At 36.3% G+C, this 67244-nt stretch overlaps 3 protein-coding genes and 1 long non-coding RNA gene across 11 annotated transcripts; 2 read left to right on the top strand and 2 right to left on the bottom strand.

The window, feature by feature from the left end:
* The first annotated feature begins 14280 nt into the window (after positions 1-14280).
* On the top strand, positions 14281-22093 carry LOC104893087 (uncharacterized). 4 transcript variants are annotated; one of them, XR_007274435.2, is made up of 10 exons: positions 14281-14449; positions 14536-14730; positions 18597-18644; positions 18727-18766; positions 18879-18979; positions 19871-20063; positions 20140-20238; positions 20798-20915; positions 21046-21233; positions 21434-22093. XR_007274435.2 is itself a non-coding variant. In XM_010679164.4 (9 exons), the coding sequence occupies exons 1-9, from the start codon at positions 14393-14395 to the stop codon at positions 21164-21166; spliced, it is 972 nt and encodes a 323-aa protein (XP_010677466.2). In that variant the 5' UTR covers positions 14281-14392; the 3' UTR covers positions 21167-21450. The 4 variants fall into 4 exon arrangements, 1 of the variants encoding a protein (XP_010677466.2); XR_002039935.3 differs by having other exon boundaries at positions 21359-21450; XR_007274434.2 differs by having other exon boundaries at positions 21331-21450.
* Positions 22094-29063: 6970 nt separating this feature from the next.
* On the bottom strand, positions 29064-44582 carry LOC104893084 (protein ENHANCED DISEASE RESISTANCE 2). Of its 3 annotated transcripts, none has more exons than XM_010679159.4 (21): positions 43926-44578; positions 43120-43194; positions 42947-43000; positions 42106-42243; positions 41885-41988; positions 39884-39948; positions 39685-39798; positions 39545-39585; positions 39361-39461; positions 38097-38192; positions 37290-37354; positions 37144-37215; positions 36841-36996; positions 34564-34796; positions 34441-34480; positions 34089-34342; positions 32269-32313; positions 32046-32186; positions 30705-30800; positions 30500-30601; positions 29064-29773 (listed from the first exon to the last, which is right to left on the bottom strand). In XM_010679159.4, exons 1-21 carry the CDS (start codon positions 44070-44072, stop codon positions 29663-29665), a joined length of 2250 nt encoding a protein of 749 aa, XP_010677461.1. In that variant the 5' UTR covers positions 44073-44578; the 3' UTR covers positions 29064-29662. The 3 variants fall into 3 exon arrangements, with proteins under 3 accessions (XP_010677461.1, XP_010677463.1, XP_048500676.1); XM_010679161.4 differs by having other exon boundaries at positions 42106-42171; positions 43926-44577; XM_048644719.2 differs by lacking the exons at positions 29064-29773; positions 30500-30601; positions 30705-30800 and adding an exon at positions 30817-31019 and having other exon boundaries at positions 43926-44582.
* A 1024-nt stretch (positions 44583-45606) lies between these two features.
* On the bottom strand, positions 45607-50690 carry LOC104893083 (putative pentatricopeptide repeat-containing protein At3g01580). The gene is made up of 2 exons (XM_010679158.4): positions 50198-50690; positions 45607-48243 (listed from the first exon to the last, which is right to left on the bottom strand). The coding sequence occupies exon 2, from the start codon at positions 48196-48198 to the stop codon at positions 45757-45759; it is 2442 nt and encodes an 813-aa protein (XP_010677460.2). The 5' UTR covers positions 48199-48243; positions 50198-50690; the 3' UTR covers positions 45607-45756.
* A 10472-nt stretch (positions 50691-61162) lies between these two features.
* LOC104883573 (uncharacterized) lies at positions 61163-64872 on the top strand. 3 transcript variants are annotated; one of them, XR_008969400.1, is made up of 5 exons: positions 61163-61181; positions 61286-61390; positions 61588-61709; positions 62021-62335; positions 64526-64872. It is a non-coding gene; the product is annotated as an uncharacterized LOC104883573 (long non-coding RNA). The 3 variants fall into 3 exon arrangements; XR_007274437.2 differs by lacking the exon at positions 61163-61181 and having other exon boundaries at positions 61191-61390; XR_007274436.2 differs by lacking the exon at positions 61163-61181 and having other exon boundaries at positions 61210-61390; positions 61588-61848.
* The last annotated feature ends 2372 nt before the right edge of the window (positions 64873-67244 follow it).

The raw sequence follows: 67244 nt of genomic DNA, 5'->3' as shown, positions 1-67244 counted from the left end.
GCAGTACCATTGCATTAGCTGAATGACTCGACTTTTGACTCAATGCATCAGCAACAACATTAGCTTTCCCTTCATGATACTGGATCTCCATATCATAATCCTTGATCAACTCCAACCACCTCCTCTGCCTTATGTTCAACTCCTTCTGAGTGAAAATATATTTTAGGCTCTTATGATTCGTGTACAACTTACACGTTGCCCCATACAAGTAGTGTCGCTATATCTTCAAAGCAAACACTATTACAACTAATTCAAGATCATAGGTTGGATAATTCACCTCATATAGTTTTAACTGCCTAGAAGCATAAGCGATGACCTTCCGGTTCTGCATCAATACACACCCTAACCCAAATTTGGAAGTATCACTATAAACATCATACTGCTGACTTTCATCAAGTAGAGCCAAAACAGGTGTTGTAGTCAACCTTTCCTTTAACGACGGAAAAACATCCTCACACTCCGGAGTCGAGACAAACTTACATTCTTTCTTCATAAGGCTAGTCATTCGTCTCGATATCTTTGAGAAATCCTTTACAAATCTTCGATAGTAACCAGCTGGCCCAAGGAAACTCCTTATATCAGACACCGTCTTCGGTGTTGGCCACTCGCGCACCGCTTGAATCGTAGTAGGATCCAACGAAACTCCTTCCTTTGAGATAACATGTCCTAAAAATGCAACCTCATCTAAACAAAACTCACACTTAGAGAGCTTGGCGTACAACTTATGCTCTCTTAGGGTCGACAAAACTTCCCTCAAATGCAGCTTATAAAAGCTCATATCCTTTGAATATATCAAAATATCATCTATAAACACAACCACATATTTATCCAAGTATGGCCTGAAAACCCTATGCATCAAATCCATGAACACTGCAGGTGCGTTAGTTAGACCAAACGACATCACTGTGAACTCATAGTGAACATACCGCGTCCTAAACGCAGTCTTAGGAATATCACCCTCAGCAATCCTCAATTGGTGATAACCAAACCTCAAATCTATCTTCGAGAAAATTCCCGATCCTTTCAACTGGTCAAATAAATCATCATTCTCGGAAGCGGATACTTATTCTTAATCCGTCACATTGTTCAACTCCCGTTAATCAATGCACAACCTCAAACTACCATCCTTCTTTTTCACGAAGAATACAAGTGCACCCCTAGGAAACGAACTAGTTCTTATATACCCTTTTTCTAATAACTCCTCCAACTAAAAACTCTTTCATCTCAGCTGGAGTCATTCTATACGGAGCCTTTGAAATAGGTCTGATTCCTGGCATCAAGTCTACGATAAACTCAAGATCCCTAACCGGTGGCACACCCGGTTTCTCTTCAGGAACACATCAGGAAACTCAGATACGACTGGGATCTCCCTATTCTCATCTTCCTTTTCAATCCTCTGAACTCCACATAAGAATAATGGCACCCCTTCTTCACATAAGATTGAATTCTCATCGCAGGCACTATCTTCATTTTGTTCTCCTTCCCAAGCTTCCTATAAGTCACCCTTTCTTTCTTGGGACCGACTAAGGACACCTTCTAGGCCTCACAATCAATATGAGCCTTGAATCTTCCCAACCAATCCATCCCCAAACTACATCAAGGTCTGACAAATCAAACATAACTAGGTCGGATGGAAAGTTCACCCCTACTATCATTAAAGGTACTTGACTATGCAACCTAGTACAATTAAACACTTTCCCTGATGGCAATGAATTTTAATGAAATAGACACTGGACTGCTTAATGGAGCTTTTCTACTAAAGTGCTAGAAATAAATGAATGAGATGCTCCTGAATCAAATAACACTTTGACAGACAAGGAATTAATGAAAAAGGTTCCAACTACTACCTCAGAAACATTCTGAGCCTCACGGCGGTTCATGATGAAAACTCTGCCTTTAGACTGATTCCCCATCCCTGTTTAACACCAGCATTGGAAAGAGCTAACTTTTGTCATTCTGAGGCCTTACTACTCGGGTCAGGTTTGATGCAGGTTCTCCACCAGCTTTTTAAAGACTCCTACTCACGGTGTCCCAATTTCTGACAATAATGGCATGTCACCAAGTTGCCTTGACAATCTTTCCAGTGTATTCTTATCACACCTTTTGCAGAAAAAGTTCCTCACTTTCTTCCCATTACCTTGGTTCCCATTAGGCTTCGACTAGGTACCTATTGTCTTTCTCAGTTTAAATCCACCATTGGCTTAGGCTTCTTATCTCATTTGTTGGTTCCCATTGTTGTATACTTCCTCTTTTCCCAGAGGAAGTCCTTCAAGCTCTCTTCCTTTAATCCATATAAGTGAGCACTCTACCATAAATTTCATCAAGAGTCTCAAAAGTTACTCCTCCACTTACTTTGGAGAGTTAAGGTTAACCCTTGCTCAAACCTTTGGGCCTTCAAAGTCTCAGATGGTAGTATCTCAGGTGTGAACCTCATTAACCCCAAAAATTTGCTATAATACTCATTAACAGACATAGTCCTCATCCTCAGATTGGTGAACTTCATAGCCTTTTGCTTCCTTAATTAAGTACGGAGGATAGAACTTAGTCTTGAAGGCCTCTTTAAACTTGTTCCACCTAAAGTCCGGATAAAAGATCATCTTTTCTTTGTTTCTACCATAGGTCTACCGCATCTCTCAAATAATAAACAACATTTATTAACTCTAAGGTTTTCAGGGCACACTATGGCATAAAAATATTATCGAATTCTCGACAGTTTTCTAAGCTAGTGGGTCCTCTTTTCCGGATAAGTCGAGGTTTGACAACTGCTACCCTCTTAAAGACCTCACAAAACTATTGTCTACTCTGCTTGACTTCTTATACTATCACCTGAGTGATGTTTTCAGTTATCTTTCTAGCCTACTAACCATAGAACTTATACTCCCTCCTTTTTCTGCATTCTGCTAGATATAAGTGGTTTGAGGATAAATCTCAACAAACATTCATAGAACATCTGTGTAACTACCAAAGAATTCAATAAACATGTAAATATAACTAGTTCAAAACATAGCAATCACATACTTTATATATCATGGCAAATATTTGCCTTATACATAACAACTACTAAATATTTAAGTGTACTCAAAATATTTTAAGACAATTAGGCTTCATGGCCAAAACAAAACTATACATGTCTAGGTTACTGAAGACTTCAAACTCTGGTACATAGTCTATCTTAATAACATTCTCCAGCTCATCAATGGCCATATAATCAAACTGGCCTGAGTATTTTCGAGAGGTAAAAAAAAGATCCATATAGTACTACTATTTGCTCACCAATACATCAACTCCTTGTTATCCCATATATAGGGAATAACATAAACTTTTTCCTTCAACTTCCAACAACATCATATAAAACACAAAGAATTGAAATATTACAAGAATATCATAAAAGTAATACTAATATTATAATAAAAAATATATTTAAGATTTGTACTAGATGCACCACTATGGCTTAAAATATTTATTTCAAAAATTTTAAAGTGTACTTGATTTCAAGATATAGAATAGCCAAGGTGATTATAACTCCCAGGTAAGGAAGTTACCCACAGCGTCGGGGAGAGCCTTCCTAATCCTAGACAGAGCTTGACACCCCAACATATCTACACCCTTCATCTTTCCAAAAATAAAATATATAAATATATATATACTTTTTGTGGACTAGCAAGATGCATCTATACAAATCGTCAAAAGAAAAAAATATAACTTAACAAAAACAATTTAGAATGCAAATGCGAAACTCTATATTCCCATCTTATGTCTACCATCAATTTTAAAGTTCAACTTTTATCTTTTCAAGACCTGAAAAACTGATACCACTTTGTACACCCCAAATTACTCACTTTTAAATAAATAATTTATAAATAATATTTGAGTAATTTAGGTGTATTACCGCCACGTGACTAACACTCTTTCGGCAACCAACTACTAACTAACCAAAATAACTTGCGGCGGAAGACTTTAACCAAAAATAATAATACTTCTTTATTAATAAAAGTAAATAGTCTCAAAACAAATAAATGAAACACTCTAATCTAGGTGAAGATCCCTTCCTAGTATGCTCCCATGCACATTCAAAATTCACCTGCAAATCTGCTTACCAAAAAGGTAAACAGGGCAAAGCCAAATAGGAAAAAGAAAATGCGTGTCAGTATAAAACTGAGTACGAAATGTACTAGATAAGTAACACATTTGTTAGTTCGTAACAATTTTTCGTTTCGAAAACTCCATCACCAATAATTCAAGAATAACTCTTTAAGAATAACTATTTTCAAACACTTAATAATAATTCAAGAATAACATTTTAAGAACAAACTCTTTCCAAACACTTAAATAATAATTCAAGAATAGCCTTTTAAGAACAAACTCTTTCCAAACCACTTGGATTAAAAATAATTCTGAAAACAATTCCTCTTCTTATCTCCCCTCTATTTTGCTAAGTGTGCACACCCCAAGCTAGTCATCCCATCACAGAGCTATATTAAGGGGTAACTATAATTGCCAACAAGTGGACTTTGAATCTCTTGATATTAATCAAGCGGAAATAATGATAATATGACTTGTAAGTCATGAATAAACCTCCTTTCCTCATAAACAACTTTTTGAACATTCAAAGTTCATAAAAACCAATCAACCTTTCCTTGTAAAAATAATTAATTTTCCAAAAAGGATAACAAAACTTCTATATAAAAATGATTGATAAAATCATTCATTCTTTTCACTTCCAAGAGTGAATAGTAAAATATTGTAATCATTTCAAACCAAATTTCTAAACCAATTGAACCATTAAATCAATAAACAACTTCACATAAAACATATTTAAAAGATCTAGCTACATAACGTACCTTGATCTTGCACAAAGTATACTAGTATCTTCACTAGTTCTTATACTTGAGCTTTCTCATAACCAACCAATAAGTAATTTACCACATGAACTTAAATCATGAATTTAGACATGAATGACCTATCATGAACATAATATTTTTGAGTAAAATATGAAAATATTTTTCTTAAACCATAGAAAATTGAAACATGAATAAGAAATATAAAACTATAATAGATCGGAAGAGAAAGAAGAACTTTGAAGTAAGAGATTATGGATTCTTCAAAGTTTTTGTGTGGAAAAGATGGCTTAAGGTATGGGGTATTTATAGGAGTAGAATAGGTAGTACTTAACTTTCAAAAATTAAAAGCTTGTAACCTTCACCATAAGTTAGGAGATTAAACCAAGATTTGTAACCTCCATCATAAATTTGGAAGTTATAGGAAAACAAAACTCCCTCCAATCACCATAAATCCCGTAGAAATTGCAGCAATATGGTTATTTTATATTTTTCTTTTCTTTTTACGTGATATATTGCTGTGTATGGGTAAAACCGCAACAATATTACCGCAGCAATAAGTAATTATTCTACTAGTGTAAAGACTCCCTATAGAAATATGGATAAGAGCAAGTATTATCACTTTCACAAGGATTGTGGCCATGAAACGAACGAATGTAAACATTTGAAGAGAGCTTTGGAGGATTTAGCTTGGAAAGGAAAGAAGAATTGATACTTGCCCCGAGGAGGGAGAGAATACCAGAAGAAAGATGATCGCCAAAACAGAAAGAAGGAAAGTGAAAGTACCGATGAGAATGTGGTTCTTGTTATATCAGGAGGATTTGCTGCTGGGGGACCGACCAATAGGGAGCATAAGAACTATCTTAGAGAACTCGGCCAGGTCTTGCTAACCAATCAGGCAGAGACTGACCCATTCCCTAAAGTGGTAGTCAGTGAATTGGATCGGAGAAAATTGAGAACTCCTTATGATGATCCCTTGGTAGTGGAGATGAAGATAACAAATTTGAGAGTATGCACCAGAAGTTTAACATACATCATAAGCGCTGATTGTTTGTCAAGGTTAAAATTCGACGAAGGCAACTTAGTCCTAGTCCATCATCCAATAATCTAGTTTGGGGGAGGAATCATCCACCCAATGGGAACAGTTACATTGCCAGTCCGGATTGGAGAAAAAGAGGTTTCTAGAGTATTGTTTGTGAAGTTCCTGGTCATCAGAGATTTGACGTCCTACAATGTCATTCTCGGACGACCAACATTAGACCATATCAAGGTTGTAATTATCACCCATCTCATGTTGATGAAGTTTGAGTGTGATGGGGGTAAAATTGGATCTTTATATGGAGATCAGCAGGCGGCCATAGAATGTTATCTCACCACTCTGAAGCCCTCATCATGGAAAGGAGAGAAACCAGATCAGGCAAAGACAACTGTTGAAAGCAAGGCGGTCGAGTATGTAAAAGGCCAAGTGGACGCTCTGAGATCGATTGTTGAAAGACCTCAGACGCAGGTTGCTCCGACAAGCAAGTTGTCCAGTCTAGTGCCGAGCAAGAAAAGGAAATACATGTCTATCAAAGAGGAAACACCTTCGTCAGAGGAAGTTATGGCTATCATGGGCGTTGTACTTGAACGTCTAGAGCCTGTAGAAGTGCCTGTTAGACGATAAACATCCAGAGAGGACGCTGAAGATTGGATCTGTTCTGGCTCCGAGATAGAAGGACGAGTTAGTAGGACTGATGAAGGAGTTTGAGGATGTCTTTGTATAATGTTGAAGAAATACCAAGAATTGATCCTGAAGTGGCTGTTCATGCATTGAATGTAGATCCAAGTCTAAAACCAGTCCGTCAAAAGAAAAGATACCTTGGTCCGAATCTTAACAAAGCTTGTCCTAAGGATAGCTTCCCTTTACCTAAAATAGATCGGTTAGTAGATTCCACGGCCGGTCACGCCTTGCTGAGTTTCATGGATGCTTACTCGAGATTCCACCAAATCCCCATGTGGCTAGAATATTAAGACAAAACATCATTCATCACGGAAAAAGGACTTTACGGTTGGCTGAGAATGTTGCTCGGCCTCTGTAATGCACCAGCTACCTTCTAGTGGCTAATTAACACTGTTTTTCAGCCACACGTAGGGCGTAATATGGAGGCCTACATTGATGATATGATTGTCTAAATCCGAGAGGAGCAAGGTCACATTGGCGATCACAGGGAGACTTTTGATACTCTTCGAAAGTATAAATTGAAGTTGAATCCCCAAAAATGTGTCTTCGCAGTAGTAGCTGGAAAATTCTTTGGATTTTTTGTCTACCAAAGGGGGATAGAGGCCAATCTTGAGAAAATTCAAGCAAATCTAAACATGACATCACCGTCCAAGATCAAGGAAGTTCAGTGGCTCACAGGGTGCTTATCAGCTCTAGGACGGTTCTTGTCTAAGTCAGGGGATATATGTCATCACTTCTTTTCGACCATTAAGAAAAAAGTAAAATTCGAATGGATAGATGAAGCTGAGAAAGCGCTTCAGCAAGTAAAACATCACCTCCGTTAACTACCACGGTTGGTCAGTCCAGCCGAGGGGGAAAAATTGTTTGTATACTTGGTCGTCTCGCCTCAAGCTGCGAGTGCGGTGCTATTGGCCGAAAGAGAATCAGTGAAAGTTCTCCTGTATTTTATGAGTCATGTGCTAAAGGATACGGAATGTCGATATTCAATGGCGTAGAAGTTTGGCTTGGCACTCCTTATGGTCGTACTTTTTGTCCCACAATATACTAGTCTATACTGACCAACCTCTAAAACAAGTTCTGCAAAAGATTGACGCCTCAGGGTGAATGATCAAATGTGCAGTAGAATTGAACATCTTTGACCTGACATTTGAGCCTAAAAAGGCGATCAAAGGGCAAGCTTTGGCCGATTTCATAGTTGAGCTTATCCGGCCAGCTATAGAACCTATAAAAGATCCAGCTGAAGGAAAGAAGCAATGGACGCTTATGGTAGATGGCTCTTCTACCGTTAATGGATGTGGTGGAGGGATAATTTGCCAATCTCCATAAGGATATAAGTTTGAATATGCACTCAGAATTCAATTTCAAGCATCCAACAATGAAGCAGAGTATGAAGCGCTTTTAGATGGCATAACAATGTGCAAGGCGGCCGGGGCATCAGAGATTGAAGCCATGTCAGATTCTCTGCTAGTCGTCAGCTAGGTTAATAGGGATTTTGAATGAAAAGAGGCATCTATGAGAAAATATATGCGCCTGATCAAAGAATAGGTCGAATCCTTAAAAAGATTCGTTCTCGACCAAGTTCTGATATCAGAAAATCACCAGGCTAATGCTCTCTCAAAGTTGGCTAGCTTGGCCGAGGGTGATGCTCCAAGAACAATATTATGGGAAGTAAATTCAAAGAAAAACATTGATCAAAAGCAGGTCATGTTCCTCAGCAGAGGACAAGTCTGGATGGAACCTATTATAGAGTTCAAGAAGACAGGTCTTCTACCTTCCGATCACGTGGAGGCTAAGTATGTCAAGGCCAGAGATAAGTGGTTTGAGCTATAGGATGAGACACTATACAAGAAGGCATTCAACCGTCCTCTTCTCAAGTGCATTACTATTGAAGATGGATTAGAGGTAATAAAGGAGCTTCATGAGGGAGCATGTGCTTCTCAAATAGGAGGAAGAGCATTTGGGAAAAAAGCTTTGAGGACTAGGTATTATTGGCCCACCTTAAAGGAGGACGCCCTTGTCTATGCCAAAAAATGTGATAGTTGTCAGAAGCATGGTAACATACACCAAAAGTCATACAACTATTTGACTCCAATCTTGTTCGCACTTCATTTTGCCAAATGGGGCATGAACATTCTGGGACCGTTTCCCATTGCGGTCGGTCAAAAAAAGTTCATGATTGTAGTTATGGACTACTTCACTAAATGGGTTGAAGCTGAAGCAATGCGGGGAATCACTACTAATGATGTCAAAGGCTTCATTTGGAAAAACATCATAACAAGATTTGGTATGCCTCAGTCCATCGTCTTCGACAATGGACCACAATTTGAGACTTCAAAACTCAAAGACTGGTTGCCTGAGGGAGAAATCAAGGCTCACTTCGCGGTCGTAGCTCATCCACAGGAAAATGGGCAAGTAGAAGCGTTCAACAAAATCTTGTCAAACAGCATTAAAAAGGAACTAGACAATGTTAAAGGCTTAAGGGTGGAGGAATCACAATTGGTGTTATGGTCCAGGCCAAGAATTCAACTGGAGAAACCCCGTTCATGTTTGTCGATGAATCTGAAGTTGTCTTGCCCATCGAGATAGAGGAACCTACTATAAGAATCATGTTATACTCAGAAGAGGCCAATTGGGCTGCCCGACGCACGACTTTGGATCAGGTACCAGAGATCATTGGTAATGCATTTTTAAGAATGCAGCTATATAAACTCCGAATGGCTCGAGACTTTAAAAAGAGAGTCGTCAAACGACCACTCAAAGTAGGGGACATGATCCTAAGGAAGATGGAGGTTGTCGCCAGAGCCAAAGAGTTGGGCAAACTAACACCAAATTGTGAAGGACCCTATCAAATCATCCAAGAAGTTCGAAGTGGTACCTTTCGTATTCAAGCCATGGATCGATGGTGGTCCTATTCCGTGAACTTGGAACTCTAATACCATGAAAAAGTATCACATCTGAGTTAATTAAGGAAGTCTTGTTAAATTCTAATGAAAGTGTTGTGGCACAACAATGAAAAAGTAGACATGTATACATGTACGTTGGTGATTAGGCAAGAAAATTCATATAATATAATTCTACTTTCTCCCTATATTTGTTTCTTTACTTGTTACTTAACGTTCTTTACTCAGGGGCATGCCAGTAGAATAAATGCTTATTGTTGCGGTCATAAAGTGGCATATTGCTGCGGTTTTGGGCGCGCAGCAATTAATGGGGCAGCAATAGGTAATTAATATATTGCTGCGGTTTTAAACCGCAACAATATTTGAACATATTGCTGCGTTTCTAGGTAAAACCGCAGCAATATATTTATTTTATATCAAATTTAAAGGCCAAAAGCGCAGCAATATATTACACATATTGTTGCGGTTCCTAGCCAAAACCGCAGCAATATGTACTGGTACAGGTAATTTTTTTTTTTTTTTTTTGCATTTTGCCATCAAATTTGAAGACTGCTGTATAATATGAGCACTATAAGAGGGGGGGTGAATTATAGTGAGAGAATAAGCACTACTTTTTGCGGAATTAAAAGTAAACTTGGGAACAAACAATGGGAACACGAGAGAGAGATTTTACGAGGAAAAACTTCCTAGGCCTAGTAGGAAGAAACAACCTCGACCACAAGGGATTTTAAACAACTTTCCACTATAATAGGCCAAAACAACTCTGATTAACAACCTATTACTATTCTCTCGATTCTCAACTTAAGTCACTCAACTCAAGTTCCCAACGACAAGTTCCAACAACTGACGTTTTCTCTCAAACTTCACTAGAAGTTCCTTTCTCTTTCTCTTTCTCTTGCTTCACTCAAAGCTTTCTCACACTTACAAGAGTTCACTCAAACCCTTTTTCTCAAAAATACACTTTGTAAAACAATGGAAGAGTAATAAAAACTCGATTAATGTAAGTATGAATTCTCTAAAGAAAAGGCACTGACACTTTAGATAACTTAGAACAAATTAACTAAGTCAGACACACTTTGGTGTGGCTAATAAAAGTCAGACACACTTTGGTGTGACTAATAAAAGTCAGACACAATTTTACTCAAATGAATTAGGCGCCTATTTATAGACAATTAAGACAAGACATGATTTCCACTAACTTAGACCATATCACATGTTCTCCATGATGTTTAATTAATTAATTAAATTAAATTAATTATTCCATGTCATGTAAAGCATCCACTAATCCATTACTTCACTTCATAGAAGCAGTAACATATTACGTGGTTTTTGCGAACTTGCAGAATAATTAGTCTTATTTAATTTAATTAAATACTTGGAGGATAATTAACTCAAGCCACTAAATCCACTAACTACATAAACGTGTAGCAGTAAATCTTAGGCGTGTAATCTAGATTTTAGGAAATAAATAAATAAAATCCTTTAGCTAGTTTTTAGGAAAAATATCTTTTTCAAAATCTTTTATAAAACCGGAAAACAGTTTTTATATTTCAAAAAATCCGAAACATTTTGAAAACCGGAAATAATATATTTTTTCGAAAACTAAATCTTTTAAATAAAATATAAAAGATAAATTATATATTTTAAAAAGATAATATTTGAAAATCAGTTATTTTAAAATCAGAAAATCTTTTTAAAATCTTTTCCTAACAAACTTAAACTAACTTCCTAAAAAATGGATCTTAGTCAAAATATCCCTAAAAACTCTAACAACTATATTGGGCACACAATTATCTTAGGCGCACAATATTAGTCACTTAGTAGTTCCTAAATTAGTTTTAAGTCTTGTTCCCTAATTATTAAGTCTTGTTCCTAAGCCTTGTTCCTATAGTGCCAGTTCTGTTCCTTTCATGGGAACAGAACCAAGTTCCTTTGAGAATTCACCACGAACTTAATAAAGCTTTTACTCTACCTTAACAAGAAGATTAATAAATACCCTAATGTATTCTAATCTTCATTCCATGCTTGATTCTTCATTTCTCGAACATATTTACTTCGATCTTGATTAATTCTCCGCTTTAATCTTCAATCAAGTCTTCTCTTAGCTCGAGCATGAATTACCTTGCAACAACATAAATAAAATATACTATGTCTCTTGTGGTTAGATCATCTTCAAAACTCAAGGGTCAACAAAGACAAAAAGGCTAAAAGAAAATAAAACACTGTTGATTGAAACTAATGACAAAAGAATATAATACAAAATTCAAAAACATAAAAAAATACAAAAAGACATATTTGAAAAAAAATTATAACAAAAAAGAATATAAAAAAAAATATATACTACAGTCTACAACTATAATATAATAAAATAATACATAAAATACTAGATCTGAAAATAATACAACAACAATCATATTATTCATAAGTTGTAATTTCGTATACAAATAATTACAAAAAAAAATAATACAACCACCATTACAAAATGCTGAACGAACTAGAAGAAGACCAACGAACTGGAAGACCACAGAAGACGACGACTCACAAACTGGTAGACGGCCGAATGTGGCAAGCCACGTCGAACAGCATGCGAGCGGACGAATATGGCGAGCCACGTCGAACGGTTGCGAGCGAAATTACACCGTCGAACGGCCTGCGAGCGAAATTACGTCGTCGAACGGCCAAGGGTCTGCGACTAAACTTACGCCGTTGAATCAAGCCAACCATGGAACTGTCGAGCGGCCGAATCTGGCGGTTGAAGCCTCGCGAGAGGATGAGAGGGTGCGTGAAACTGAGGAGAGGAGGAGAGAGAGAACTGAAGAGGTCAAGAGGTGCGTGAGAGGAGAGAGGAAGAGAGGAAGAACTGAAGAGCACATCGTGAGAGGAGAGAGAGAGAACTGAAGATGGCTGCATGAGAGGAGAGATAGGAGGGAAGATAGTGTTTTAATATTAATTTTAAAAGCCTGTTGCTGCGGTTTTTTTTAGGAACCGCATCAATAGGTACAAATAATAAGTTTTTATATTATTTTAATATATTGCTGCGGTTTTTGTCAGAAACCGCAACAATATGTTTGGTCAAATAGTCAAAAATTTTCAAAAAAATTTCGTTCAAACTATATTGCTGCGATTTTCAGCCAAAACCGCAGCAATATTGTTATTTTATATTTTTCCTTTTCTTTTTACGTTATATATTGCTGCGTATGGGTAAAACCGCATCAATATCACCGCAGAAATAAGCAATTATTTTACTAGTGGTCTAAATAAGTAATTCTAACTAAGTAACAAAGTAAAAAAAAACAAAAACGTCGACAATATGAGTAAAACAATGAAAATTTCCTTGACGCGCAGTGCTTCTACATGGAGACCAGCCAAACATGTTACAGATCTTTAAGGTTTGTCACATGACGAATGACATTCAATTGATAAAACTATAGAAAGAGTAACATCAATGTCCTAAAGGAAGACAGCCAGTAAGAAACCTTAGTAAAGGGATCTTACTTTCAACCATACAGCCACCCAGGTAATAACCACCTTAGTAAAGGAACAAGTTATTACAAATGAACAAAGTAGGCAGGGCTATCGGTCCCCTGAATGCTTTGTTCTTCAAAAATCACTATTAATCATGACTGTTTTCCTTCTTGGAACAAAGAGGATTCAAAGTAGTATACACTTCATCCAAGAAAGGGTGGGGCGGGGGGGGGGGGGGAGGAGAGCTAAGACATAGTGATTCAAGGTTTTGACTAAAGTTGAATCCGTCCAAGAATCAGTGAAAACAGCAATCGCAAACAAAAAAATTAGGATGAATTGCTATTTGAATATCCTCAACTAAGGTAATGGTCAGTCCATGATCCTGGACGGGTTACCCCGAACGGCTTGATACCTAGCTTAAAAAGCACATAGGCAATACGTATTTGCTGGTTATTCTATCAATTATCAGACGAACAACACCAACATTTGTAAATTTATGAAAATGAAATTCGTCCAAAAATCAATGGCCGAATAATCATCAGAAGTCCTGTTTAAGTGAAACACTTCTATAGTCAAGAACGGGTAACTTCAGCACTTGAGAAATTGAGCAAGTGTTGGAGTAAATTACGGATTCAATTCGTCCATCAGTGGTCACAGTATTGGACGAATTACATTTATTCAGAATTAGACTTTTCTCTTTATGTGAGTATTCTCCCCTTTTTAGTGAGTTGCTTCTCATCTTTGTACGAGTTTTACTGGTGGTAATAAATGAGAGGATCATCATATTGTGAAACTGTAAAGGCCTCCACTTAAAAATGATACAAAACATCGAAATATATATACTTAAAATTAGTAGGTTTAATTGTGAAATTGGTTATAATCGTATCTCAATTATAATTGTTAATGTCATATAATTTATCATTAATAATATTTTTTCTTTCCCAATACAAAAAAAAAAGAGTTAACCTCAGTAAAATCCTTCTTTAGAAAGAGAACTCCACTCCACTCCACTCTACTATACTCTACTCTACTCTTGAGTCCACTCCACTAGAATTCTAGAAACATGAAATATACTATCTCTATTATATAAGGCAACACATGGGGGACACCAAAAAATAGAAAAAGGAAAAAAGATAGAAAGAGGATAACTAGCTGTTTCATTTGAATAAAAAAAGGGGGAAAGTAGGACATTTAAACTCAACATCAATTATTTAAGAAAACAAAATGTAAAGATAATTTTTCTATCTAATTAATTTTATTTTGTCTACTTTATTCGTCATCACGCGTTCGCACGCATTGCGTGCATGTAAGACTAGTAGTTATCATATCATCCTCCACAAAGACAAAGACAAAGACCAAAGTGAAATATATTGCTGTCTTCCACTCCACTGAAGCTTGAGCTGATAATCGAATCTTGACCGTTACCCCTCGCCGGTCGCCACCTTTCTCTATAATAAACAGGAGTTAGGATGCGGTTATCCGGGGCCAAAATGATAACCGCAATCCCTTCTTTCTCACTACAAAAAGTAAATTTTATTCTTCAATCTCTGTATTGTATTTTTCTCCGCTACAATGTATTATAATATACTACTGAACTTTGCTGTATAATTAGGTCCAAAATTACCCAGTTTTTCAGGCGAACAATGGCTGCAAAAGCAGAGCTTTAAGATTCAGGCAGCAAATTGGAATTGGTAATTTGAAGCTGAAAGAAAAGTATTGTTATCCAAGTTTTGTAACTTATGCTTCTAATAATTTCTCGCTTTCCGATGCTCCCTTTCCGACTGATTATTATGAGCTTCTCCGTCAAGTAATTCTCTCCTTTTTCTTTTTCGAGTTATTTATTTACCATAATTTTGATTTCTTGGAATCTGAACTCATTTTTATTTTTTGGGTTTATATTGTTCGAATTGAGCTGCATTTTGGGTTCATTAGAAAGATGTAGAAACAATACTATTTTTGTGGCATTTTTGCTGTGGATATTTGACGCAGTCGGAAAATATGGAGAAAAGCAAGCGCTAATCTCGATCAAGAACGAACAGATTTACAAGCGATAAATCTGTAGAAACTCCGGAATCCCATCATCCATGGCTGCGAAAGACTTGGTAACTCATTGTTAAAAGACTCCAACAAGGGCGTATTGGTAATTTTATAGGTTGGAGGTGCCAAATCAGAGGAAAGCTGGTACGAATCATAGTCAAGTTGGTACCAAAATTTTCGCTTTGTTACCAAGTAAGAGTAAATTTGGTTCAAGTTGAAGTGAAAATGTTGGTATCAACTTGGCTGTGATGAAGCCAGCTTATCTATGATTACCTCCACCCTATGAAATTACCAAAATGCCAAAAGGACTACAACAATGTGATACCAAACAAAGCTATACATGACTAGTCCAAGTTCTATCCTCCTCGTCCCCATCCTCCCCTCTACGTATACCTACCTATCCCTACCTAACTTGGACGGGTGCGAGGCTGAGTATCTATCATACCCGCCCTCATTGACATCCCTAGGTGTATCAAATTCCTTATTTCCTTCTTATACCGAAGTGAATTTCAAGGATAGCACGAAGGCAATCTGAGAAAGTTTGTGAGAAAGAGGGAGATTTCATGAGCTCATTCATATACCAAGAATCTGATTATTAATGTTGCTTTTTTTACCCTTAGAAAAGAAGTATAGACTCCATATAACTCATCTTTTATATTGAGATACAGCATAGAGATGAGGTCTTAACGATCAACTTTGATTTGGTTCTTATGTTCAAGTCCATGAGAATGTAGTTATATTGCTTCCTTACTGAATTAAACTCCTTAGTAAAAAGACAATTTGACTGATCTTCTATCTTGGCCTAGAACATAGTGATGACTTGAGGAGTCCTTGGAGTTTCCACATGCAAAATGTCCACCACTGCCACACCTTAAGGGCATAAGTATCATTGGGGATTTGAGGGGCACTAAAAGCATTGATTTGGGACACTATTGAATGCTAGTGCGTGGCTGAGTAAAGTTATGTAGCTCAAGACCTCAACACCATCCTTGATATAGGATAGTAAGCGGACAATCAGAAAGATCCCATCCCCAACAAATTATGGTTGAAGATTTACGGTGTCCCCTTTTTCGGTAGCTTCCGGATGAGGAGGTCTAGGTGATATGCATATGATTAAGTACTGTATTGCGAAAGGAACATATGATGGGTTTGACTTGTCGGATGACTCAGCTTGTCACCGTCATCTAAAAGATCCCTGATCTTGCAGTATACCCCTAGACAAAATGTAAGCTCCGAATTGGTTCCAGCTTACTCATTACAGGTCCGGATCTATGTAATGTTTTAACAAAATTTCCTTACTTTGTGAGATTTCAGTTCCTTGGGATTAATGGAAAGGACTTATATCTTTGATTTAGAAATATTATATGATAGCTTGTTCACCACAGAGCATATGAGAAACCAGGTATTGTACATGCTTGGTTTAGTCCAAGAAGCTGTGGGTGGTACAACAAAATATTAGCGAAGAACATGATTGCTGACATCAAGTTATTGTGTTTTCCATCCTTTACAGAAGCATCAAGACCCAAGGGTGCATCTAAGTCCTAATAATTGTAATTCTCTGTACTCCAGAAAAACATTCAGAAACAATCCATACTTCACTAGTGTAAAGACTAGAGCCTTTTGCCACAGTTCTGAACTTACGCCATTCTGCAGAGCCCTTTACACTGTTTAACTTATGCACCAGTTTAAAGGCTAAAAAAATGTTTTATCTTGAACTATTGTTTCTTACTAGGGAGCTAGCTAGATCTCAAGTTTAAAGCTCAGGATTGTGAGGGTAATAAGGTCTGCTTGGTAGAAGATTTTGAGGCCAATCTCAGAGTGTTAATGCAATCAATTGGAAATATTCTTTTTCTTAGCCTAATCTTAGTTCTTGTAAGAAAATCGGAATCAACTGGTTTCTAGTTCTGTCCTCATGGACAACTAGTTCAACACTACAATTGATGGCTTATCTCATCGTATTCTTATGTATCCGGAGTTTCCAGCTTTGCACTTAGGCTATGTTTAGTTCACCTGAAATTTTCTGATCTGAACTACTCTAATCTGATCTGAACTTATTTTTTCTTTTCTGATCTGATCCTAACTAATCTGATTTACAAGATCTTATCTTTTATAAAATATATTATTACTATTATATTATTACTTTGTAATTCATTATTATGCAATAAATTATAAGATCTTCTTTATAGTATTACTATTATTATCATTTTATTTCTATTACAACTTTTACACAACTTTTATTAATAATAATAATTATTATTATTATTATCATTATTATAAGAACAACAATAATAATTATAATCATAATAATAATTATTATTACTAAAAATAATTATATAACTCAAGTAATTAATTTATAAGAGTATTTATACAATGTTTCACACTTTCCTTTAAAAAAATGTTTCACACTTGAGAAGTCGACAGACTCTAACTCTTTCTTTTCATATAAAATAAAATAAGATATACAAACAACTATGATCTGTGCATAAAAGAAATAAATAGCGTGCAACTTCAAATAGCTAGAGAGATTTGGAATTCGGTAGGAAGAGGTGTACCGAATCTAAATTTATAATTTGTATCTCACACTTAGCTTATTTTGAAATGTAATCCGAACTTAGTAGTTTTGTTGTCATGGATTTGAGCTATCATATTATATATATTTCTTATTTTTGCGTCAATCTTATGTTCTCAACACATGACTTTTAATTTTCTATTATTTAGTAACAACAAAATAACTTAATATAATGATAACAATGACATTTATAATGGTAACAACAAGATTAATAATAATTACCAATATTAATAATTAATAAGTACAAACAACAACAATAATAATCCTTTTGAACAAATGTACTAGTAAATAATAATACTCCATTTGTATTTTTTATCTTTCTCACTTAGAATTTTGACACTATTCACAATTAGAGAGAATCTTTAAGATTTTTCTCAATATATAAGAAAAAATATAGTCATGTGGGATCTTGTTTGATTCGTCTCAATGAGTATTTTATTAATATTCAATTAGTATAATTTTTACTAATATGTAATGAAAGATATTTAATAGTAATAATGAGTTTTTAAATATAAGCATGATCTGATCTGAAGTGATGTGATCTGATCTGGTCTGATCTGAACTTATTTTTTCTGATCTGATCTGAACTTATTTTTTCTGATCTGATCTGATCTGATTAGATCTGAAATAAGCAAAAATAAGGTGAACTGAACATAGCCTTAACATGGTCCAAATTCTTGTTATAAGTTTAGGAAAGTCCTTTGTCTTGCGCATGGCTATTGGTACAACTTCGTCAAGGCTTATTGCTGCTCTATAAACCGCGTCTTTTGGTTCATTGGAGATATCAAGGGAATTATGTCGCCATGTTTTTCTTCAAAGATCTAGAATCTGTAGTTTTACAAGTTACTCCCTCAGTCCCTCTGCTCCGTGACAAGTGTAACATCACGAGGTGGGGGGGTATAGAGAATAAGGAGAGTGAAAAGTAGACAAAAAGCTTTTCAAACTTGTATGTCACACTTGGTAAGGGAAAAAGGGACAGAGAATTGAAACACTAGTTTGTTACCATTATGGGATTTAACTTTCTCTTTTTCACACCCTCTGTCTGCTTCTGTGTTGTGAATTGACAGGCGAAAGAAGCAACTGAATTAGCGATGAAGGACAACATACAATTGATGGTTAGTGCTGCAGATTCTTGTTACACTCTGGTTTTTTTGCCCAAGCAACTGACTAGCTGTATCTAACAGAAATGCTATGCAGGAGATTGAGTTCCCAACATCTGGATTACAGTCAGTGCCAGGTTCTAAATGCATGCTTTATATAAATGCTGCCTTACTCCTCTTCCCTAGTCCTAAAGTTCATTGATCGTTCTAAATGTATTAGGTGTGATAATTTTGTGATTTCTGGATCAGGTGATGGTGAAGGCGGTACAGAAATGACTGAGAGCATGCAGTTGATTCGTGAGTTCTGTGACCGTCTTGTAACTCCAGAAAAAGCTGCTCGGACCAGGATAGTATGGACCTTTCTTTATAAATTTATGAAGTCTTCTCCTCTTAGGAATTGGAGTCTGTTTTTCTTAAGTTGTGCAAATCATGCTAAACACCTGTGGACTTACCAACTATCTAACAATGTGCAAATTTCACAAACGCGTCCCAAATATCTGATTCTGGAAATGTTGAAATATATGTGAGCTATAAGGTAAATAAAGGACAGTTGACTGAAGAAACATTTATTTTTTATCTTAGAGGATAACGTTATGAGTTATCCAATAGTTAAGACTTAAGAACTGTGGATCTCAGTAAGTAGATGCTTACAATCTGAATCTCTTCGGCCTGCTTCTTACTTTAACTAGTTGAACTTGTAGAGGGGCTTGCCTACTATTCCTTCCATTCTCTAGTTGTTCTTCTTGCTCTCTTTTTTCAGTCTCCAGTGCGCCTTTTGGCCATCAATATGTTTTTTTATATATGACATAGATTAGAAACTCTTTTTTTCCCGAAATATAGATTCTAATGTGATTGCATATGATTGTAATTTTTTTGTATATAATCATCTATGCTCAATATTGATTATTGAAAATACTAATAGTAGATGAGTAAGCTATCTGGAGCTGATGAAATGAATAAAGATGCACTGTTAGTTGCGGGATCGAATAAAAGGCAAAGATAGTATTGAACAGTCCTAGTAGACTAATTGTTGTAGTCTTGTAGAATACATATACAAACTTCGCCTTTAATAATTTCAAGAAATATATTGATAATTATACACTGTTAGTCTGCTGACACTCAGCTCTATGCTTAATTATAAGGAAGGTTATCATTGTATTGAATGACAATCATGATAGTTAATATATATCTGTATGAGTAATTCTTTGAGTCAACTAGTTTAACTTTTGCTTCTGTTACAGTTTTTCCCCGAAGCCAGTGAAGTGAAGTTTGCAAGAAACTCCACTTTTGAGGGTGTCTCATTAAAGTTAGATTACCTGACTAAGCCATCCTTTTTGGAGGATTTTGGCTTTGGCACAAAAGTCAAAATGGCAGACCGTGTAAGGCCAGAAGATGAACTTTTCGTTGTTGCTTACCCATACTTTAATGTCAATGGTAAATCCTCCATCACATTTCCTCCAACATTTAATGAATCTGTTGATCTGATTATGCTGTGGTTATTTGAATATAGAGATGCTTGTTGTGGAAGAACTCTATAAAGAAGCAGTCGCCAACACTTCTAGGAAATTGATTGTTTTCAATGGAGAACTGGACCGAATAAGATCTGGATGTATCCTTTATTCACACATTGTTAACTGATTAGTAGTTTGTCCACGCTTCACTTAATGTAAGTTTTCGTTCTTTTCGGTCACAAATTTTCCCAACAGCCGTTGCAGATCCTATGTGGTTCCACTAAACCTTCTCAACCAATTAAAATACTTTAAAGTAATTTCCTTTTCTCATGAATCCTATTTTCCGGGTTTTTGAGAAATTTATATTGCCATGTGGTGCAATGGTTGTATGGGAAGTATTCTGCTTTTCTATAACCCTTAATATTTTCCTTGTCTGAACTTATTGACCCATAGAAAATATTATTTAGAACTATATAAGTTGTAAGTTGAACTTGGTTATATATATCTTATATGAATAGAAATTTCCTTATCCAAACTTATTGGCCCTCAACGAACTTATTTTGTCCATTTAAGGTGAAAGAACAAAGCCTTAGCTCTTCTATTTCCTTTTCATGGTAATTCCATTCATTAGAATGCATGAAATGATTACCATGTTTCATTGTTTTGCATTGATAAAAATTGATGACTGCAACTGTTGTCCTTAAGAATGAACTCAAGACTATCCCTCATTCTTTTATCCAAAATTGGCTGCACTTACCAAGACACTATTTCCAAAAATGGAAACTGTGTATTACATCCATAATTTCAAAGGGCGAAATGGTGGCACTCTTTTCAGGTCTGTTACCAAAAACTGCGTTATAGCTGCGTAGTTGCTGATTTATAACAGCAGTTTTGAATTGCAAAGAGGTTGACTTTTCTTTATTTTGCATCAATGAAGTAATAACAGAAAATATATAATACTGCAGATGTTATCCCGGGCTTTGGCAGGTTCTTAAAAGGATAGGAAACAAGTATGTTTGTGTAAATCAGCAAGAAATTATGCCGTCCTTGAAGGAAGTTGCCTTGGACATCCTTCCCTCGGCTTGATTTTCATTGGCACTTCTGATTTTTGAGTCTCTCATATCATGTTGGTCTTCTGAACATAAAAACCCAGGTATATATATAGAACTAGAGATTACTCAATATTTTCAACTTTATAATTGTAAACATAATTTCTTCCATTTATTGTTTGATGTAAATTGGGTTAGTAGTTTCTTGGTCTTGTATTTCGAGTTACAGTTCTCCGAGTGTGCAACTTTACCTTACCATCCATTTGTGGTGAGCTCATACTGTTTTGGTATTAAATGCTTCAAGTTAGGCTTGTTCCTTTACTTTGTTTGGAAAGAGAAGGGGACGAAAGTAAGAGGAGAGAAGTCCAGGATTGCATTGTCCTTCCAAAACTTTCCAATGAAGGCGGTCAAGTCATTGCATTTTCCTTCCAAAACTTTCCAATGAAGGTGGTCAAGTCTTTAATTCCCTTAGTTGTATCCGAATGAGCAGAATGAATTTCCCCTTTTTCTTTTCTCTTTATTTCCCTCTAAATCCCTCTATATTATGGTGTTGTTTGGTTGGAATCTATTTTCCTTGGAAATACAAATTCCTAGGGAATACATTATGGGTGTTGTGTTTGGTTGGAGGGAAATGAGAGAAACATAGGAAATACAAATTCCAAGGGAAATAGAATTTCCCATAAAACATGGGAAATCACTCACCAAGCTCCCCCTTGGTGAGTAATTTCCTAGGAAATGCAATTTCCTATGGTGGCAATCAAACAATTTTGTCTAATTACTAGGAAATTAACATGGGAAAGAATTTCCCATGAAATGTAAATTCCCATGAAAAATTACTTCCCATGTGAACCAAACGAGGCCTATGTTGCACTTGTAAAATTTGAGTCTCGCATATTATGTTGGTCTTTTGAACGTAAGAACCGAGGTATATATAAAAAAATTACTCAATATTTTCAACTTCAAATTATAAACATAATTTCTTCCATTTATTGTTTGATGTAGATTGGGTTAGTAGTTTGCTGGTATTGTATGTTCGAGGTACAGTTCTTTGAGTTTGCTACTTTACCTTACCATCAATTTGTGATTTACAATCAATTTGTGACGAGCTCATACTATTTTGATATCAAATGCTTTAAGGTAGGCTTGTTCTTTTGGCCTAAATATGCTTGTATAACACTTTTTTTAAACAAGATTGTGTAACACTTTGTTTGGAAAGAGAAGGGAGAGGAAAGGAAGAGGAGAGAAGTCTAGGGTTGCATTTACCTTCCAAAAGTTTCCTATGAAGGTGGGCACGTCTTCAAGTCTCTCATGTTGTATCCAAACAAGCAAAATGAATCTACCTTTTTCTTTTCTCTTCCTTCCCCTCTAAATCCCTCTATCAAAATAAGCTGTCTTTATATGATGGGTGTATTGTGCACAATAGCTTAAGCCACGCCAAATCACATTAGGAGTGCGTATATTAACCCGAAAGCTCAAAAGTTGCATGTTCTACTAGGAATATGCTGGTGGATTTTGAAATTTTTGCTATTGGGGGCCGAAAGAACGTTAGAGTACTATATTTGACAATCTAAAACTATAATGCAGAATTTGAACTATTAATATCTTAGTTTCTTTTTAGTAAAAGTTATCAAAAAATTGATATTCTGAATGTATATAGGGAGACGAATACAACAAGATCCTATATGACTATATTTTTCCTTGTGTAAACATCATAATATATCAAGGGTGGTGAGTGAATAGTGTAAAAAAATTCAATTATTGCAAAGGAAAAAGAACAAGGAAATACTACATAAAAATTTCAAATAAACTAAGATATTAATTAATTTTTATACATAGTAAGTAATACTACCAAGTGCCTATCATTGTCAACTTTGTGTATGACTTATTAAATTAATATTATGCAATTTTCCGTTTTAAGTTAGACACAAATACGATAATACGTTATTTATAGATTTATGATGTTTAGTTAATTTTAAAATAAATTTTAACTTTACAACAAGATAAAATTAAAAAAGAAAAAAGTTCAGAACATAAAATAACACAAGGTAAACAAATGTAGTACAAGACAAATTGGATACAGATGAAAAAAAAAAAGCAATTACTGCAATAGAAAAGAAAGCCCTTAAAAAACTTTTTAAAAAAACGATAAGGAATAGGCTCAAAGCCTTTAGCACGTGATTGCAAAACATCATCATAAATTCAGAAGTCCTTTCCCAAAATATGTGGGTCCCGCGTCCTTAATTCTTTTTCCCCCTTCACAGAATCAAGGCCCAATGGTGCAGTGAGGAGTAAACACGCCAACAAAACAAGTTATTACTGTTTTGGGCTTTTTTGGACAATATAATAACAAGTTGCATTAAATTTTTCTTCCAAAATCTTTTAAAGGCCAGGCATGCCCCTGAAAAGATCCGCCCATGAGGATATGGAGTGAAAAATATTTGGTCGGATAATCCCAAAGAATGTCCTGAACAATATGGTCAAGCAACGACACTTACCCAATGGTGGTCTCGTAATGTAGGGTTAGGTTAGGTTAGGTTAGGTTAGTCTCTAGATAAACCTTATAGGCACACAAGCCTAAGTGTGTAGCTAATGTGGTGAATCTAAAGTCTAAGAGATTCCATTTTTGAAGCATTTTTTAAGCAAACAACCTGTGTCAGGTAAGGAAAAATAATCAAGAAATTCACTATAATTTGAACCAAAATCATTTATCAGCATAGTTATCCACAAGTAGAACTATATATACCAACCTCTTATCTATCTTAAATTCTTAAGTATGTGGTTTTAAGTGAAGGGATGTTTCATGTATGTCATACTTTGGCTACGTATGAAATCTTCTTAGGAATTTGAATCATAGTCTTGTTTTTAGTGGGAAAATATACAAAGACTGCAGTCAAAACAATCCTAAGGGTTGGCGTTTTTGGCCAGCAGTCCTTCAGCAAAAAAGAAGGGCTGTAGTTTTTTACCGCAACCCTTCAATGTTTGAAGGGCTGCAGTTTTGGGTAAAAAATCGCAGCCTTCAGTTTTAAAAGGGTTGCGATTTAATAAAAAATCGCAGCCCTTCATTATCAAAATGCTTATTTTTGTTCATAAACCGCAACCCTTCAAATTAGAAGGGCTACGATTTATGTCGAAAACCGTAGTCCATTTACCAAACTTTTTTTAAAAAACAAACAATACCTACTGCCATCCCCCAGCAATCCCAGCCAATGCCACCCCACCCCAGGCAAACCTACTGCCAGCCCTCAGCACCCCTACTGCCATCCCACCTGCCCACCCACAACCCCACCCCCACAACCCACCTGCTCACCTCCCACACCCCAGGCAAACCTACTGCCAGCCCTCAGCACCCCTACTGCCATCCCACCTGCCCACCCACAACCCCACCCCCACAACCCTTCTGCCCACCTCCCACGCCCCTTTACCCACCTCCCACGCCCCTTTACCCACCTCCCACACCCTTCTGCCCACCTCCCACCCCTTTTCCTGTGCGCGTAAGTTATTTTGATAGATTTTGATGCTGTACTTTTTTGGTAATGGACTGGCTGATGGGGTATTGTGTTTCATTTGATTGTATATTTTGAAACGCTTCCCCTCCTGCCATCCTTGAGGATGTTTAATGAATGTATGACATGTAACATATTGTTTTTTCAAGTGTTTGCTCGAGTGGTTATCCAAGTGTTGCTTACTTTGCTAGGTATGATTTCTTGGACTTGGACTGAAATACACTGCAAATGGTCACTATATTCTTTCTCGCGTGCAAGCTGTATAGGCTCGTCAATATGTGGGTTGCTATTGGTTTGTTCATATCTGCAAAGTAGTTTGGTACTGTCTTTTGTTAAATTCTTTCAGTCTGTTCATATCTGCAAAGTAGTCACTTCTTCCGCAGTTAGGTCAGATGTTATTGCTTTTGTTGCTTTTATTGGGAAATCAGTTAAAAAGGATTTTCTGCACATAACTGATTATGAGTTTATGACAACGCTACGATATTGAAGATCTTATACCGCGAAATAGAGGTTAAGGCCTTACTCAAATCAAGCTACACATGTCGTTTTAGCCTTTTAAAGGGAAGACTATGGCTATGATTTTTGCAAAGCCGTCCATGAGAGCGCGAGTATCATTTGAGACAGGATTTTTCTTGTTGGGAGGCCATGCAATATACGTGGGACCTGATGACATTCAAATGGGAAAGCGAGAGGAAACTCCGGATGTTGCTCGTGTACTTTCTCGCTATAATGATATTATTATGGCCCGTGTTTTTGCACATCAGGTATATTGGTGAGTGTCTATGATAGTCTTGTCAAGGTGGCTAAAGTTTGCGAAATTCCCTTTTTATGATTTTTCCCTCACAAGATGTATGCTCTGTGAGACTGAATATAGTAGATAATATGAGATAGTTGATGGAGCTCATTACTCTCCTTTACCGCTGATTGTTGATGTGCAAATGCTTGGAGCTGTTGGAAGTGTAGGTCTCATTATAAATAATGCTTTCACAAGGAAACTTATAATATATTGAACATTAGCACTGAGAAAAGTAGCACTTCTTGCATAATTCTGCCTACGAAATTATTTCAGTAGCTTATTTGCATGAGCGAGATTGGTTATGGCTTCTAAACCTTTGGAAGGGTTCTGTCTCATACCTTTTATTCGTGGTGAATTGCAAATCATATATCCTTATCTAATTACTTGTTGAATCACTCGTTGCCTTGCTATTCCTCGCTCTATTTACACAATGCTTGTCTTATCACTACCAGGTGAATGAGGAGCTGATGAAATTAGCTGGACGAAAGGCGTACTTCATGTACTGTTTCCCGACTGAAACAGTATGTTTCATATGGTGCAATGGAGGGATCAAAGACCTGCATATTTATAATTGTATTGATTCTAATGACTTCTACCCCAGCCACCCCCTTCCCCCTGTCACCTGCGTATTATAGCTGAAAGTATGTTTTATTAGAAGCTCCTAGTACGCCCAGATGATGTTTTTTCTACTAGTGATATGATGTTAAAATTATAGTTAATATTTTTATGTATCTAATTATTTATGCTTTAAGTGAGCATAATATGCTTAATAAAATGAGTATTGATATATATTATTGATTTTTTATTGATAAATAATGCAAAAATGCAAAAAAAATAAAAAATAAAATTGGGGTTTTTGGGGGGTTAAGCGATCCAAAACCGGATCAGTTAACTTGGTTGATTGATCCGTTTTTCACCCAAAACCGAATCAGTTTGTCTCTCATAGCTATTGTGAGCCATCCGTTCTGGATCAGTATTCCCGGTTTTGACCGGATCGGATGGACTTTTTGCACTAGTGAAGTGTGTTTAGTGTTTAGATGAGAGTAAAATTTTAATTCTTATATCCACTTATTTGTTGTTAATCTTTTCACATTATTACCACAAAATATCTTACAAGAGGTCATCAGAGGTCTGGTTAAGTTTCCGCAGTGGAGGGAAGTACCATTTGTCGATGTAAGCGTCTATAAAAACACATGTTTTTATCGGCGAGAGAATGAAATTGGTGGTGGTAGTGGGGGTAAAAGAAGGGAAGCACCTATAGGTGGGTCCTAACTAGAGGTTGTTGGTAGTGGGGGAGGAGAGGAAGAGGCCATTGAGGAGAGATTAAAAGCAAAATGGGGGTACGACCAATAATTGGAATTATTCTGGTCCATTATCCTTGAGTATTTATCAATACCATAAGTGTCATACGGCAGAACACCCTTCGGAAAAATAAAATTTGAACAAGTGTTCAAACAAGAATAGATGAACCAAATTAACAAGTATAAGAATAAGTACAAACGAATAAATACACTTATGAACATCAAATTTACGTAAAAGAATATTAAGTCCTCATATAAGAATAACAAAATATAGTGATGAACAAGAACAAAGCACGGATTTAAATGAACATCAGTTGATAACAGAAGAACGTTAGTTCTGTAAACATGAACAAGAAGTTGAATCAATAAGTTCAACAAACCAACGGAAATGGAGAAGCACGTGAACAATTAAATCAATTATTTAAAAAATGAATTATAAGTCAAATCGACAGGTTTTACAAATCAGTGAACACGGAGAAACACATAAACTTCTCGAAATACACAAATAAACATTGAGTGACAACAAAAAAACATTAAATAAGTAAACATGAAGAAAAAGCAAATGCGTTGGACTTACATGAACAATAATTAATAAAGGGGGAAACAAATTTTTGTTTCAAATCTTTGACTTAGTTTAAGCCTCATATATCGTCGGTTTCAGCAAATATGAGAATGACACTTCAATTAGAAAGAAAAAAAATCAAATTTATCCTTGGGGGGGCTAAAATGAACATTAGGTGACAACATAAAAACATTAGTCACAAACTTAAACACTAAGCCAAATTACTGTTCAACAAATCAACAAACACCAGTACACAGGAACAAAGGTTGAATTTCAAAAAATACTAGGTGACAACAGCAGAACATAACTCATGTCAACATGGATAACAAATCAGATAAATAAGTTTACATCGACAGGAAGGTTTGGCACCTCGATGTCAGCTCTTCGCCACAGTTGTAGTATGTTCCAAAGGTTGTGTTGTTCGCCTGAGATTCAGAAGTTGAAATTTCACCTCTACCATCAATAGGTTTAGTTAGGGGCATTTACAACATGACCCAAATAAGCCTCACTCACGGGTATCTGTGCAATTTTTCTTGTTGCTTTCACATAACTTCCCTCTTGTACCATCAAACCGTCATCCATTAATACAACACCAAATCAGATAAACAAGTTCAACAAATCGACGAACACCAAATGCACAAGAACAAATGTTAGATTTAAATGAACATCAGGTGACAACAGAAGAACGTTACTTATGAAAACATGTTACAAGAAATAGGATCAACAATTTTAACAAACAAACGAAAATGAAAGCACATTATTAAGGGTTTGAATAAATGAACATCGAGTGATAACAAAAGAACATCAGCCGTATAATTTGTAAACATGAATAATATGCTAAATCAACAAGTTTCACAAATCAAAGAACATAGAAGGAGCACGTGAAGAATAGTTAAAATTAAAGAAAACATCAAGTGACAACAAAAGAAAATCAATTATAAAAAAACATGAATTATAAGTCAAATCGACAAGTTTTACAAACAAGTGAACATAGAGAAACTCGTGAACAACTGAAAATACATATATGAACATCGTGGGATAATAGAAGAACAATAAACAAGTATACATGAATAACAAGCAAAATGAACAAGGTGGACTTAGATGAGCAATAATTAATGAAAAGGGATACGAATACCTGTTTCAAATCTTTAACTGAGTTTCAACCAATACATCGTTTATTTCAACAAATATCTCGTTAGGGGAAAAATACAAATTTTATAATGAGATATTGGAAAATCTAGGATTTTACAAAAGATGTATCTCATTAGGACTAGGAATTGTGAAACTTATTTTTTTCAGTAGGATTATGAAAGAAGATTGGCTTTAGAAGAATGAAATTGGGGAGTTTGGAAGAGATAAAAAGCAGACAAAAGTTGAAAAGTTTTGAAGAAAGTAGAGAAAAGCTAAAGAATTTGAAAGAGAGAAAAATTTTGGGTAAATGTGCTGCATAAATAAATGAGTGTAATGTCATTAATGTATTGTCAAATCATTCTTCGTATTTGAATTTGTTCATGTTCATTGCATCTAGTTTCATGTTCGTTCCATGCCCATTTTTATTGGATTTGGTTTGAGATTACTCATTCCATGTTTCATGTTCGTTCCATGCCCATTTTTATTGGATTTGGTTTGAGATTACTCATTCCATGTCTATTTCATCAATTCGAATTGCATTTGTTGTTCTAAAGGTTGCGTTTTGATAATGTGTACGACACTCTATAGAGACATGTGTATAGTATACTAATTGGAGAGAAAAGGAACAAACAAATTGAAAATTAGCAAACACAAGAAATATGGCCTTTTTTCTTGAGAATCCAAAAATATTGGATATGAAAGTTTAGCTCAGAGCAAGCTCAGGTTGCTCGAGATCTACCAATTATCCTAGCAAAGTTTACAACCAAAAGAACTATGTTATGTACTTTGACATTTTACACTATAAAAATAGCAACCAAAGAAGAAAATAAAATGGAGGGAGGGGCTATCCACTAAAGATCTTATGTGGTATTCTAAATTCTATGCAGCTGAGTAATACAGAAAAATAAAAATAAAAAATAGAACAGATCTACGGTTCTTAAATTAAAGATTGACTAAACTTGTACAACCTCGAACTTCCTGGAGACTGGGCTGAGACGCTGAGTAAATGGCAAGACTTTACACCTTAAGAATGTATAAGGTCAATCAGTTTAGCTCATCTGCTGTAATGTCGCTCCAAAATGTACAATACACAACTGCTCCCAGATGTTGGTTCTTCAGCAAATCCAAGTGACGTCAATCTTGGTATTGTTTTACATATGGGTATAAATCAGCCAAGCAAAGAATGAATGCTAGTCTTCCAGATGAATATATCAACATTGATATCAGCCAGAGGTGTTACTCATTCAATGGGTGAATCTGGCAACTCCGGCACAATTGCAGAAGACAACTCGATATGAGATGCACGGACGGCACCGATCAACCTCTCTGGCAACTCGTCTTCAGAATTTGCCTGAATTAACATTAACTTGAGGTCAACTATCTTGCAAACAAGCAGATTGCTTGCTAAAAAAAAAAGAGAATAATTGCCCATAAAAAAAAAGACTAATTCCAGAGATAATCTTAAAGATCACTAGCCCAGAATGACATCTCTAGTCTCTACCAAATGCAATTGCCAAATAAAAGGATGGAGATAATACATCCCTGTTTTATTCCTGTCTACTACCTCATCCGCTCCTAATTTTGGCACATTATCAGCTTATAATTGCTCATAAGTCAACTTTGAATGCAAATGATAAGAGGTGTTGAGACTTGAGAGTCGGGACATAAGATGGAACATTCGATCCCCAAAGCACAACTAGATCCTGATTCTAATTAAGAGTTTAAGGTGCCCAAAGACACCTTAGTTACGGAAGAAAAAACTACATATACGTACAATAAACCGGATCGCTAATTCCTAACTTCAGTTTTCTGTCATAGGAGGCAACTAGGAAGAAAAAAGAGCTAATTCTCTAGTCAAGCATACAATTGGCACTCATTCATGTTTGTCATTATACATTCATCTATCATCAACATTTCAATACTCCCCAGTACCTCTGCAACAATTTAAGTCCAAACAATTAACGTTGAAGTCAAAAGCCCTGCTGCTTCTCTCGGGAAGTTGCAGACTACAACCTTCTCTAGGTTCTATCCTCCAACCCTATGAAAGAAGCAACAACTAAAATTTGATACTACGTACCTGTACAAGAAAAGCCATATCAACCACCAATGTCGTAATCACCCCAATCACAAGGCCCAAAACTCCATTGGCTACTGTTGATGAGCCAATATCAACATCAACCTACAAAAGGTTAATCAGTAAATAATGACCAATCCTAATAATGGAAACAAATACACAATTATCAAATCTTCAATCTCAGAGATACAAAAAAATATTGAATTACTTCTAAGTACTGAGGCCCACGGATGTAGTTACAGTCGACTGCTTTCCCTAATAAACATGGAGTGCTTCCAACACTCTGACGAACAATCCAAGAGCCCTGCATAAAGCATATACCACTTGAAATGTTAGATTATGGCCAGTGAAGAAGCATGCAACAAGAGATATTGATGGACATTATAACAAGAAGAGCTGAAGCTACTGGAAATAGCTCTATTAGGTTCAGGACAGAGGAGTGGATAGTTGCCCATAAATTCAATCCATATTGCATAGCCTCTCTTATCTCCAAACAATTTCAGTTGCACAGATTGTGCCCAGCCTGTAAAGTAACCATAGAAGCGCTAACTAATTAAGTCATCCTATATGAAACAACTTGCATCTTTTCTCATCCATTCTTGAGAACATTACGCCAAAGAGCACCGCGACAAAAGCAGAAAACTGCGACAATGACTGGCATGTACCGCGAGTAACTAATATGGGAACGATAAAAGTGAAATATATGGGCTCTAACACTAATATATATTCTAAAGGAAACATAGTGTACACATGTTATACTATTTTCAGGGAAAGAATTCGCATTTCAATTAATGTACAAGACAGACCTACATAGCAGTCATCTTGAATAATAATGTATACTTGCCTTGCCTACATAAATTCCATCTATAATACAAGCTTTTCCCAGGATCTAGAAATTCATTACCATTTACATATCAAGCATCAAGAGGTAAAAAAACAGATTCAATACAGACGTGTATGCCACCTGGTCTTGGAGTAAAAGCATCGACAAAGCATGACAGTACACTATCGAGTATTTTCAAGTACTTTCAAGTATGTATATACTTCTTACAATTTGTCCTTGAAACACGCTGCATCACTTGGCAGCTAAAGTACATTTGAACTGACAAAATGGCAACACCACTAACATGACAATAATGTGCATACTATTGGCATAGGCCCCTTACAGATGTCCTGTAGTAGGTGGATGGCAGGGAGAGCGTAAATGTCATTTGAGGGAGTGCTACATATGATATATATTAACATAAGAAATAATTACATAGCCACAATGAAAACTTAATAGTACAACAGACACAAAATGCAAACAAAATCAAATGATACTGGTCCTGTAAGATTAGAGGGGGGGATTAGAAACAATTACATGAAGCCGTCAACTGACCAAGATTTACACAGGAGACACGACTATATACATACCACAGAATCCAGATACAGTATTATGAAATAAGAGGGGTGACAATACCCAAATTCTCTTTTCAAACTCCAACAATCTCTAAGCTTAAATTCAGTAGGCATTTCAGAAAATTTTCAGCTGAGAAGCCTGTGCAGTTACCTTGGGAACTGAAGGAATGAGCTTTAACCGACTGTTGCGAAACTCATCATCGCCATCCACGAAACGTTGCAGAAGTGACCCAGGTATTAATTTTGTTGTCACGAAATAAAACACCATACTATAGTGGGTTGAACCAGGTACCTGATGCATGAGGAGTAAATTTCCTTTCTGATTCAAGATATACCGAGTTAGATCAAAGCTTGAGTGGTTAAAAGCAACTCACTTGAACATTTATAACTAAAGAAAATAATCCTTTCTCCACAGCAACCTACAAACAAAAAGATAATCGGAGGTTAATCAAAGTGAGATTATGAGAGACTTAGATAGATGTCTGGCAACATAAGATAACATCACTGGAATCACATACTCAAAGCAAAAAAGATAATCATTAAACTAAGAGATGAAGATTGAATAGTACAACTTGAGATGCGATCAGTTGATCAATGTACAGTATAAATTCCAAACCGTTTCAGAAAACTACACAAGTTCAATGAATCAAATACCCACTTTGGCAATTAAATTTGTAAGACATAATCCCCATGACTTCACTTCCGAGCTTTGTTTGGCAATGAAATTTGCAAATGTAAGCCCCGTGACTTCACTTCTGAGCTTTGTAATATAGGTTTTTCAAGACTGGAGTACTGGACATACAGGGTGACTATATGCTGTCCTTAGGAAAGACAATAAGCTAACTACTTTACCATGTTCCTCAGAATACATTGCATACAGATGTTCCCATGAATGTAGATCAGTAGGGAACTCTATAACCCTGAGACACAAAGTTTTAGAGCATAACTGAAATATGAAGGGTACATGAATGCATTTGAGTATTCCAACTGGATTATAGTTTGGAAGTCTCAAGACTCTCAACATTCTACATAAGATACTGGGCAGTGACTTACTTGGGAATAGATTATTGAACTTTCCTATTGCATTTCATATAGATGAACAATTATAAAGATCAGCAATAGACTCCATACCCCTGATTTACTGTTTATCAGTTAATGACACAAATCCTTAGGCTAATATAGCAGGTCATATGTACTTAAAATGACTCATGCACCAAGGCTTTATACACTTGAATTCGCATCCCTGCACAAAACAATAATGAAAATACAATGACAATCACCTCTGTAATTCTAAATAAATTTGTTTGAAGAGTGATAATTTGGTACATTAGATCATATGCAGCTTTCAGTAACATAGGGCTAGGACTGGCCAGAATGTTAACATTATAGCACAACTCACTTAAATACTCCTTATAATTAGTCTGTCATGAATCACGATTTTAATATGTATATGAGACTCAAACTTTAGATGTAGCCATGTAGGTATACATCCTACCAACGACTTCGGATTTTCTTGAACCTTGGACATTGGTAGTTGGTACAGACACTTGTGGTAGTAGTAAATATTACACACCAGTAATATAAATTATATCTATATCTTCTTTGATGTCCTTTCAACTTTTTAGGAACATAAATTATTTGAAAGCTTTGAAATTCTACTCTAGTTCCATTGACAACCCCTTTCTCAGAACTATCTTTGCATAAGCTACTGCAATTACTGACAGAGCCGTCACCTTCCATCAGTTCTCTGAACATCTCAAAGTTCCAAAAGAATTTTATCATGTTACCACATAGGTGTCAAAAAAACACAAGAGCACAACCTGCTGCAACGTATAATGTCCAACACAGATGCCACGCCCAAGTTGAACACATTCAGTGATGGCACGTCGATTTAGATAGGTGGGATAGAAGACACGTCAATGTGGAGCTAAAATCCCAGTCTGACAGATTAACACCCCCCCCCCCCCTTCTCCCAGTAGAAGGAGGTGATGTAAATAGAATAAGCTATACTTATAGAAGCATAGTAGTCTAAGAAATCTGGAGAAGATAGACAAATAATATGCCTCATAGTAACGCCTGTTGTTCTGAAAAGAACAAAGTGACTTCACATACAATTCTGGCTTTGAAGTTAAGATAGTATTACTCCTGTATCAAGAAGGGGAAGAGAAAAAAAGAAAGCAGTCAAGATTGGCACCTGTGCTGCACAGCCTTGACGTCTAGCAACATGGTCCATCCGCTTTGAATCCTTGAACCAATCAACTGCAACAAGATCCATTAGATGTTTCCCTGCAGGAACCTTGGATCTGTCATGGCTGTAACTCTTACTACGAACTTTGAAGTTGTTTCCATCAGATATTCTCCAGCAATTGCGTGCGTTTTCATTGTTGTCTCGTCGTAAAGATCCCGAGAACATGCTTAGATCAATCTGATCTGTCGTTTCTTCAACAGCTTTAAACACAAAGGGCATTTTTAGATCTACCCTTGAATACAGTAGCTCCAATTATAGAATCAAAACAAGAAGTGTAAGTGAATAAAGTAATGACTACCTGTTTTCTTGACTTCATCCTCAGCTGTCGAAGAGTAAACCTACAAGATTGCCAAAATCAGAAAAAGGACATTTTAAATGATTACATCCATCATAAGAGTTTACAGAGTAGTGTAGCACAAACCTCTTGGTCTGCCTCAGGTATTTGAAAATCCTCGTCTTCGTCAGAGTCTTCATCCATCATGACAGAGTTTCTATTAGGAACAATATTCTCATCAGAAGAACTAGGATGAATGGATGGATCCTGAAATTTTTGGTTCTTTCTTAAAGACATGGATGCTGAGGTCATGTTGACCATAACTGGAATTCTGGGAGTAGCAACCCTTTCATCAGTTTGAGCAAAATATTCACGCAACCCTGTCGAAGAAGAGGGGAAAAGAAAAGATATTTAATCACATGGACGACACTTTTCATATTTTGCCATGCATACCATTTCAGTGAGCATGATTGATCATCGTTCTTACATTCTAACGTAAAAGCTTTACACAACATGAAAAAAAAAAAAGCTTCCATGCAAATTTTCTATCCATGCCAATATGCAACCAGGATAGCAGCAGAAGGTTGGGAAAGGTTTTTAAATTATATTCAACGAAGAATTTTGTTCTATAGCTTTCAGCAACAAATGTTTAGGGGAATTCAAGCGTTCCAAGAATAAGAATGGAAAAATGAGCAGCTAGAAGATATAAACAACTCTAGTATAGTTCCACTCAGTTAAGCCTCCAATCCAAGCTTTTACGGTAAAGTTCCAATACACATATTTTTATACGAGTTATGATCCAGAGAAATGCTCTAAATATCAAAAAAATAAAAATAAAAAAGAGTTTTTTGTCAGAGACAACCTTTTAAATACAACTTTTTGCGAAAGACAACCTTTTAAATTTTTTTTGGCAACTTCATACCTTAATGAATTTTTTATTTTTTTTCAAAAACAACCTTGACCAGAAATCCGGCATTGACTCACCAGATTCCGGTGTTGAGTGTTGACTCACCGGACATACCTTCTTCATCCCAAATTCCCCCCATTTCCCTCCTTTTACCCCCCTTTAATCATCTCACCACCACTCACCTCACAACTCGCCATTTTCAATTCTTCCTTCCTTAATAGATCGCCGGTATTAGCCCTTGAATCCACCTGAAAAACACAGCCCAAACAAGCCTCAAGAATCCTCTCTCTCTCCTCTGTTTCGGGCTACTGCCCACAACACCACCACAGCCTGCCACCTTGCAAAGTAATGCGAACCACCTGCAGCACCACGCCCCACTGCTACCGTCGTTCCCCTGCCACCCTTCGCAAGCCTCGCCTGACCTCCCTCTCTCCCACAACTCCTATCTTCTCTCTCGTTGGCACTCACGCACTCTCAAATGCTGCAATCTCTCTCTCCTCGAAGTAAGTGCTGAAAACGGAGGGCTAATCGCCGGCCCCACGCCCCACTCTCAAACGTTGCAATCTTGTTGGCACTCATTCAAGGGCTAATTGTCGGCGATCTATTGAGGAAGGAAGAACTGAAAATGGAGAGTTGTGAGGTGAGTGGTGGTGAGATGATTAAAGGGGGGTAAAATGAGGAAAATGGGGGGAATTTGGGATGAAGAAGGTATGTTTGGTGAGTCAACACCGGAATCCGGTGAGTCAATGCCGGATTTCTGGTCAAGGTTGTTTTTGACGAGAAAAAAAATTCATTAAGGTCTGAAGTTGTCCAAAAATATTTAAAAGGTTGTCTTTCGCAAAAAGTTGTATTTAAAAGGTTGTCTCTGACAAAAAACTCAGACAAAAAAAAAATGGCCAACATAAGATCTAGATTGAAAAGAATCAACTAATTACAGATCTTTCAGATTTCTAAAGGACAATTAAAATAAAAGGGAGCACTTTTGGAAGGTAACCACCCCCCTCCCCCCGAAAAAAAAAAATTATATCCCCAATTATATAATAAGAGTACTATCTGCAATATATAGGCAGCAGCTCAAAGTTGGCACATTGGTCCATTGTTCCCCATGCCCCCTTTTTACAACTTCATTTTCAGAGATATGAAGCATTTCGCCATCTTGTCTTCTGCTGCCGTAATTCTATATCTCTATTTAGTTCCCATTTATCTAAAAACAATTCCCAAACCCCATTTAATTCCGACCCACTTGCAATAACCTCTCCTAGTACCAATCCACAACACAGCCATTATTAATAAATTGGAAAGGGCATTAATAACAGCTTCTATAAGTTCTATAGTTTGGCAATGTTTCTTTACAATCAGTAAAGTTCAGTTTTAGAATTTTCACCTCTTTAAATCATTAACCAAGGGACCAATTTTATGTTGATCACCCACAGACCCCATACTACCCGCCCTGATAATAAAAATTAGAAGCAGCCAAAAAAGTTATAACAAGCTGAAATTTGCCAACAAGAGCTTGCCTGCAACACTATTTAATACTTGAAGGAGGCAGTGCTGCTGGAATGATGAGAGGTAGCCCACACCCCATCCTTTCAGATCAATCTGCATAAGGTGCTGCACCTGCGATCTGGGTCTGCCATTTCTTGGTTTTAGAGGAGAGATATTGAACCCACCGCCTAAAAATTGGAAAAATGATGTTGTCTACTTAGATAATTGCAAAATAAACTGAACAATGTAGTTGTAAGCAAAGGGAGAACAATATGCAATCCATCAAAAGCTCAAAGTCAGCAGGAAAACAGTTACAAAAGAGATCTAGAGTTTACTTTCAAGATGGGCTCGCACAAATCCTGGCTGAGGACCACAATTCTCATGCACCCTAGAGCGGAACAGTACAACTGCATAACAACAAAATTTACTTATCGGAAAGGGAGGCAGTTTAAAGGTGAATGAACAAACAATTAAGACTAACCATAACTTCCATCATCATTACGTCGCCAATAACGCACATAGCAGAGGTCACGGGGCCATACAAACCTGGGAAAATCAGTTTGCTAAGATCAGCTATAGAACTTTCTGCTACAAAGACGTGGTATAACTGCAGCAATGTTCTTCATATACTGATATAATATGTTCGTCTTTGAAAGAATTTCAACCGATATGCTATAAGTGTGAAGCATCAAGGACTAAGGAATCTCTAACTCGTTAGTGACTAAAGAATTAAGTGAATTGGAAATATATATTGTAAAAAAGATACTGCTTGCCGTGCATGTAAGCATTAACTAAGCCCCAATGGAGACCTGTCAAGTGCATTGGTCAGGTCGGGTAACTCCGTTTAGTTTTTGCTTCTTTAATGCTTTTGCATCAAATCCATTTTTCCCTTTGTTTCGCAGGTTCTTTAGGGTTTCATTGAAGAAAAGTCTTCATTACCCCTTAGTTTTTGGGTGGGCTCTAACCAAATTTCTGGGTCAGATGAGATTTTTCCAGGTCTACCCATTGGCTACACTAAAGCACAGAGGTAGTATCTACTATGTAGTCAAAAGTTAATTATTTCAATGCGCTCCTCAGGTATGATAATCACGGTAGAAGCCATAACAAAGAGCTAAAAAGTTCCTACTCTGGTCTACCCACCCTCCCACCCCCTCCCACCAACCCCAAACCATTTCAGAAATAAGAAAGATATAACTAGATCATAGCATATTAAACAGAAAATTTTCTAGCCAGCTCTGGTGAAGATTCATCTTCAATCCTAACAAGCACAATTACAGAAGAAACTTACGATGAAAACCAGTCAAGTTGAAGTCTCTGATATATTACAGCTGTATGTCCATCCACCTCCTCAACCAAACTGCCAAGCTGGAAAGAGCAATCCCATCTGGATAGCCACGTAAAGGTAAAATCACATCAGACTAAGGGATACCAGTACAAAAATCATCTTTAATGGATGTGAACTCAAGCACAAATCTCAGAGTAACTTAAATTTAAGAAGTTGGAAGCACATGCAGCTCCAACTCAAATACAAACTTGATAAGATCTACCCAGACCCCAGCTCTAGAAGCTGGACCAGGCACCCATCCTGATCAGAGCAGCAATAGCATGAAAATGAAATGGAAAGTGATATGATGAAAGAAGGAAATAAACAAGACAATTATCTGATCAATATCAGAAACTTATACAAAATAGAAAAGGAACCAGTATGATAAAACAAAAGGTGTTATACCCTATATACTACATCCCGGCATTGTGCGAACATATTGGACAGTCAATCTAGTCTCAAACCAAAAACAATCAACAATCACAAGCGGTGCTTTTTAAGAGTACTAAGTATATAAAAGGTGTTGAGGTTTTAACTACAGAGGATAAGGTATGCAGAATGATTTGCATAAAAAAGTTCTAAACTACAGATGAACAAAGTATGCAGAATGATTTGAAGATATAAGATCCAGGGGTCTTTCCTTGTAGTTCCACAATAGATGTTATTATCCGTCAAAGCAAGTTAATGTAGGACAGATTTAGATTTACAGCGGTCTTATAGCAAAATGTGAAGTTACAATGAGCGACACGCTGCTTTAAAACAAGTACTAGACAATGAGGGGAAAAAAGACACAAGATGGACTACTGTTAAGCGACCAAAAATTCACCAGAAATGCAACAACTTCGCAATAAAAGTCTACCAACTATGAAGCGACACATCAAATCATTAAAAATACAAATGTGTATGGTAGCAAACATGTTTAAAACAAATTTATTTAGATAGCACTCATTTTCACCAATCATCTGCAACACTTAACTCTCTTGCTAAGTTATTATTTAGTGCTTCCCTAAGAGAAACCACCAACATCTCCATTTGATTTTTTAGTATCCAAGAACATGTTGCAAGAAATATATATGTTAAGAGGTGTCGGTTGAAACAAAACAGGTGTGCAAATACAACAGCAGTACCCCAATGCCATCAAAGAAGCCCCCACTCTTGGCCCAAGGCATGTATGTCAAAGCTCTTCAGAATATATGATAGAAAATCACGGCTGATATTGATTACTTACTCAAACCTTGTCCCGTCCATACTCATTATTAGCTCAAATATCTCTTCACAAGTAGCTTCAACAACTCCAACAGCCCTCATCGCTCTGCTACAACTCCTTGGCTGTATGATAGAAATATTGCATGAAGAAGCAACAACAATGAAAAGTGAACCACCATACTCTGAAACAACAAGAAGTTACTCACAAGGTAATCAACTTCAGAAAGCTCTTCAAAAATACGAAGCCCTGCAATTTTAGAAATAAGTTGTCATCAGGCATCGACTACTAGTTTACAAATTAAAATATTTTGAAAAAGGGAAACCACTTTTATATTAAAAAGGGTACCATTTTGACATTGAAGAAGACGCCAATGCTTCCGAGAGAATACTTGATTATTAGTACTTTGAGATAGATCAGAGTCTATTTCACGAGTCCAGTCCAAAATAGCCTCTGGAGGTCCTAGATGTTGGAAAGAGTAAACAGCATTGACTGAGATAAGCAAGAGTTCTAATACAGACCACTAGGAGAAGAAAAGAGAACTGACCATTTCCAATTGTTGTTCTCCTCAATAAGTTAGAACCATCCTCCTCGTCTTCCTGGGCACTAAGTCTGCGAAGTTCCAAGAAACAGGGTGTTCAGAAATACAAAATCTCAAGGACAGAGTGATCAGAAAATAGTAGATTCAGCCTGAAAAACGAAATTTCTTCTTTTCTCGAAACCCCAACAAAAGGAAAAGAAAAGAGTAGTCAACAAAACAACACTGTTGTGCTAACTTCTGTGAATTTATAAATGATAACAGGGCCTACAGGAAACAACTTAGCTTGGTCACATTATAGAATTTTAGACTTTTAGTGCAAGTGTGTGAGTATCTCACAGAGAGTGGATCTTACAAGTTACACCTTTAAGGCAGAAGAACACAGCTGAATAAAAAAACAAACACTACCTCCAATTGAAATTAATATTCAAGGTGTAAGGCCGATATGATGAAATTTGAGATCTTTTAAACTCAAAAGATGAGCAGAATTTCAGGGCCAAATGCATTTTTATTATCACTTACTTAAACACCCCTCCCCCCCCCCCCCCAAAAAAAAAAAAAAAAATCAAACAGTCACCGTCATCTTTTGTTCAATTTGAAGTTCTCTACATGAGAAATTGCTATATCCAAAATATAGAGATCAAAACGATGCTTAAGAATGCGTACATAAATCTGATAAAAGATAATCTACAGTAGCTGATCTTTCAATCAAAATTATGCCAAGATTTTTCAAAACAAAAGACAATAGCAAGATTGAATAAAGAAGTACCTATTTGAAGTCTCCAACAGTTTAGGTTAGGGAATCCTTATAGAATAGAAAAGGCTTTCCATAGTTAAAGTTCTATAATCCCTAGACGCAACCATTTGCTATAGCCAATTACTAATGTGTAAAATGAGCCTGAGAAAAGAATATAACTGTCTTTACTCAAATACCTCCATGTCAAATACGTGAACATAGATACTTGACACTTCATTATAGACCATAGAATGTAAAATCTCCATCAAATGGCTGAGTCTAACACCTAGACATGTACCCATGTCTGACACCAGAAATACAAGACTATATAGCATATGACTACACTAAAAGCCAGATACGTACCCATGTCTGCCACCAGAAATCCAAGACTAAATAGCATACAACTAGACTAGAGGGCAGATAGTCTTCCATACACTGTCGCATCCTTTACATCAAATGGCTGAGTCTAACACCTAGACATGTACGCATGTCTGACACCGGAAATACAAGACTATATAGCATACGACTAGAGTAAAAGCCAGATACATACCCATGTCTGCCACCAGAAATCCAAGACTAAATAGCATACAACTAGACAGAGGGCAGATAGTCTTCCATACACTGTCGCATTCTTTATGCTGAAGTATACAACGATCACCACCACCATGACAAACGAAAAATCTTGCACCTTACGAAAGTTTAGGTCTATAGGTCTATTCAAGATAGGTTCTTTGATATTGAGAGAAAAATTGGGATGCTTCCAGTGTCCTTAATGGAAATACACCCATTGACATACTCTAGTTCAAAAAGGGATAGGGAATCAAAATTACTTGTCTGAATTCCCTCACTGTACTTCAGGGGGTGGTTAGTGAAGAATGATCATCCTCTTATGTGGCTGTATATCAAGAAGAGAGCGGGCTCTTTTAGCTTCCTTATGGTCTCACACCGCCAGAGAAATTAAAGGAAATTCAGATTTACAGTAGGATAGGCAAGCTATTCCCTTTATTAGTTATCTTTTTCTTGAGATTAGCTGGCAACCAAATAATTCTACCTCATAAGCAGATTAACTAACTTCATCTTAACTTTTCCCTTATCTTGAAAGTCACCATCTGTTTCTTTTTGTTGTTGGAGGAACTGAGATTTACCAACTATCTAAAACGTTGAAAAAAGGATCTATTTCCAAACCCTGCTGTCAGGGCATCCAGAAGTATTCCTTATTTCTAGATGAATTTGCAAAACCTATCATTAGAAATATGAATCAAGAAGCCACTTACTGACTTTCACGATCCGAGGAAGAAGCATTTCTCATGGAATCAGAACCCGCCTTATACTCAAAAGATAAGTACTTGTTTCCATTACCAACTTGTGACTCTTGGTGCTGCATACATAATTCAAATCAGCTAATCCTAGTTTAAGAATCAAAGAAAGATATATACTAGAATTTCATTAAAACATCAACATGAAAGTAAAAATTCACAAAATATAGGAGGAAGACCTGGTCAATGACTTGCTCGATCTTCTCTTTCCATATTAAAGCTTCCTGGATGTTGAACGCTGCCATCTTTATCACGAAGACACATCGAGTTAAGCTTTTCCATAATTTTTTTTGTAGCAGCGTGACAAGTGAAGGACACTGCATAATAACCAACCATAGTCTGGTACCACTATTCAAGCCACATTAGAACTACTTACAGCAGGGAATTCTAAATATAAATGTTGCTGTGCCTCGAAGTTGTAGCAGCTAGCTGCAGTAGTTATTTTAATAACTGCAATATCTGGTTGACACTCAAGATCTTTAAAAAAACCATATGTGAGTAGGCGCACATAGCAGAGTTTCGCATGATAGGGATTTGCTCAATAGTTGCTCTACATCTCTGATACTGAAACCATTTTGAAGTAGCTTCCACAAACCTATGAGATTCAACTAACTATAGAAATGATAACATAATAATCTTGAGCAATTCCAAACGGAGAGATGATCATGTGCTCAACCCTCCGGCGTAGAAAAGGAGAGTTATGCTCAAATAAAACTTATTGATTAGTCGATTTAGCAATTTAGTTTGTAGACCAGAAAGTACTTAGGCCCACTTGGACAAAGCCATTAACCTTATGCATCCAAGACTAAACTACCACCATGTGTATCCATCACAGCATCATGGAAAGAAAGAGTCCAGATGACTAAAACATAAAGCATCCTAAAAAACCTGAATAGAGAAGGAGAGGTGCAAAGGGAAATAACAAAACCTATACTAATTCAGATATGAAACATTTACAAGAGCAAAAGAAACCATAAGCTACAAAAAATAGCTAAATAGTGAAATGAAAAAGAGACACACCGTAATCCGGTGATATTTGTCCTTCTTGTTGTACACAGACAAGACATAAACCATCTGTACACCCAGGTAAGTAATACAGTCAAAATAATCACTTATCAGCCGAGAATCTTATATGATGCATCCAAAAACTTTTAGCCTATACAGTAGTCAGTGATAAAGGCTTGAGGGCTCACATGTCCATGATGGGTCTTCAAGCCTCGGTCCTCCACTCGACAATTGCCATCAATAACAAGCGTCTTGACAGGTACCTGTATAAAGCATTAAGAAACAAAAGAATAATCTTAGTAACAAATTATAAACATCACAAAAATGACAAAGGCAAGCATTTCTGGAGAGAAGCGAGGATATCGAATCCAAAAATCCAACTTATTTCATTTTCCCCCTCATTGAAACTCCTTTCAAGCTACATTCGTGTTCCTGCAAGATAATATCAACATGCATTTGGGTCCTCGTAAATTTTTCCATTTTCCACCTACATTTTAGCTATAGCCTTACTTTAGGAAGAAGCTAGCAAGTACGCCATTCGAACAACAGGAAGAATTTCAATTTCTCTACCCTCCTCTCAACTGATCTTCCTCGTTCCATATCCAATTTGATCATTGCAACTAATCAAACTTCTCCACAAAATTTCCATCATATCTTCCACTTCAAGTAGATTTTTCTCCCAAATTCAAGCTAAATCTGTCGTCATTCGAGCATTATCTCAACTCTGATCAGTCAAAATTCAACTAAAATTGACCTGAAACTTCCCTAATTCCTTATGACATAAGTCAAAGATAATCCTCCATCATTGCATTCGTTTCCCCGTCCTATCAACTCTATCACTTCAAATTTCAGCAAATTTAAACAACATTTCCACAAACAAATTCAACAACTACTATAAACCACCAAAAAATAAAAAATAAAAAAACACAAAGCAAAGTGACTTGCTTATAGAAATGTAACAACATCAAAACGAGCACAATTTTATTGCTTATACCTGATTATCTTGGGGTTTTCTCTTGTAATAAGCAAGAAGACGAGGCTCAAGAACAAAATATCTCATGTGAATAAAAGATCGACCAATTTTTCTCCTCCCAATTCTCACCATCCATCCTTCATACACCACCTTAGTTGATGATGACATCACTTACTTCCACCAAAAAAATAAAATAAAAAATAAAAAAATCAACCAAAAAAAGAGCGATAATAACAAAATTCCACCAAAAATCGGCGAAATTATTTCAAATCTTCAAAATTCGTTTGATCGCTGTTAAATTAACATATCAAAGTAAGAATTGATCTCAATTTATCAGCATTCAAATGATTCGGTGGAAACGGATTTTATTCTTTTTAACCAGAAATTCAAAATTCTGCTGATGAATTCAGAATAAACTCGGACAGAGAATTATCAACAACAAAAATCGAAAAGATTTGAACAGATTTTAGGAAATTCAATCTTTGAAGCAGCAATTTGATGCAAAATAAGGTTTAAGTTATGAAGTTCGAGGTTGAAAATTTTGCAGAAGACGTGAAAGAGAGAGAGAGAGGGGGGGGGAGAAAGGAGGGAAGGAGCACGAGAGAAGAGGTACGCAAGATCTATGTTTGTTTGTTTGCACTTATTTAATTTTGCTGCTGAAAATTAAAGGAACATACGAAAGATTAGAAAAAATGTGAAAGTGAACGTTTTCAAAAAATATACTCTAGCTTTTTGTCTTCTAGTACTATGTGTGATGTCTAGGAACATCGTCGTATGGACAATAAAATTGAAAAAAAGTAGTCTTAGTCCTTTAAGGGAAAAATTTTGTGTGTGAGAGAAGATTGGCATATAGGAATAATGAGGTAGACCAGATTCAATTTCATGTTTTAGATTTTTGGGGTATAATGTTGATCAATTATAAGACTTTACGAGGCTAACAAAATAGTGTAAACTTGAGGAAGAATTGGTGGAGTAGCAAATGCGATTAATGAATTTTTTTTTTTTTTGTGCAACTGAAATGGTTGATTATAACAAGTTAAAAATTACAAAAGAAGTTTTTACATCTTCAATGTCAAGAAATACCTTCTAACTTATACATTCAATCCATAATCATATGTCAATGTAAAAGTTGAAAAAAATATGTAAAAATATTTCGTCTATGAAAATTTTAGGCCTTTTAAATTTTGATTCAAAATATAAACACAAGAACTTTCTTAGTTCTTACTCCCTCTGTTTTTTTATCTTTCTTACTTGGAATCTTGACATTATTCATACATAAAGAGAATCTTCTCAAATGTTCTCAATTTATAAGAAAAAACAGAGTCATGTAGGGTCTTGTTTGATTCGTCTCAATTAGTACTTTATTAATATTCAATCGTTATAATTTTTACTAATATATAATGAATGATATTTGAGTTTTAAAACGTGCATTGGAAGACGCGCACAAGAAAGTGAAAATGATAAAAAAAGACGGAGGGAATACTTCTTAGGAATCAATTATCCACTTGTTCACGTTCATTTTTACTTATGATTTACAAATAACAAGTTTTTAACGTATGTAAAGTATAAAGACCAACTATTAACCTAAAACTTAGTAAAGTGAGTAGAAACACTCTCTACATGAAACTTAAGTACAAACACCCAAAAATCCTCACGACCTCACTAACGTGAAGATCAATCTCACAAGGCCACAACATGTGGGTAGAAATATAACTTATCACCCTTCCAGTTTTTGATTCTCGTATAAATAACAATTGCACCATCTCAAATCACGGTCTACATTGAAATACAAAATTTAAAAAAAATATATCTAAGCTTTTTTGAGGAAAATAAAATATATAGTTACATGAAATTACAATTGCAGGATATATCCATCCCTTATTATCTCTATGGTCAAACTTTTAATCATATCATATATATCTTCTACTTGATCATGTGTCTGATCACTCGCAGTAAAGACATGAATCTGATTATTAACGTCAATCCAGCTACAACCAGGGCTTTTCTTCAATCCCATATCTCTGATTTTGGATCTATGTTCCACAACTTCATTCCGTTTATTCAAATCCTCGTACAAATTTGCAAGGAGTACACGGTACCCAATACTATCAGGATTCAACTCGAAAAGGTGACTAGCTACAACATTTGCTAACCTTTCATCGCCGTGAATTCTACAAGACCCAAGCAACGATCCCCAAATGCGATCATCTGGGGTGTGTGGCATAGCTATAATCAAGTCGTATGCTTGGTCTAAATAGCCTGCACGACCTAAAAGGTCAACCAAGCAAGTATACTGCTCAAGTTTGGGTTCAAGCATATATTTTTCTTTCATGATTCTGAAAAACTTAGATCCCTCAGCAACTCTTCCTGTATGGCTACATGCAGAAAGAATCGCAGTAAAAGTTTGATGGTTAGGTTCAAGTCCATTAGTTCTCATTTTATCAAACAAAACAAGCATTTCATCCACATGACCATGTAGGCTTAACCCCAACAACATTGAATTCCATGAAACTTCATCTCTCTTGTCCATCCCCTGAAAGACTCTCCATGAGCTTTCCAAGTTTCCACATTTTGCGTAGGCAACTACAACTGAATTGTTCACAAGCATACTAATATCCAATCCTCTACGTATAACATAGCCATGGATTTCTTTGCACTGTAAATTTGAAAAAACCCGAGAACAAATTGATAGTAGACATGATATTATTACTGCATTAGGTCTAATTTGATGATTGTGCATCTCGCAAAATGCTCTGATTGCATCATCCCAGTATTCATTGTGAGTATATCCAGATATCAGACTACTCTCAGATACTTCATCTTTTATAGGTAACATCTGGAAGACATTTTCAGCAGATAAAATATCTTGACATTTCATATACATATCGATTAAGGCACTACCAATGTATGTATCAAGGTCCAATCCTAACTTAACTGCCATTCCATGAATCAACATGCCTTCAGAGTTAGCTGCTAGAGATGAACATGCTCGTAATGCAGCTAACAATATGATAGAATCCAGATATCCATGCTCCAATCCAGTGACAAATAGATCCAGTGCTTTCCTCGAATAACCACATCGAGCGGTATTAGTGATAACCGTGCCCCACATGACTAGATTATGATTATCAAACCTGTCAAATAGTTTTAAGCTACAACCAGAACTGCCACATTTATAGTACATGTCGATCAGCGAGGTTCCAACTCGAACATCATTCTCCAAACCAGTTTTGACAATAAGAGCATGCACTTGCTGTCCGAAAGCTAGATTTAAGGACTCTGAGCACAAGACCAAAACAGCCACCGTAGCGGAAGAATCGGGTTTAACACCTACAAACATCATTTCAATGAAAGAAAATAGTGCCTGCGAGTAACAATTATTCTCCACATACCCCAAAATCATAATATTCCATAACACAGTATTTTCTCTTGCACTCCTAGCAATGCTCTCAAAAATTTGTTCTGCATACCTTACAGAACAACATTTCATATAAAATTCAAGCAATGCACTCAACACAAACTCATCAAGATCCCACCCACTTTTGATCAGAAATGCATGTATTTCTTGCCCATGTATTAAAGACTTTGATGAAGTACATGAGGAAAGAGCTGAAATGCAAGCTACTCTATTTGGATACATTCCAGATTCACAAACCATGCGTGTAAACCATTCCAATGACTTAATATACAAGCTTGCTTGATGAAACCCAGATATCATAGTGCTCCATGAAACTGAATCCCTCTCCTGCATTGTCTTAAACAGCTTTATTGCATCATCACTTGCACCACATTTCCAAAAAGTACTTAATAGCGAATTTGCTACGGATAGATACTTGATCACAGCTAACTTCAACAAATGCCCATGAACTTGCCTAGTTAATTTCAAATCACAAAGACCGCCAATAGCCTTAACTAAAACAGGGAAAGAATGAAAGACGTTTGGGATTGAACCATCATTCAACGTACCTACATAAAGCTTGACAGCATCACTATAGAGTCTTTCTGAAGTAAGCTCTTTAATCAGCTCATCAACAGACGATTCAGTAATCAAAAACTTGTTTTCAGAACAATCGTGTGCAACTAATAAGTTATGAAAAGAGCTACACCGATTTTGTGATATAGTAGTATGTTTTGTGCACTTGAAATTGCAAGAGATAAAAGTATGACTACTATGGCGGCAACGACATTGCTTAGTTAGGAAATGATGTTGATTAAAACTGTAATTGTGAGGTTGAGGAGTAAATCCCTTATAATGTGGGATAGTCGTCGCCATACTTATAATCCCCACCACCATTACTTGCGGTCTGCCATGATACCCAATTAGCTATGAATAATCAACCTGGACAAAATGTAGATATAAAATTATATAAAAAAATTAATCTGGTTGCTGAGCCAGAAAATTTTGAAAACAAAGACAGTGCAAAATATAGCATTTACAAATTATTTAGCAACAAAAATTGAACAGTTGATCCAAAAGCTCAGGTTAATAAGTTAAGATCGTCACATTCAGCAGATTATCAAAATAACAGCTACTATGAAGCACACTGTTAAAGCTCCTAACCATCAAAAATCCATTAAACAATTGAACTGCTAGATCTGATTGAAAGTTAGGCTATGATTCTTGGACTTGGATATGGATGTACGACTTGCGTATGGATCCGAGAGCCAGAAGTGATAAATTAAAAACTAAAAAATTTGTCAAAAACAACCTTTTAAAAAACACATGGCAAAAGGAGACCTTCAAAAAAAAATTCACGAGCAACAGCCTTGACCCATTTTCCAACATTGACCAACTATTTTCCGGCGTTGACTCATTAAAATCAAATATGTGCAAGACACGCGACTAGCATCTCTTATGTTTCAACCTCATTCCCTCCATTATCCCAACATATACTAATTGAGTCAATGCACCGGAATGTACTTGGTCAATGCTGGAAATGAAGAGATATTGAGTTGAAACACAAGTGACGAGGGTCACATGCCCTACGCGCGTTTTGTTTTAATGAGTCAGCACCAAAAAAATACTTAATGTCGAAAAATGGGTCAAGGTTGTTTCTCGCAAAAAAAAAAAAAATTAAATAAATTAGAGGTCTTCTTTTAACAAATCTTTTAAGGACACACCCACGGAGGATATTTGAGAACAAATAACTCTAAATCCTAAGTTCAAGTTTACCATCTTAAACCACATAAAAAGTCAATTATCGCTGCAAATTCTAGAGGAAGGAGATATTTGAAACACAAATTCATATCACTAGTCTCCAGCCTGCTAAACTTCAATATAATGCCACTATAATCAAACACATACTTTATGTATACCTCATAGGATTTGACAAACATATACACACTTAAACTCCTTAAGTTTGAATCATGAAAGTATAAGGAGCTCAAACATGATCAAGTTACATAGATATAAAAAAAAATCTCATTTACGATTTAAAAGCAAAATCATCAAACATGAATTGAAGTGCGAATCTCCTACTTACTGCACGTTAACAAATCTGAAAATCAGTTAAATTAACATAATCACTGCACCTCATAAACCCTTCTAGAACATATATCATTATATCCATGTTAATTAAAAAAATCATCCTAAGTTTTAACAAACAAAATTTTAGCAACTACATTTTCTTGTACACTCTTATAACCTCAAGAAGTAGTGGCGGAGCCAGGATTCTAAAGGTGGGGGGACAAATCCGACCGTCGAGCATTCGGAAAAAAGATTTAGAAAAAAAAAACAGTACAACACAATTCAACATCATATACTAATTCTTCTTCCTACTCCTCCTCTAATGGTACATTACGAGTATTTGAGCCACCAACATCCATATCAACATCATGAGTTTGGGGAGAGCTAAATGAAGGAGATTCATTTTGAGGTGTTTCACTATAAGTAGGTGAAGAGGTTTCTTGAGATTTCATTTTTTTAAAGATAAATTGTCGAAGATCAGTTGTTTTCCCTAAGCCTTTGACTTGTTAGAATTAGGTGAATGTGAATCACTTGACATTTCCTATTAAATTGATAAACATTAATCAATTACATAATCAAACCAAACTAAACAATATTTCAATTATAAATCAACTCATGTTTACAATTTCCTAATTACAAATTCGAAATTGCAAACTAACAATTTCTTAAATCATGAGTTCATGACAAATTCCAAACCAATAACAAATCAATCAACAACCATAAATCCACAATCACAAATTCACACTTCACAAGTATCATAATTCACAACAAAACAATGTAAATATTACCTTAAAAAAAACTAAAACTTAGGGTTTAGAAAACTTACACACTGACTGAAGTGACAGTGAGTGAGTGAGTGCTGGGCGTCTCGGGAGGTCCGCAACGGCGAATGTACGTGGGCGGTGGGGGTGGCGGCATCGCTTCGTCTCCTGACTCCGTCGCTTTGTGGCTTCGTTCCTCTTCGGCTCTTCCTCACCGCTCCTGACTCCTTCGTTCGAAGTTCGAAGTTCGACGTTCGAAGTTCGTGACTTCGTTACTCTTCCTCACTGCTCGTCGTCGTCGTTCCTCCGCTGCCGAGTTTAGGGTTCCGCTTTTCAGTTTCTCGCTTCCTCAATCTCTCTCTTCGTCTCAGCGTGTTTTTTTCTCTCTTCCTCATCTTCACGCGTCTGGCGACTGGCAGTGGTTTTTTTTTCGCTTTTTTTTTTTGTTTTTTTTAGAAATTACTACCTCCGTCATTTATTAGTTTACCCACTTTCACTCATAATACTATTCATCTTTATTATCTTTATTATCACATATGATTATATTTTCCTTACATATTTTTCTTTTCCCCTCAAAAAAAAGAATTATGTAAGGAAAATATAATCATATGTGATATTGTTTGATTCGTCTCAATATGTAGTTTTGCAATATTAAATTTTTATAATTTTTACAAATACACACTAAGGGGAAAAAAAGGAAGGGCTACGCTTTTCTTCAAAAACGCAGCCCTACATAACAGAAGGGCTAAGCCTTTGAAGAAAAGCGCAGCCCTTCACTTAGTAGGGCTGCACTTGTAGAAAAAGCGCAACCCTTCTTTAAAAAATATGAAATAAAAAATTCGCGGGCTTCAAATATATTATCCCTCCTTCTCTCTCCTCTCTCACGTCCCTCCTCCCTTTTCCTCCTTCTCTCTCGACTCTCACGTCCCTCCTCCCTTTCCTCCTTCTCTCTCATCCTCTCTTCTCTCTCAAAAACTCCCAGAAACGCGACAAAAAGCCTGAAATGATTTGCACTAATCATGCCAACGGAGTCCGATTGCGTATTGTGATACCTTTTCGGAAGCGGAATGAGCCAATGAGTCAAACCCACCGCTATGCCGTGACGTATAGGCTTTTTAAGCCATCCGAGTTTGTTTAAAGCTCGAAATAGGCATTTTAAGTATTTCCGAATTTTATTATTTCCTTAATTATGTATTAGGGTTTTGTTTTACGTATTTAAACATTATTAGGTCAATGTTTGGAGGCAGTTTTTGACTTTTCAGATTTATAATTTCTTAATCTTTGTTTTGATTAATGTTCTTGTATTTTCAGATCTATAATTACTTCTCTTTTGTATATTAGTTTTTGTTTCTTTTTTTTCATTTTCGTTTCGTTCTTTTTTTTGTTTTGGGTTTAGTTGCATTGTAGAATTCTCTATGTGATAACATTTTTTGATTTCCTGTTTTAGTTTTAGTTTTCCTGACCATATTTCCCATTCCCCTTTTGGATTTGGATGGTTTACTTTAAAGTTTAATGCAAATGTTAAAATTCAGAAAATGTGAGATTAATATATGAGTAAAAAAATGTAAAATAAAATATTTTTTTTTTGGTATGAAGGGTTGCGCTTTTTAGGTAAAAGTGCAGCCCTTCGTTGTGAAAGGATGCGCTTGAAAAGCGCAGCTCTACTTAAAAAGTGAAGGGCTGCTATTGAAAGGGATGCTGTCAAAAAGCGCATCCCTAAGGGCCTTTTTTTAGCGTAGCCTTTCCTTATTTTTCCACTAGTGACATAATAACAGATATTATTACTCAAAGTTTTACATCGATAAATGTGAAAAGTCAAAAGGGATAAACTAATAAAGGACGGAGGGAGTATTTTTTAAAAGTGGGGGACATCTGTCCCCATGTGAATTATTCAAATTAAATATCAAAAATTTACTTACTTTATCAAATCAACACTAAACTAAAATTGTATGATTAAATGAATACATTAGCCACCACTAGTAGCTGCTCAGCCGCAAACAGAAGCGGCAATAGCGCGCAAGTAACCACCACAACATTCATTAGACAGATATAGTCACGAAAATTGTGCCACTTTCAGACTTACTAATTCTAGGTTGTTATAAGAAGCCATTTTAAATTTTCGAGATAAGCAATGAAATAAATTGACAACAAGAACAAGTGAGCAAATATAATCTAAAATTATAGGAGCAAATGAATTAACAAAACAGATATAGATATAGTGTATTTTCTCTAAGTAACGATAATTTGTTTGAATTGCAAATCAAAGTGGAAGATTTTGATACAATAAAAGAAAGCAATTACTTGGTGAGATGGTCAGGTGGTGCTGTCGCTGAAGAACATAGATTATACACCTTTGGGCCCTGAGACATTGTTTTTCTCTTGCCATCAAAACAACCGGTCAACAATGAAGCTCGGCGGTGGCCTAGGCACCTGCGCTCCACTACTCCGATCGCTGGCGAGTTTCAGATCCAGTTGGGCTTCTCGCTGCGGCGCGCTCCCAGACGCCCTTCCCACCCGCCTTACAATCTCTCTGGACCGGGATGCTTTAACTGACAGCACATGACCTACTGACACTACATGAACGGGTCAAGTTAGGAAATGTTCTTTTTGGTTTTAACTTTTAACTTAACTGAACTGAACTATCTTTGCATATATCTAAAGGCAATTCCTATTATGGCTGAATTTTCAGGTTGACATTGACGCAACGACTTAAGGACTTTGACACTGTGACACAAGACCAGCCGCACTATGATAACGCAAAGACTAGGTCAATGACCTCCAAACCACTTGTGCGAGAAAGATGGAGCTGAGTTCGACTATGCTCTACCAACGGGAATAAAGGGATTCAGTAGTTGCAAGAAGTAAGGAGGTGGTACAGTTGAACGAGCCTTAAACGGAAGAGCTCCAAGATTCTGACAAATAACCGTTGATGCAGATTTAGTGGGTAGCAGTAGTATTTATGTAAAGAAAAAGCCATACAAAACATCATCTGAATTATAAGAGAAAATTACATAAGAAAAAGGCAATCACTAATCTTGTTTCAATACATTGCGTGTACTTAGATCTGAAAACTAAGATTGTAGCGATTGTTCATCTTGGACGACAGTCATTGATAGTGGATTGGTGGAATCATCTCCACCCGCGATTTTTATCCACCTTCATTGGGGTTTTTCGTGTCACCATTTTCTTGTGTCACTCCCCTGAAATTCCCCTTTGCATTCATATCTTACTTTGATCATACAAACATTTGGTTGTTGTGTCCCGAAATTCAATTCTGTCGCTAAGGCAAAATTTAGCATAAACAATTTGGCGCCCACCGTGGGGCCACCAGCCAGATCAATCATTTTCTCTCAAATTCCATCAAAATGTCTGAAGCAATGAATCTTGACGAAATGCAAAAGCTCTATGATCAAATAAAGGCAGAGATGACAGAAATGAAAAAGGCTAATGAGCGTTTGTCCTCTGACGTCTCGTCGTCCTAAGAGAAAATTCAAAAGCTACAAGAAGAGTTAGCTTCAACAAAGGCGTCCAGAGCTAGATGTCGTGTCAATATGGAGGATATCCTTATCATGCAACCCTTCACTAATTCCGACAGTGTCGACTCTGATGGCGACAAAGAGCTCGCAAATTATGACTCCTTGAACGATCCCGAGAAGATCCCTGAAACAGAAGACGAAGATCCTATGGCGAAGCGAATGGTCCTGATTGAAAAGCAAAATCGACGCCTGATGAAGCTTATGTCCCAACTTCCAGGGGAACCAACGCCCGGTATTGTGGAGTATCCTGATGGTTATGCAGCGTCACCGTTCGCGGAAAGGATTTCAAAGGTGACACTTCTTAAGAAGCTCAATCTGCTTGTCCTCACTGCCACAGACCGATCCTGGCGAGCATGTCGCCCAATATAAGCAGCGAATGTGGCAAGCGTCTATCCCCTGACATCTCGTGGAAGCCTGCATGTGCAAATCTTTTGGAGCTACGCTAACTGGCCCCGTTCTCAATTGGCTTGGGTCCCTCAAGCCAGGAAGCATCAGCAACTTCTCCACCTTGGTCAACAAGTTCAACGATAAGTTCGAAGGCAGCCGCAGCTTGGACAAACAGACCAGTGATCTATATGGCGTTGTGCAAGGACCAAGAGAATCCGTCCGCGATCATTACAATTGCTTTAACAAAGATATACTTAGTATTAAAGACCTTGACACTAAAATTGCTATCGAATGTTTCAGGAAAGGATTGATTCTCCGGTCAAAGCTATACAATCGCTTGACGAAATATCCATGCTAGACGTTCGAGGAAGTCAAGTCACGAGCATTGGCGCAGATGCGTATGGAAGAAGATGATGTTATCCTTAACACTATCTCTACCCGTCATGCACCAGAGAGCTCAGGTGACCGCAAATCTTACGTCCCAAAGAAGAAAAACTGTTTTGAAACTCAAAATGTTATCGTTATGACTAATTATCCGATAAAGTATGTCTTGCGACGACTCGAATTAACAGGTCGCATGAGCAAGTGGGTTATAACACTCTGTGGCTATGACATCCAGTACCTTCCCAGAACAACAGTCAAGTCGCAAGCTTTTGCCGATTTTATGGCTGACTTTAGCCCAGAGCTAGAGAAACTCGCAGAGGATGAAATTGCCTAGATTAATCATATTAATCATGACACATGGACCTTATTTGTTGACAGATCGTCTAACTTTCGTGGTGCAGGTCTAGGTGTTGTGCTAAAGTCGCTATAAGGGGATAGATAATACGAGCTATTTGTTGCAAGTTTAAAGCGACAAACGATGAGGCTGAATACGAAGCATTGATAGCAGGGATGATCCTGGCAAGCGACTTGGGCTCAAAAGCATTGAAAGTCTACAGCGATTCATTATTGATAGTCAGTCAAATCAAGGGCGAATTTGCTGCAAAGGACTCCAAAATGACGTTGTACCTAGAAGTCGCTCAAGAAAAGAGTAAGATGTTTAATGCTTTCGATATTTTGCAGATCCCAATAGACCAGAATACCCAGGCAGAGGCACTAGCTAATCTCGGATCATCCTTAAGAGACATATCCTTCACCTCCGTTCTGATCGTCCACTTAGCAACTCCAACAATAAGCAAAACCAAACACGCTACTGATCTTGTCGCGACGCTGGAAGAGTGCGTCCAAACTGACGAAGAGGACAACTTAGCTACTTGCGACAATGACTTAAATCTTGTTGATGATGACGCAACAACTGGAAGTCCTATTGCTAAGGAGGTAAGTATTAGTTGGACAAAATCACTTTACGAATACCTTACTAACGACATAGTCCTAGCAGATTAAGCGGAAGCGCACAGATTTCGCTTCAAGGCATTAAGATACGTCATCATCCAAGGGGTGTTGTTTAAAAAATCAGTTGTTGGCCCGTACCTACGTTACTTAGAAAAGAACCAGTGGAACAAAGTCCTGGAAGATCTACACGAACGGACATGCGGAAACCACTCAGGAGGACGCAACCTATCCAACAAAGCATTACGAATGGGTTATTACTGGCCAACAATGAAGCAAGACGCGATCAGGTATATTACCAAGTGCGACAGTTGTCAGCGACACATAGGTATGACGCATAAATCCTGTGAAGTTTTGCATCCTTCTTTAACTCCATGGCCTTTCATGAAATAGGGAATGTATATAGTTGGTAAATTACCTCCATCCCCAGGACAGAAGGTCTTTATGTTAGCACTAACCAATTATTTTTCTAAATGGATAGAAGCATAATCCTTTCAGCAAGTACGAGATAAAGAAGTTATTTCTTATATATATACTAACATTATTTACAGGTTTTGCGTCCCATCCGAAATAATATGCGACAATGGGTCATAGTTTATTAGCGACAAGACGAAACACTTCTATGACGAATGGAACATTACCCTATTGACATCAACGCCTAAATACCCACAAGCTAATGAACAAGCTGAATCCAGCAACAAGACAGTCATTGACACGTTAAAGAAACGTCTCACTGCGAAGAAAGGAAAATGGGCAGAAGCATTACCGTCTATCTTATAAGCAAATCGCACAACGCCACGCATCGCGGCAGGACAAACACCATTCTCGCTGGTCTATGGATGCGAAGCTTTCTTGCCAACCGAGGTAAATGTCCCAACTGCTAGATATGGTTTAACGACAGAGCAGCAGGATCCCGACGAACTGTTCAGCGATCAGAATACTATGGAAGAACTGCGAGACACAGCGTTGGTGCGCATGGCAGCCCAACAACAAATCGTGGCAATAAGCTTCAATAAAAATGTCCAAGCCAAGTCCTTTGTCGAAGGTGATTGGGTACTAAGAAAGGTATTTCAGATACACAAGAGCTCAATGCTGGTAAGTTGGGTCCATATAGGAAGGTCCCTACCAGATTAGTAAAGTCGTTCCTACCAATTGACCCGACACGATGGAAGTATGGTACCACGTAGCTGGAATGCCACCCACGTTAAAAGATACTTCTTCTAGCTAAGTAATTTGTGATGTTTCATTTTATTTTTGTTCAGAGGTAATAAACGACAAAGTTGTCATCAAATGTCGTTGATGTTCAACGACATTATTTCACTGTGTGTTATTTTTTCGGGATGTTTTATTTATCATTGTTCAAATAACGTCACAACGTTCTAATGACGCAACGGATGACTATTTAATTTTCCTAGTTCAATAACAACAGATCATGGATGACACCATCAACGATCTCTTTCTTTTCCAAAAAGTCCATTATGACCATTCCCACAAATACATTATGTGTTGTCAATCATAGTATTCTACGAACCTGCCCTGATCATTGCAAGTAAGTATGTGTATTTTTCGTATGACTAAATTCATCACTTTTGCAATAGCAAAAGTCTAAACATCTGCGACAAATTGCCCCGAGTCTCGGCACCGTCCCGCCTTTTGGCTGAGCTCGGGTCTCAATCTTTACCTTGACTGTTGTGGGCTTGGGCTAAGCTTCATACTTCAACCTTACCATTCGTTCTTCGTGTCTTGCTAGTCATAGATTAGGTTTAGTTGTAACTCAAGCCTTTGCGTTGCTGCAGAGGGCTTTGGCTGGGCTCTATGCTCCAACCTTTCCCTCTGCTTTTTTTTTTTTGTTATTTTTGCGCTTATTGACGCGTTCTGGTCCCTTTTTTGTTAAAGGACTATTAACGTCATCTAATTGTGTTGTGCACGGATAAGAGAAAATGTTAGTGCGAATAATTCATAATAATAACTTTAAGAGTTCTTTTATTTCATACTTGGGCTCTACTGGCCTTTCTTACAAATCATATTGCTAATGACAATATTCAAACGAAGTACTTTTTCAGGACATCTGCATTAAAGTTGTTTTTCAGTGGTTCTCCTTCAATTCAAGTATAGGCGTCGGCGATTAATCTGTTTTTTGACTTTTTACAAGCAAGGAAGAGAGAGAAACTAGTTCAGTTTGAGTATTTATCAGGAGTCGTTGCATTGCTAGTAGGCAGAAAATAAGTAGTGCGTTAGCTTCTCTGTTCATTTTCAAACAACCCTTGTTTGTGCTCTGATTATATGTGGTATTCGCCAATATTTTGGTCATCTGACCATGGAACATCACGTTGGCTCTGAAGCAGCTGCATGGTACTGGCATTTTGTAGATGTGGTTTGGTTATTCTTAATTGTCTATATCTATTGGTGGGGAGGTATATGAAGGAACGAATCAGTGGATTGAAGAATTAAAGCTCGAAGACAATGAGAATCGAATCGGGCTTTTCCAAAGAATTATTGCAGCTTTCACACTCCCTTTGATTATCTTATACAAAAAAAGTCTCTTCCACTTTCCTACCCAGTCTCTCTGTATTCTGGCACATAAATTGTAATACCCCGAATTTTTAAAGATTATTTTATTATTTATTAAGATTTAATATTATTTTCGCTTAAAATTATTTTATGATAATGATATTTTATTTGATAATTATGTTTATTAGAATAATGATTTCATTTAGTTTTGATTTATTTAACCAGTTTAAAACAAATCATTTACTTGTTTTATTATTCATCATTTCATTATTTCTAATTAATTAAACTCTTTAAATTTGGTTGTGGGTATCCTTGTAGTATTGTACATATTCTCCATCTACTTCAGCAATCCAAAGCCCGAATACCAGGTCCATAGTCCATATGCCTTCTAGTCAAAAAGAAAAAGGAAAAAAACAAAAAAAAAAAAAAGGAAAGAAGATGAAGACTATTTCTTCATCTCCCTCCCTCCTCTCACGTCTGAAATTCAGCAGCAAAAGAAGCCAATATTGTCAGTGCAAATTGAATTTTAGTCCACAAATATAAGATTTAGGGACAAATTTTCAAAGGCTAAACACCATAGTCCTCACACCTCACTTCCACCATTAATGGAGCTTGACCAAGCTCAAGATTTCTGACCAAACCTCTCTATAAAAACTGAACTTTACTCACCAAATTGCTCAAGCAAACAAGTTAAACTGCAACGGTCTGCTTCAATCTTTCTCTTCTCCCTTAATTTCTGATTTTCATTTTGGAAAATAAAATTTTGAATCCATCATTAACAACCTCCTCTGCTCCTTCGAACCACCACAACACCGGAAACCACCACTCGAAAAAAACACCCGACCACCTGTATCGCGGCCAACCACCGCGACAAACGCAACCGCCAGCCCAACCCCCCTCAATTCGTGCAGCCCCTACTGTCGCCCAGCCACCCTCGAACCCAGCCCTTTTCACAGCACCTGCTTCGTTCCTCCGGCCACAGTAGCCACCACCGATTTCCTTCACCCTCCCCTGCTCCATCTCCTCTGTCGCCTCTCTTGTTTTCTCCCTCCTCTTCTTTTGTTCTTCCTTTGTTACGTTCTCTCAGTTTGAGAAAACTGATCCTTTAAAATTTCCTTTTCCTTTTTGTTTAATTAGTTTCATTTAGTTTACTTTTATTCTTAAAACAAAATCAATGACTTTCCTAAACTAGCTTACATTAATTAAGTTAGTATGTTTTAGTTTTAACTTAGGGCGTGTTCGGCGTTAGCTTTTCAACTAGCTTTTAGTGTTTTGACCAAGTCAAAACACTAATTAAGTGTTTGGTATTGTAGAGGTGGGAGTAGTGTTTGGAGTTTGAAGTAGTGAATAGATAGCTTTTGATAAACGTTACAATTAATAGCGTTCAAAAGCAAAAGTAGCGTTCTTCAATTTTTTTAACTTTTTTTTCCCAAAAAAAGTACAAGAAATCCTTGAAATTCTCATCTTCTTCCTCGAGTTCGATGACAATGGAGGAAATTCTTGATTTTTCTTGCAAATCACCTCTTGGGGTTGGCTGAGGTGAGAGAAAACACGAGCGAAAAAGAACTCATCCATTGATGCCATTTTTGTTGTCGGGTTTTGCCGGCGTCGTTGACGACGGCGGAGTTGCTGGTTGTGATGGTGGTTCCAGTAGTGTGTCATCCATTGATGGATTAGAGGAGAGAGGCGGAGTGGTGGGCTTCAACGGTGGTGGTTTTTATTTTCTTCAACACTTGAAACCAATCAAACCCATAAAATTTAAGGCTAGAAATTACAAGAAAAAGAGTGTTGGAAGCTTCACTTCTAATTAAAAAGGGTAATTTGTGGAGCTATGATGAAGATGAAATAAATTGATTTGGTAATTTTGAGGGTTTTGTTGGCTTCCTTATATGAAACTCAGAAGGGATTAGTTAGAAAGTTGGCAGAGTCAATGAATTTCAATTGTCTTATGCGAGATTGTTCAAATATTTGTGGATTTTTCTCCTAAACTAATTGAATTAATAGAGAATCTATTGTTCTCCATTAAAGTGTATAATCTGCCATGTAGCATGAGTATTCTTTCTATTGTTCATCCCTGATTTGGAGCTCTTGGAACGTGCCACATCAATGAGATGTTGCAATTTGCATGCATAAGTTAGATAAATCAGTATTGTAAGAAGAATATTATACCTTCACATTTTAATGGTTATAAAAAATAACTAAAGGTGTTGTAATAATTGCCTTAGAGTTGATATATTTTGTTAGTAGTAAAAAATTATTTAGATAGGAATAGATAGGTAAATTATTTGGTAGAAATAAATAGTCATGTTATTGTTGATTAAATAATATATTATTTTTATCTCATACAATCTCGACAGCTACTTTTACCAAACACTTATATGTTAAACAACTACTTAAATAGTTAAAAGCTGACAGCTACTAGTAGACAGCTAACAGCTACTCCGACAGCTAACAGCTACTACAACAGCTACTTTTGCCGAACAGGCTTTTAATCCTTTATAACTTGAAGATGTTTCTTATATTTCTAAAATAAAATAAAGAGTATAATAAGTTAGTTTTCTGTATTTAAAATAATTAATTAAGTAATTTTTGTGAGTACTTAAAATAATTTACTTTGATCTATAAACTCCCTTAGAATCATTAAGAATTTCTTTAAGTTATTTGAGTTATTTAAATCCTATATTTTATATACATAAAAAAAGGTTATTTAGGAACTAACTTAGATATCGCTAACATTTATTGTAGACTCCGATTTCGTAGACGAGGAATATCAAGAGTGATAATCCGTTCGGTGAACTTAACTTTTGGGCACGCGTCACGAGGTAATCTCTGATGCCCATCTAAACATAGATCCCGTTAGTGTAAAACGATTTGATTACGTGATTATTATGTGCTTATAAATTTTATAAGTATGGACAATAATTATGGATTATCGACCTAATGCGAATTATGAATACGAACGACAAAATGAACAACGATCACTACTACAAAAAAGGGCAAACATAACACCCCTAAATTAACTCTTATTTAAGCAACCATTATGTAAAGTCTAAATTTAACGTTTTAACTGTAGAACTGTTATCTTAGGTTGTATTGATAATATATTATTTAACACTTATCTTAATATGTGTTATCTTTGCTATGAAAATATTATGCGTGATGCTTTAATTTTTTTTATGAGAATATAAAAACTGTTATCTTTACTTTGTTATTAATAAATAATAAATCTGTCAAAATAATCAAATAAAAAAAAACTTTCATGGCTAAAAACTAGGAGCACTAAGTACGTAATCTTGCATTTTGGCTCTAAAACCGTTTTCAAGTTCTAAGTTGTACGCATAAACCCTTCTTCTTCCTTAACGATTCTTGAATTACTTGGAATTTCAGGCAGACAAAATTCCACCGGGAAAACGAGCATCGTCACTTACAACTCGTCCCTCCTTCCGATTTTTCTAGAGTTGTTCTTTCTACTTCTTTATTCCTCAAATTAAGGTTCCAATTACTAAACCCCCGCTTTTTCAATTCTCAATTTTCTACTTTATTTTCTTTGATCGCGATTTTGTATTTCGATTTTGATCTCGATTTCAGATGCATTATAGAATTTAGATATATCAATTATCATCGCATAATTAGGGTTTTTTTTCTTCTTTAATTTGCCGAATTTCGGTTTGATTCTGAATAAATTACAGAGTTTCTGTTGAGTTAGATGGGGACTGCGGAGGGATTGGTGATGCAGTTTGGAGTGACGAAGCCGATTTCCATGGCGGGACCTGCTGCTGCCAATTTGAAGAAAACTGGTGAACTGGAGAAGGTTTTTTTTTTTTTTTGATTCTTGATCATCTTTTTCAAGTTGCACTTTATACTTCTTGATTTTGATCATCATCAGGCTTGAAACTGAAAGACAAAAACCTTTTATTGGTCATAAGTATTTTGCTTGCAGAATTCTCAAGGTGAAGCCTTTTTTGCTGGGAGTTTTTTTTAATTAGTTTTAATTTAGTTACTTAGTTTTTTGAAGAACTGCAAAATGGTTCTATCTATTAATATTTGATTGATTGACCTTTCATTTGGCTTATAGTGCATCTTGATTTTGTTATATGTTGACGTTGCCTTGTATTTATGCAGCTGGGAGAAAAGTTCTCTAAACCAGGCGTACGCGATGATGATCCATTCTATGCAAATACAAAAAGCATGTTGATCACCCTTGACCTTCAGAGAAAATAAAAAAGACCCAGATTTTGATCTGATTTGAACCAACAAAACATTTTCTGAAATTAAGATTAACTTGGGTCATTGCATTTTTATTCATAATTCAAAGTTCAACGGTAGCAAACTGTGAGAAGATCAGCTCTAATGAAAAACATCAAAGGCAAAGGCGTATTCTCGGCTCCTGGTGATTACATCTACTTCAAATCCCAAGTTCCTCTTCACCAAATTCCTGTAAGTTTTATTACAAATTTTGCTTCTTTTAATATTACCCTATTCTCATTATTGATTCATTTACTTTCAAATTGTTCAATTTCCAAATTTTTGTTATTTTAGGCTCAGTTCTTGCTGACCATGTTGCTCTGATTTATATAATGGTAATTATCTTGATGATTCTTTTAATTATGGGCATTTGGAATTAGTATTCTTGGGAAAATTTAGTAATATGGTGTTCATTTGGAGAAGGGTAGTTGACTGATTGAAATTTGAATTTAAACTTTGTGGTGGGTGAATTTTCTATGTACATTTGAAGTCTTGGTGAGAATTAGAATTGTATCGTTGATGATCGGGCCGGATATCGATCTTGTTCTTGTTATAGGGACAACTAGTTCTAGTGGATTTGTCTTGGAATCTTGACAAATTTACTTGTAGTAGTGCCTAGCTTTTTGTTGCTTTTGAAGTTCTGTATGGTATCACACTCAGCTCCATCCGGAAATAGTAGTCATGTATACTTTGAAAAATGCATGCTAAATGACCGTACATTGCCTTTGCTAACTGATAGGCAAGTATCATAGCTCATCCTTCTAATCTCTCAATTCAAATTTTGTTTGGCAGTTGTTTGTAGACATTAGATATCCTTTTATGTAGAAAGTAGGTTATCTTTGGACTAATAAGTACGCAATCTGTAGTACTTGGGACACTCTATCACATCAAGTTCTCCGTTGGAGACCCTATATCCTGACATAGGAGTGAAAACACTAAAACTTTACTAAAATTGCTATAGTAGACTGGGAAATGTACCCGTACCCCACACTAGTACTAAGGCTTTGAGTAATGTAGATAACATTGTGGGAAAACTTCAAAATATTGGGTTTTGTTATGTGCTTTTGTTAGTGCATCTCTGTATCTCTGAGGACTGCCTGAGGTGGTCATTCAGAACTCCGCAATCTTTAAAACTCTAATAACATATCTTTCATGTACAATTATGAGATGTTCGTTGGTATGAGATTAAGGTTAGTTGAAATCAAGGGTGAGTGTGAGCTGGAAAAAGGTAGGGGAAATAGGATAGTGAAGCAGGGAGATAATGGGTGAAGCAGGTGTTCCTCTGGTGCCCCTCTAGTGCCTGGTTATCATGGTAATTATATGTGATGTCTTCGCATATTCTCCTTTTCCTGCACTCTTTGAGGTGATCTGTTTTCATCCGCTTCCTTATTTAAAATAGACCTTTGGCTATGAATGCGAATGTGATATTCATTTATTTATATTCTCGTGTTTTACGAAAAGAAGAATTTTCTCCAGTAAAAAACACAAATGGGGCTAATTTTGACACACCTGATAGTGTGGGGCTGCTTGTTCTTCGCTTTCATGCTCGATGGGTGATTGCTGCTGGTGGTTTCCTAACCCATTCTGTGCCTTTATATTCTACTGGTAAGTGTACCTATATTTATTTCTTTAAAAAATCAAAAATTTCCTCGAAAGTGATGCTAGAGGAGAAAAGCTCCTCATTTCATTGGTTTGAAAACTACCTCTCCCAATATCATCCACGTACACGTAGCATTCAAAGTGGTCTGTGTTCTTTCTTGGGTAAGTGTAGAGTCGCTAATTTAAAGCTACCGATATTTCAAAAGCGAGATATACGTTCCTGCCAGCACTTATATGTATGAGTAACGATAGGTTTTTGGAGGACTGACATATCAAAGCACAAATCTAACAAGCAGGTAGCTTTTTCTTACCTAGGAGGTGAAAGAATACATATATCAATGTAAATAGAGGTACAATGGAAATAAAGAAATATGTTTATACCTTGTTTAATACTGGAGAATTTTCATAGCTGCTTAGATATCTTGTTCTATTGCTAGGATCAACAATGTCGGGCCAGTTCAAAAAATTGGGGTAAATCTGTTCAGGCAAGGTCCTCAATGGTCTAGACAAAAAAAATGTAGCACTTGACTGGCCCAACATATAAGTTTGTCACCGAGAAAGCAAAAGATTGTCATTCTGGTTATGTCAGGAATGCGATACCCAAACTTCTTTTTTCGCTTAAGAGGCATAAGTCTGAATGTATCATCATTATAATGTACGAACAAATGCGATATACTACATACTTGCATTTGTTTCCTTTTGACTTGTGCATGAGTAATTATAAAGTTTAATTACTTTCAAGTTTTTATATATGAATATATTTTGTGATTACCTTTATTATAGTACTATCAAGGCATTGGTCAAACCTATTCTCAGGAGAAAATTGATGAACCCAGGGAGTTGTGGATTACATACGTTGGAGATCAACACGAAGCACAAATGGTGAATGAGTTCTAACTTTCCGCCTAATTTTTTTTTTTTTTTACCTTAATCCACTTTTGGACATACATTATATTTTTGGATTTGGATAATGATATCATGTGGATTTGGCTATAGGCTAGATTTGATCTTATTTACGATTTAGATTAATATTGATATGTATATATAGTAGTTTTTTTTAGATGTTTAGAATTATGAATATTAGTTCCATTATTTTATGATATAAAGAATTTTGGAAGTTTGGAATATCATATTTAATTTATTGGTTGTAAGATTTTATGGGTTGAGGATTAATTATACAACAGATTTAGGTATTGTACTGTCATGTAAAAAAAAAAGGAATTGTATTATACGACATTATTGTGCTGCGTGTTGCACGCCTACTGCCAATATATGCATGAAATGATAATTTGATTATTTTTTTAAAAAAACATCGTAGATAACATTTATATATTATATATGTTATATATATTATAGGAAAACATAACAGTTATTCAAAATAAGTGTTAAATTTTCCTTCTTTTAGTTTGTCATATAAATAGCAAAGATAACACTTATTTACAAAATGTGTTATCTAGTACCATAACATGTATTATAAATGACTGTTATGTTTTCTCTGGCAAACATAACACTTTCATCAGGTGTTATGTTTACTTTACATTACATTGACTTGGATAACACCTCAAAACTGTTAAGTAAAACCTTATTTAACAGTTATGTTTGCCCTTTTTTGTAGTAGTGGATTATGGATTTCGACTATGAATCATGACTATGGATGATGTACGATATGACAAAGATGTTTATTATACCGTTGTTAAAAATCGGTTAATATCATTTAATAATATTATGATTATTATTATTATTATTATATTATTATTATTGTTATTATTATTATTATGATTATTATTATTGTTATTATTATTACTATATATCATTATGATTATCAAGAATATTATTATTGTTGTCAATATTGAGATTTTATGAAAGTTGAAATTGGTAAGAACTTGTGATAATGAAATGACTGAAGGATAAATGAACTCAAGTGACGGTTGTGTTTATGAAATGAGTTATTGAAACTGCTATGAATGGATTGAAATTATGATGGATTGAATATGTTCACACTTGATTGAACAAGATGACGTAAATGTATATGCGATGACTTGATTAAAAGATGTTAATCACGTAAAGTGAAATATCGGAGGGAAATGATAAACAGGTTTCCCTGTATGAGTGGTTCAGCGGCCCCTACAGGTTCTCTGGTTACTATGCTGATTATTCTATTATTGTCTTCCTTCTATCTTGTTGTGATCCAAGTAGAAGGGGTGTGCACACTAGGGACTCTGTTATTATGGCTATTGTGTTTATCCGTAGGTGGTTACAGGGGATTGACCCCGACCTATAATGTTGAAGTAAGTGGTTACAGGGGCGGCTTACTGGCGTTCTCTTTCCTCTCCTTGAATAATTGGATTATTTGAATTAATAATGTGATTATTAAATGTATATATATGTGTATATGTGCTATGACTTCGAAAACTATTAATCTACTATTTTACAAAGTAATTTCAACTTAAGTATATTACGGGATGGATTTGGAATTACTCAGTTTTTCTGATTTTTGGGAGCTTGTCTCTCTTGTCTCTTTTCAATGTATTTGTGTAGGTGGGTGATCGATCGGGGGAACAAAAGGGAGATCATTTAAAGTGTCTTCCACTTAGCATATGATTAGCTTCCGCTGGAACTCTGAAATACTTAATTAACTAATAATGTTTAATGAACGATTTACTTTGGTTGTAAAGAATAATGAATTTGAGTTTAGTTTGTTTTTAATTTAGCCTTGCATTTATTTCCAAGGAGATAAGTGCGCCGGTAGCGCCACCCGTCGAGTCAAACCCTCGTGGATTTATTTCCCCCAAAAACCCGAGTTTTATCGAATAAAGAAGGGTTCGGGTCGGCGGGGGTGTTACAGAATGGTATCAGAGCGGAGTTAGATTAACTAGGGAAAGATTAATTAAAATTGTTAAAACATAGTAATCAAGAAAAATGAATCAAATAGGTTCAAAATTAAAATTTGTTTTGGAAGTTAAGATAATAAAATATTTAGGAGAAATAAATTAGGATTAAAATATGACTTAAGGATTTAGTATGGGTACGAATGGGTTATGTGTGCATGTATGAAAGTACTCGTAAAAGGTACTTATTAATTGTTTATATTTTATTAGATGGCCAGGACACGTATGACCGCCAGGAAATGCACCAGAACCCCACGTCAAGGATCTTACCTTCTAAGGATGAGGGTCGGAGAGTCTATTTCAGCTTACATCTCTAGGTTACGATTAACCATGAAATTTTATCACCTCAATGAAGGTCACGGGTATTCGGATTACCTCACGCCACCTAAACAAGCCGATGTCTTAATTCACACTCTTCCCAACGATGGCCATTATGCGGGAATCAAGAACGGGTACTCGGATATTCTGAAAACTGAAAAGCCAAACTATGAACGATACATATGGAAAGGGAAGTGGTATCTCACGTTGAGTTACTTGGAGAAACGAATGCTCGATGCTAGAGCCAAGTGGCTCAATGACTACTTAACCTCCGATGATGATGAACCCAACTATAG

The sequence above is a fragment of the Beta vulgaris genome, chromosome 5 (assembly GCF_026745355.1).
Source record: "Beta vulgaris subsp. vulgaris cultivar EL10 chromosome 5, EL10.2, whole genome shotgun sequence".
Lineage (NCBI taxonomy): Eukaryota > Viridiplantae > Streptophyta > Magnoliopsida > Caryophyllales > Amaranthaceae > Beta > Beta vulgaris.
The sequence above is the reverse complement of the archived record's forward strand: the minus strand, read 5'-3'. Positions and strand labels throughout refer to the sequence as shown.

What these genes read in the sequence shown, in the direction of transcription:
- LOC104893087 (XM_010679164.4), top strand. Translation starts at nt 14,393, where the DNA reads ATGCGGTTATCCGGGGCCAAAATGATAACCGCAATCCCTTCTTTCTCA. An exon ending in AAGCTGCTCGGACCAGGATA is followed by an intron (nt 18,980 to 19,870) that starts GTATGGACCTTT and finishes CTTCTGTTACAG; the next exon opens with TTTTTCCCCGAAGCCAGTGA. An exon ending in CCCATACTTTAATGTCAATG is followed by an intron (nt 20,064 to 20,139) that starts GTAAATCCTCCA and finishes ATTTGAATATAG; the next exon opens with AGATGCTTGTTGTGGAAGAA.
- LOC104893084 (XM_010679159.4), bottom strand. Translation starts at nt 44,072, where the DNA reads ATGTCATCATCAACTAAGGTGGTGTATGAAGGATGGATGGTGAGAATT. An exon ending in TGAAGACCCATCATGGACAT is followed by an intron (nt 43,001 to 43,119) that starts GTGAGCCCTCAA and finishes CTGGGTGTACAG; the next exon opens with ATGGTTTATGTCTTGTCTGT. An exon ending in TAATGATGATGGAAGTTATG is followed by an intron (nt 37,216 to 37,289) that starts GTTAGTCTTAAT and finishes GTTGTTATGCAG; the next exon opens with TTGTACTGTTCCGCTCTAGG.
- LOC104893083 (XM_010679158.4), bottom strand. Translation starts at nt 48,198, where the DNA reads ATGGTGGTGGGGATTATAAGTATGGCGACGACTATCCCACATTATAAG.